The following is a 68,172-nucleotide window of genomic DNA, read 5'->3' as shown; positions in this document are numbered from 1 at the left end:
CCCCTGGATGGAAGTGGAAAAAAAAAAACACTTTACGTGCTTCAAAACTGTACACAAGCACCCTCACAGTGCCAGCACTGGGCCTGCAATGTCCCTGGCCCATTTGCAACCTCCAGGCAGCTGTTTTCGACATTAGGCTCCAAGGGGGCAAAGTCACTCCTTCTACCCAGGGCTACGGAGCTCCAAGTAGGGTAAGATTCCAGGTTTTCCCCCTGGATGGAAGTGGGAAAAAAAGAACACTTTACGTGCTTCAAAGAGGTACACAAGCACCCTCACAGTGTCAGCACTGGGCCTGCAGTGTCCCTGGGCCCATTTGTAACCTTCCAGGCAGCTATTTTACACATTATGAGTGTTTCAGCTCCAAGGGGGCAAAGTCACTCCTTCTACCCAGGGCTACGGAGCTCCAAGTAGGGTAAGATTCCAGGTTTAACCCCGGGATGGAAGTGAAAAATAAAAGAACACTTTACATGATTCAAAACGGTACACAAGCACCCTCGCAGTGTCAGCACTGGGCCTGCAATGTCCCTGGCCCATTTGCAACCTTCCAGGCTGCTATTTTACACATTATGAGTGTTTCAGCTCCAAGGGGGCAAAGTCACTCCTTCTACCCAGGGCTACGGAGCTCCAAGTAGGGTAAGATTCCAGGTTTTCCCCCTGGATGGAAGTGGAAAAAAAAGAACACTTTACGTGCTTCAAAACGGTACACAAGCACCCTCACAGTGTCAGCACTGGGCCTGCAATGTCCCTGGCCCATTTGCAACCTCCAGGCAGCTGTTTTCGACATTAGGCTCCAAGGGGGCAAAGTCACTCCTTCTACCCAGGGCTACGGAGCTCCAAGTAGGGTAAGATTCCAGGTTTCCCCCCTGGATGGAAGTGGGAAAAAAAAGAACACTTTACGTGCTTTAAAACCGCACACAAGCACCCTCACAGTGCCAGCACTGAGCCTGCAATGTCCCTGGCCCATTTGCGACCTTCCAGGCTGCTATTTTACACATTATGGGTGTTTCAGCTCCAAGGGGGCAAAGTCACTCCTTCTACCCAGGGCTACGGAGCTCCAAGTAGGGTAAGATTCCAGGTTTTCCCCCTGGATGGAAGTGGAAGAAAAAAAAAGAACACTTTACGTGCTTCAAAGAGGTACACAAGCACCCTCACAGTGGCAGCACTGGGCCTGCAATGTCCCTGGCCCATTTGCAACCTCCAGGCAGCTGTTTTCGACATTAGGCTCCAAGGGGGCAAAGTCACTCCTTCTACCCAGGGCTACGGAGCTCCAAGTAGGGTAAGATTCCAGGTTTTCCCCCTGGATGGAAGTGGAGAAAAAAGAACACTTTACGTGCTTTTAAACTGTACACAAGCACCCTCACAGTGCCAGCAGTGAGCCTGCAATGTCCCTGGCCCATTTGCAACCTTCCAGGCTGCTATTTTACACATTATGAGTGTTTCAGCTCCAAGGGGGCAAAGTCACTCCTTCTACCCAGGGCTACGGAGCTCCAAGTAGGGTAAGATTCCAGGTTTTCCCCCTGGATGGAAGTGGACAAAAAAGAACACTTTACGTGCTTTTAAACTGTACACAAGCACCCTCACAGTGCCAGCAGTGAGCCTGCAATGTCCCTGGCCCATTTGCAACCTTCCAGGCTGCTATTTTACACATTATGAGTGTTTCAGCTCCAAGGGGGCAAAGTCACTCCTTCTACCCAGGGCTACGGAGCTCCAAGTAGGGTAAGATTCCAGGTTTTCCCCCTGGATGGAAGTGGAAAAAAAAGAACACTTTACGTGCTTCAAAACGGTACACAAGCACCCTCACAGCGTCAGCACTGGGCCTGCAATGTCCCTGGCCCATTTGCAACCTCCAGGCAGCTGTTTTCGACATTAGGCTCCAAGGGGGCAAAGTCACTCCTTCTACCCAGGGCTGCGGAGCTCCAAGTAGGGTAAGATTCCAGGTTTCCCCCCTGGATGGAAGTGGGGGAAAAAGAACACTTTACGTGCTTTAAAACCGCACACAAGCACCCTCACAGTGTCAGCACTGGGCCTGCAATGTCCCTGGCCCATTTGCAACCTTCCAGGCAGCTATTTTACACATTATGGGTGTTTCAGCTCCAAGGGGGCAAAGTCACTCCTTCTACCCAGGGCTGCGGAGCTCCAAGTAGGGTAAGATTCCAGGTTTTACCCCTGGATGGAAGTGGAAAAAAAAGAACACTTTACGTGCTTTAAAACCGCACACAAGCACCCTCACAGTGTCAGCACTGGGCCTGCAATGTCCCTGGCCCATTTGCAACCTTCCAGGCAGCTATTTTACACATTATGGGTGTTTCAGCTCCAAGGGGGCAAAGTCACTCCTTCTACCCAGGGCTACGGAGCTCCAAGTCGGGTAAGATTCCAGGTTTTCCCCCTGGATGGAAGTGGAAAAAAAAGAACACTTTACGTGCTTCAAAGAGGTACACAAACACCCTCACAGTGTCAGCACTGGGCCTGCAGTGTCCCTGGGCCCATTTGTAACCTTCCAGGCAGCTATTTTACACATTATGAGTGTTTCAGCTCCAAGGGGGCAAAGTCACTCCTTCTACCCAGGGCTGCGGAGCTCCAAGTAGGGTAAGATTCCAGGTTTTCCCCCTGGATTGAAGTGGGGAAAAAAAAGAACACTTTACGTGCTTTAAAACCGCACACAAGCACCCTCACAGTGCCAGCACTGGGCCTGCAATGTACCTGGCCCATTTGCAACCTCCAGGCAGCTGTTTTCGACATTAGGCTCCAAGGGGGCAAAGTCACTCCTTCTACCCAGGGCTACGGAGCTCCAAGTAGGGTAAGATTCCAGGTTTTCCCCCTGGATGGAAGTGGAAAAAAAAGAACACTTTACGTGCTTCAAAACCGCACACAAGCACCCTCACAGTGTCAGCACTGGGCCTGCAATGTCCCTGGCCCATTTGCAACCTTCCAGGCAGCTATTTTACACATTATGAGTGTTTCAGCTCCAAAGGGGCAAAGTCACTCCTTCTACCCAGGGCTGCGGAGCTCCAAGTAGGGTAAGATTCCAGGTTTTCCCCCTGGATGGAAGTGGGAAAAAAAAGAACACTTTACGTGCTTTAAAACCGCACACAAGCACCCTCACAGTGTCAGCACTGGGCCTGCAATGTCCCTGGCCCATTTGCAACCTTCCAGGCAGCTATTTTACACATTATGGGTGTTTCGGCTCCACGGGGGTAAAGTCACTCCTTCTACCCAGGGCTACGGAGCTCCAAGTCGGGTAAGATTCCAGGTTTTCCCCCTGGATGGAAGTGGGAAAAAAAGAACACTTTACGTGCTTCAAAGAGGTACACAAGCACCCTCACAGTGTCAGCACTGGGCCTGCAGTGTCCCTGGGCCCATTTGTAACCTTCCAGGCAGCTATTTTACACATTATGAGTGTTTCAGCTCCAAGGGGGCAAAGTCACTCCTTCTACCCAGGGCTACGGAGCTCCAAGTAGGGTAAGATTCCAGGTTTAACCCCGGGATGGAAGTGAAAAATAAAAGAACACTTTACATGATTCAAAACGGTACACAAGCACCCTCACAGTGTCAGCACTGGGCCTGCAATGTCCCTGGCCCATTTGCAACCTCCAGGCAGCTGTTTTCGACATTAGGCTCCAAGGGGGCAAAGTCACTCCTTCTACCCAGGGCTACGGAGCTCCAAGTAGGGTAAGATTCCAGGTTTTCCCCCTGGATGGAAGTGGAGAAAAAAGAACACTTTACGTGCTTCAAAACTGTACACAAGCACCCACACAGTGTCAGCACTGGGCCTGCAATGTCCCTGGGCCATTTGCTACCTTCCAGGCAGCTATTTTACACATTATGGGTGTTTCAGCTTCAAGGGGGCAAAGTCACTCCTTCTACCCAGGGCTACGGAGCTCCAAGTAGGGTAAGATTCCAGGTTTTCCCCCTGGATGGAAGTGGGGAAAAAAAGAACACTTTACGTGCTTTAAAACCGCACACAAGCACCCTCACAGTGTCAGCACTGGGCCTGCAATGTCCCTGGCCCATTTGCAACCTTCCAGGCAGCTATTTTACACATTATGGGTGTTTCAGCTCCACGGGGGTAAAGTCACTCCTTCTACCCAGGGCTACGGAGCTCCAAGTCGGGTAAGATTCCAGGTTTTCCCCCTGGATGGAAGTGGGAAAAAAAGAACACTTTACGTGCTTCAAAGAGGTACACAAGCACCCTCACAGTGTCAGCACTGGGCCTGCAGTGTCCCTGGGCCCATTTGTAACCTTCCAGGCAGCTATTTTACACATTATGAGTGTTTCAGCTCCAAGGGGGCAAAGTCACTCCTTCTACCCAGGGCTACGGAGCTCCAAGTAGGGTAAGATTCCAGGTTTAACCCCGGGATGGAAGTGAAAAATAAAAGAACACTTTACATGATTCAAAACGGTACACAAGCACCCTCACAGTGTCAGCACTGGGCCTGCAATGTCCCTGGCCCATTTGCAACCTTCCAGGCTGCTATTTTACACATTATGAGTGTTTCAGCTCCAAGGGGGCAAAGTCACTCCTTCTACCCAGGGCTACGGAGCTCCAAGTAGGGTAAGATTCCAGGTTTCCCCCCTGGATGGAAGTGGGGAAAAAAAAAGAACACTTTACGTGCTTTAAAACCGCTCACAAGCACCCTCACAGTGCAAGCACTGGGCCTGCAATGTCCCTGGCCCATTTGCAACCTCCAGGCAGCTGTTTTCGACATTAGGCTCCAAGGGGGCAAAGTCACTCCTTCTACCCAGGGCTACGGAGCTCCAAGTAGGGTAAGATTCCAGGTTTCCCCCCTTGATGGAAGTGGAAAAAAAGATCATTTTTCGTGGTTCAAAACGGTACACAAGCACCCTCACAGTGTCAGCACTGGGCCTGCAATGTCCCTGGGCCATTTGCAACCTTCCAGGCAGCTATTTTACACATTATGGGTGTTTCAGCTCCAAGGGGGCAAAGTCACTCCTTCTACCCAGGGCTACGGAGCTCCAAGTAGGGTAAGATTCCAGGTTTCCCCCCTTGATGGAAGTGGAAAAAAAGATCATTTTTCGTGGTTCAAAACGGTACACAAGCACCCTCACAGTGTCAGCACTGGGCCTGCAATGTCCCTGGGCCATTTGCAACCTTCCAGGCAGCTATTTTACACATTATGGGTGTTTCAGCTCCAAGGGGGCAAAGTCACTCCTTCTACCCAGGGCTACGGAGCTCCAAGTAGGGTAAGATTCCAGGTTTTCCCCCTGGATGGAAGTGGAAAAAAAAGAACACTTTACGTGCTTCAAAACGGTACACAAGCACCCTCACAGTGTCAGCACTGGGCCTGCAATGTCCCTGGCCCATTTGCAACCTCCAGGCAGCTGTTTTCGACATTAGGCTCCAAGGGGGCAAAGTCACTCCTTCTACCCAGGGCTACGGAGCTCCAAGTAGGGTAAGATTCCAGGTTTTCCCCCTTGATGGAAGTGGAAAAAAAGATCATTTTTCGTGGTTCAAAACGGTACACAAGCACCCTCACAGTGTCAGCACTGGGCCTGCAATGTCCCTGGGCCATTTGCAACCTTCCAGGCAGCTATTTTACACATTATGGGTGTTTCAGCTCCAAGGGGGCAAAGTCACTCCTTCTACCCAGGGCTACGGAGCTCCAAGTAGGGTAAGATTCCCGGTTTTCCCCCTGGATGGAAGTGGAAAAAAAAGAACACTTTACGTGCTTTAAAACCGCAGACAAGCACCCTCACAGTGCCAGCACTGGGCCTGCAATGTCCCTGGCCCATTTGCAACCTCCAGGCAGCTGTTTTCGACATTAGGCTCCAAGGGGGCAAAGTCACTCCTTCTACCCAGGGCTACGGAGCTCCAAGTAGGGTAAGATTCCAGGTTTTCCCCCTGGATGGAAGTGGAAAAAAAAGAACACTTTACGTGCTTCAAAACGGTACACAAGCACCCTCACAGTGTCAGCACTGGGCCTGCAATGTCCCTGGGCCATTTGCAACCTTCCAGGCAGCTATTTTACACATTAGGAGTGTTTCAGCTCCAAGGGGGCAAAGTCACTCCTTCTACCCAGGGCTGCGGAGCTCCAAGTAGGGTAAGATTCCAGGTTTCCCCCCTGGATGGAAGTGGGGGAAAAAGAACACTTTACGTGCTTTAAAACCGCACACAAGCACCCTCACAGTGTCAGCACTGGGCCTGCAATGTCCCTGGCCCATTTGCAACCTTCCAGGCAGCTATTTTACACATTATGGGTGTTTCAGCTCCAAGGGGGCAAAGTCACTCCTTCTACCCAGGGCTGCGGAGCTCCAAGTAGGGTAAGATTCCAGGTTTTACCCCTGGATGGAAGTGGAAAAAAAAGAACACTTTACGTGCTTTAAAACCGCACACAAGCACCCTCACAGTGTCAGCACTGGGCCTGCAATGTCCCTGGCCCATTTGCAACCTTCCAGGCAGCTATTTTACACATTATGGGTGTTTCAGCTCCAAGGGGGCAAAGTCACTCCTTCTACCCAGGGCTACGGAGCTCCAAGTCGGGTAAGATTCCAGGTTTTCCCCCTGGATGGAAGTGGGAAAAAAAGAACACTTTACGTGCTTCAAAGAGGTACACAAGCACCCTCACAGTGTCAGCAATGGGCCTGCAGTGTCCCTGGGCCCATTTGTAACCTTCCAGGCAGCTATTTTACACATTATGAGTGTTTCAGCTCCAAGGGGGCAAAGTCACTCCTTCTACCCAGGGCTACGGAGCTCCAAGTAGGGTAAGATTCCAGGTTTAACCCCGGGATGGAAGTGAAAAATAAAAGAACACTTTACATGATTCAAAACGGTACACAAGCACCCTCACAGTGTCAGCACTGGGCCTGCAATGTCCCTGGCCCATTTGCAACCTCCAGGCAGCTGTTTTCGACATTAGGCTCCAAGGGGGCAAAGTCACTCCTTCTACCCAGGGCTACGGAGCTCCAAGTAGGGTAAGATTCCAGGTTTTCCCCCTGGATGGAAGTGGAGAAAAAAGAACACTTTACGTGCTTCAAAACTGTACACAAGCACCCTCACAGTGTCAGCACTGGGCCTGCAATGTCCCTGGGCCATTTGCTACCTTCCAGGCAGCTATTTTACACATTATGGGTGTTTCAGCTTCAAGGGGGCAAAGTCACTCCTTCTACCCAGGGCTACGGAGCTCCAAGTATGGTAAGATTCCAGGTTTTCCCCCTGGATGGAAGTGGGGAAAAAAAGAACACTTTACGTGCTTTAAAACCGCACACAAGCACCCTCACAGTGCCAGCAGTGAGCCTGCAATGTCCCTGGCCCATTTGCAACCTTCCAGGCTGCTATTTTACACATTATGAGTGTTTCAGCTTCAAGGGGGCAAAGTCACTCCTTCTACCCAGGGCTACGGAGCTCCAAGTAGGGTAAGATTCCAGGTTTTCCCCCTGGATGGAAGTGGAAAAAAAAGAACACTTTACGTGCTTCAAAACGGTACACAAGCACCCTCACAGTGTCTGCACTGGGCCTGCAATGTCACTGGGCCCATTTGCAACCTTCCAGGCAGCTATTTTACACATTATGGGTGTTTCAGCTCCAAGGGGGCAAAGTCACTCCTTCTACCCAGGGCTGCGGAGCTCCAAGTAGGGTAAGATTCCAGGTTTTCCCCCTGGATGGAAGTGGAAAAAAAAAAACACTTTACGTGCTTCAAAACTGTACACAAGCACCCTCACAGTGCCAGCACTGGGCCTGCAATGTCCCTGGCCCATTTGCAACCTCCAGGCAGCTGTTTTCGACATTAGGCTCCAAGGGGGCAAAGTCACTCCTTCTACCCAGGGCTACGGAGCTCCAAGTAGGGTAAGATTCCAGGTTTTCCCCCTGGATGGAAGTGGGAAAAAAAGAACACTTTACGTGCTTCAAAGAGGTACACAAGCACCCTCACAGTGTCAGCACTGGGCCTGCAGTGTCCCTGGGCCCATTTGTAACCTTCCAGGCAGCTATTTTACACATTATGAGTGTTTCAGCTCCAAGGGGGCAAAGTCACTCCTTCTACCCAGGGCTACGGAGCTCCAAGTAGGGTAAGATTCCAGGTTTAACCCCGGGATGGAAGTGAAAAATAAAAGAACACTTTACATGATTCAAAACGGTACACAAGCACCCTCACAGTGTCAGCACTGGGCCTGCAATGTCCCTGGCCCATTTGCAACCTTCCAGGCTGCTATTTTACACATTATGAGTGTTTCAGCTCCAAGGGGGCAAAGTCACTCCTTCTACCCAGGGCTACGGAGCTCCAAGTAGGGTAAGATTCCAGGTTTCCCCCCTGGATGGAAGTGGGGAAAAAAAAAGAACACTTTACGTGCTTTAAAACCGCTCACAAGCACCCTCACAGTGCAAGCACTGGGCCTGCAATGTCCCTGGCCCATTTGCAACCTCCAGGCAGCTGTTTTCGACATTAGGCTCCAAGGGGGCAAAGTCACTCCTTCTACCCAGGGCTACGGAGCTCCAAGTAGGGTAAGATTCCAGGTTTCCCCCCTTGATGGAAGTGGAAAAAAAGATCATTTTTCGTGGTTCAAAACGGTACACAAGCACCCTCACAGTGTCAGCACTGGGCCTGCAATGTCCCTGGGCCATTTGCAACCTTCCAGGCAGCTATTTTACACATTATGGGTGTTTCAGCTCCAAGGGGGCAAAGTCACTCCTTCTACCCAGGGCTACGGAGCTCCAAGTAGGGTAAGATTCCAGGTTTCCCCCCTTGATGGAAGTGGAAAAAAAGATCATTTTTCGTGGTTCAAAACGGTACACAAGCACCCTCACAGTGTCAGCACTGGGCCTGCAATGTCCCTGGGCCATTTGCAACCTTCCAGGCAGCTATTTTACACATTATGGGTGTTTCAGCTCCAAGGGGGCAAAGTCACTCCTTCTACCCAGGGCTACGGAGCTCCAAGTAGGGTAAGATTCCAGGTTTTCCCCCTGGATGGAAGTGGAAAAAAAAGAACACTTTACGTGCTTCAAAACGGTACACAAGCACCCTCACAGTGTCAGCACTGGGCCTGCAATGTCCCTGGCCCATTTGCAACCTCCAGGCAGCTGTTTTCGACATTAGGCTCCAAGGGGGCAAAGTCACTCCTTCTACCCAGGGCTACGGAGCTCCAAGTAGGGTAAGATTCCAGGTTTTCCCCCTTGATGGAAGTGGAAAAAAAGATCATTTTTCGTGGTTCAAAACGGTACACAAGCACCCTCACAGTGTCAGCACTGGGCCTGCAATGTCCCTGGGCCATTTGCAACCTTCCAGGCAGCTATTTTACACATTATGGGTGTTTCAGCTCCAAGGGGGCAAAGTCACTCCTTCTACCCAGGGCTACGGAGCTCCAAGTAGGGTAAGATTCCCGGTTTTCCCCCTGGATGGAAGTGGAAAAAAAAGAACACTTTACGTGCTTTAAAACCGCAGACAAGCACACTCACAGTGTCAGCACTGGGCCTGCAATGTCCCTGGCCCATTTGCAACCTCCAGGCAGCTGTTTTCGACATTAGGCTCCAAGGGGGCAAAGTCACTCCTTCTACCCAGGGCTGCGGAGCTCCAAGTAGGGTAAGATTCCAGGTTTTCCCCCTGGATTGAAGTGGGGAAAAAAAAGAACACTTTACGTGCTTTAAAACCGCACACAAGCACCCTCACAGTGCCAGCACTGGGCCTGCAATGTACCTGGCCCATTTGCAACCTCCAGGCAGCTGTTTTCGACATTAGGCTCCAAGGGGGCAAAGTCACTCCTTCTACCCAGGGCTACGGAGCTCCAAGTAGGGTAAGATTCCAGGTTTTCCCCCTGGATGGAAGTGGAAAAAAAAGAACACTTTACGTGCTTCAAAACCGCACACAAGCACCCTCACAGTGTCAGCACTGGGCCTGCAATGTCCCTGGCCCATTTGCAACCTTCCAGGCAGCTATTTTACACATTATGAGTGTTTCAGCTCCAAAGGGGCAAAGTCACTCCTTCTACCCAGGGCTGCGGAGCTCCAAGTAGGGTAAGATTCCAGGTTTTCCCCCTGGATGGAAGTGGGAAAAAAAAGAACACTTTACGTGCTTTAAAACCGCACACAAGCACCCTCACAGTGTCAGCACTGGGCCTGCAATGTCCCTGGCCCATTTGCAACCTTCCAGGCAGCTATTTTACACATTATGGGTGTTTCGGCTCCACGGGGGTAAAGTCACTCCTTCTACCCAGGGCTACGGAGCTCCAAGTCGGGTAAGATTCCAGGTTTTCCCCCTGGATGGAAGTGGGAAAAAAAGAACACTTTACGTGCTTCAAAGAGGTACACAAGCACCCTCACAGTGTCAGCACTGGGCCTGCAGTGTCCCTGGGCCCATTTGTAACCTTCCAGGCAGCTATTTTACACATTATGAGTGTTTCAGCTCCAAGGGGGCAAAGTCACTCCTTCTACCCAGGGCTACGGAGCTCCAAGTAGGGTAAGATTCCAGGTTTAACCCCGGGATGGAAGTGAAAAATAAAAGAACACTTTACATGATTCAAAACGGTACACAAGCACCCTCACAGTGTCAGCACTGGGCCTGCAATGTCCCTGGCCCATTTGCAACCTCCAGGCAGCTGTTTTCGACATTAGGCTCCAAGGGGGCAAAGTCACTCCTTCTACCCAGGGCTACGGAGCTCCAAGTAGGGTAAGATTCCAGGTTTTCCCCCTGGATGGAAGTGGAGAAAAAAGAACACTTTACGTGCTTCAAAACTGTACACAAGCACCCACACAGTGTCAGCACTGGGCCTGCAATGTCCCTGGGCCATTTGCTACCTTCCAGGCAGCTATTTTACACATTATGGGTGTTTCAGCTTCAAGGGGGCAAAGTCACTCCTTCTACCCAGGGCTACGGAGCTCCAAGTAGGGTAAGATTCCAGGTTTTCCCCCTGGATGGAAGTGGGGAAAAAAAGAACACTTTACGTGCTTTAAAACCGCACACAAGCACCCTCACAGTGTCAGCACTGGGCCTGCAATGTCCCTGGCCCATTTGCAACCTTCCAGGCAGCTATTTTACACATTATGGGTGTTTCAGCTCCACGGGGGTAAAGTCACTCCTTCTACCCAGGGCTACGGAGCTCCAAGTCGGGTAAGATTCCAGGTTTTCCCCCTGGATGGAAGTGGGAAAAAAAGAACACTTTACGTGCTTCAAAGAGGTACACAAGCACCCTCACAGTGTCAGCACTGGGCCTGCAGTGTCCCTGGGCCCATTTGTAACCTTCCAGGCAGCTATTTTACACATTATGAGTGTTTCAGCTCCAAGGGGGCAAAGTCACTCCTTCTACCCAGGGCTACGGAGCTCCAAGTAGGGTAAGATTCCAGGTTTAACCCCGGGATGGAAGTGAAAAATAAAAGAACACTTTACATGATTCAAAACGGTACACAAGCACCCTCACAGTGTCAGCACTGGGCCTGCAATGTCCCTGGCCCATTTGCAACCTTCCAGGCTGCTATTTTACACATTATGAGTGTTTCAGCTCCAAGGGGGCAAAGTCACTCCTTCTACCCAGGGCTACGGAGCTCCAAGTAGGGTAAGATTCCAGGTTTCCCCCCTGGATGGAAGTGGGGAAAAAAAAAGAACACTTTACGTGCTTTAAAACCGCTCACAAGCACCCTCACAGTGCAAGCACTGGGCCTGCAATGTCCCTGGCCCATTTGCAACCTCCAGGCAGCTGTTTTCGACATTAGGCTCCAAGGGGGCAAAGTCACTCCTTCTACCCAGGGCTACGGAGCTCCAAGTAGGGTAAGATTCCAGGTTTCCCCCCTTGATGGAAGTGGAAAAAAAGATCATTTTTCGTGGTTCAAAACGGTACACAAGCACCCTCACAGTGTCAGCACTGGGCCTGCAATGTCCCTGGGCCATTTGCAACCTTCCAGGCAGCTATTTTACACATTATGGGTGTTTCAGCTCCAAGGGGGCAAAGTCACTCCTTCTACCCAGGGCTACGGAGCTCCAAGTAGGGTAAGATTCCAGGTTTCCCCCCTTGATGGAAGTGGAAAAAAAGATCATTTTTCGTGGTTCAAAACGGTACACAAGCACCCTCACAGTGTCAGCACTGGGCCTGCAATGTCCCTGGGCCATTTGCAACCTTCCAGGCAGCTATTTTACACATTATGGGTGTTTCAGCTCCAAGGGGGCAAAGTCACTCCTTCTACCCAGGGCTACGGAGCTCCAAGTAGGGTAAGATTCCAGGTTTTCCCCCTGGATGGAAGTGGAAAAAAAAGAACACTTTACGTGCTTCAAAACGGTACACAAGCACCCTCACAGTGTCAGCACTGGGCCTGCAATGTCCCTGGCCCATTTGCAACCTCCAGGCAGCTGTTTTCGACATTAGGCTCCAAGGGGGCAAAGTCACTCCTTCTACCCAGGGCTACGGAGCTCCAAGTAGGGTAAGATTCCAGGTTTTCCCCCTTGATGGAAGTGGAAAAAAAGATCATTTTTCGTGGTTCAAAACGGTACACAAGCACCCTCACAGTGTCAGCACTGGGCCTGCAATGTCCCTGGGCCATTTGCAACCTTCCAGGCAGCTATTTTACACATTATGGGTGTTTCAGCTCCAAGGGGGCAAAGTCACTCCTTCTACCCAGGGCTACGGAGCTCCAAGTAGGGTAAGATTCCCGGTTTTCCCCCTGGATGGAAGTGGAAAAAAAAGAACACTTTACGTGCTTTAAAACCGCAGACAAGCACCCTCACAGTGCCAGCACTGGGCCTGCAATGTCCCTGGCCCATTTGCAACCTCCAGGCAGCTGTTTTCGACATTAGGCTCCAAGGGGGCAAAGTCACTCCTTCTACCCAGGGCTACGGAGCTCCAAGTAGGGTAAGATTCCAGGTTTTCCCCCTGGATGGAAGTGGAAAAAAAAGAACACTTTACGTGCTTCAAAACGGTACACAAGCACCCTCACAGTGTCAGCACTGGGCCTGCAATGTCCCTGGGCCATTTGCAACCTTCCAGGCAGCTATTTTACACATTAGGAGTGTTTCAGCTCCAAGGGGGCAAAGTCACTCCTTCTACCCAGGGCTGCGGAGCTCCAAGTAGGGTAAGATTCCAGGTTTCCCCCCTGGATGGAAGTGGGGGAAAAAGAACACTTTACGTGCTTTAAAACCGCACACAAGCACCCTCACAGTGTCAGCACTGGGCCTGCAATGTCCCTGGCCCATTTGCAACCTTCCAGGCAGCTATTTTACACATTATGGGTGTTTCAGCTCCAAGGGGGCAAAGTCACTCCTTCTACCCAGGGCTGCGGAGCTCCAAGTAGGGTAAGATTCCAGGTTTTACCCCTGGATGGAAGTGGAAAAAAAAGAACACTTTACGTGCTTTAAAACCGCACACAAGCACCCTCACAGTGTCAGCACTGGGCCTGCAATGTCCCTGGCCCATTTGCAACCTTCCAGGCAGCTATTTTACACATTATGGGTGTTTCAGCTCCAAGGGGGCAAAGTCACTCCTTCTACCCAGGGCTACGGAGCTCCAAGTCGGGTAAGATTCCAGGTTTTCCCCCTGGATGGAAGTGGGAAAAAAAGAACACTTTACGTGCTTCAAAGAGGTACACAAGCACCCTCACAGTGTCAGCAATGGGCCTGCAGTGTCCCTGGGCCCATTTGTAACCTTCCAGGCAGCTATTTTACACATTATGAGTGTTTCAGCTCCAAGGGGGCAAAGTCACTCCTTCTACCCAGGGCTACGGAGCTCCAAGTAGGGTAAGATTCCAGGTTTAACCCCGGGATGGAAGTGAAAAATAAAAGAACACTTTACATGATTCAAAACGGTACACAAGCACCCTCACAGTGTCAGCACTGGGCCTGCAATGTCCCTGGCCCATTTGCAACCTCCAGGCAGCTGTTTTCGACATTAGGCTCCAAGGGGGCAAAGTCACTCCTTCTACCCAGGGCTACGGAGCTCCAAGTAGGGTAAGATTCCAGGTTTTCCCCCTGGATGGAAGTGGAGAAAAAAGAACACTTTACGTGCTTCAAAACTGTACACAAGCACCCTCACAGTGTCAGCACTGGGCCTGCAATGTCCCTGGGCCATTTGCTACCTTCCAGGCAGCTATTTTACACATTATGGGTGTTTCAGCTTCAAGGGGGCAAAGTCACTCCTTCTACCCAGGGCTACGGAGCTCCAAGTATGGTAATATTCCAGGTTTTCCCCCTGGATGGAAGTGGGGAAAAAAAGAACACTTTACGTGCTTTAAAACCGCACACAAGCACCCTCACAGTGCCAGCAGTGAGCCTGCAATGTCCCTGGCCCATTTGCAACCTTCCAGGCTGCTATTTTACACATTATGAGTGTTTCAGCTTCAAGGGGGCAAAGTCACTCCTTCTACCCAGGGCTACGGAGCTCCAAGTAGGGTAAGATTCCAGGTTTTCCCCCTGGATGGAAGTGGAAAAAAAAGAACACTTTACGTGCTTCAAAACGGTACACAAGCACCCTCACAGTGTCTGCACTGGGCCTGCAATGTCACTGGGCCCATTTGCAACCTTCCAGGCAGCTATTTTACACATTATGGGTGTTTCAGCTCCAAGGGGGCAAAGTCACTCCTTCTACCCAGGGCTGCGGAGCTCCAAGTAGGGTAAGATTCCAGGTTTTCCCCCTGGATGGAAGTGGAAAAAAAAAAACACTTTACGTGCTTCAAAACTGTACACAAGCACCCTCACAGTGCCAGCACTGGGCCTGCAATGTCCCTGGCCCATTTGCAACCTCCAGGCAGCTGTTTTCGACATTAGGCTCCAAGGGGGCAAAGTCACTCCTTCTACCCAGGGCTACGGAGCTCCAAGTAGGGTAAGATTCCAGGTTTTCCCCCTGGATGGAAGTGGGAAAAAAAGAACACTTTACGTGCTTCAAAGAGGTACACAAGCACCCTCACAGTGTCAGCACTGGGCCTGCAGTGTCCCTGGGCCCATTTGTAACCTTCCAGGCAGCTATTTTACACATTATGAGTGTTTCAGCTCCAAGGGGGCAAAGTCACTCCTTCTACCCAGGGCTACGGAGCTCCAAGTAGGGTAAGATTCCAGGTTTAACCCCGGGATGGAAGTGAAAAATAAAAGAACACTTTACATGATTCAAAACGGTACACAAGCACCCTCACAGTGTCAGCACTGGGCCTGCAATGTCCCTGGCCCATTTGCAACCTTCCAGGCTGCTATTTTACACATTATGAGTGTTTCAGCTCCAAGGGGGCAAAGTCACTCCTTCTACCCAGGGCTACGGAGCTCCAAGTAGGGTAAGATTCCAGGTTTCCCCCCTGGATGGAAGTGGGGAAAAAAAAAAGAACACTTTACGTGCTTTAAAACCGCTCACAAGCACCCTCACAGTGCAAGCACTGGGCCTGCAATGTCCCTGGCCCATTTGCAACCTCCAGGCAGCTGTTTTCGACATTAGGCTCCAAGGGGGCAAAGTCACTCCTTCTACCCAGGGCTACGGAGCTCCAAGTAGGGTAAGATTCCAGGTTTCCCCCCTTGATGGAAGTGGAAAAAAAGATCATTTTTCGTGGTTCAAAACGGTACACAAGCACCCTCACAGTGTCAGCACTGGGCCTGCAATGTCCCTGGGCCATTTGCAACCTTCCAGGCAGCTATTTTACACATTATGGGTGTTTCAGCTCCAAGGGGGCAAAGTCACTCCTTCTACCCAGGGCTGCGGAGCTCCAAGTAGGGTAAGATTCCAGGTTTTCCCCCTGGATGGAAGTGGAAAAAAAAAAAACACTTTACGTGCTTCAAAACTGTACACAAGCACCCTCACAGTGTCAGCACTGGGCCTGCAATGTCCCTGGGCCATTTGCTACCTTCCAGGCAGCTATTTTACACATTATGGGTGTTTCAGCTTCAAGGGGGCAAAGTCACTCCTTCTACCCAGGGCTACGGAGCTCCAAGTATGGTAAGATTCCAGGTTTTCCCCCTGGATGGAAGTGGGGAAAAAAAGAACACTTTACGTGCTTTAAAACCGCACACAAGCACCCTCACAGTGCCAGCAGTGAGCCTGCAATGTCCCTGGCCCATTTGCAACCTTCCAGGCTGCTATTTTACACATTATGAGTGTTTCAGCTTCAAGGGGGCAAAGTCACTCCTTCTACCCAGGGCTACGGAGCTCCAAGTAGGGTAAGATTCCAGGTTTTCCCCCTGGATGGAAGTGGAAAAAAAAGAACACTTTACGTGCTTCAAAACGGTACACAAGCACCCTCACAGTGTCTGCACTGGGCCTGCAATGTCACTGGGCCCATTTGCAACCTTCCAGGCAGCTATTTTACACATTATGGGTGTTTCAGCTCCAAGGGGGCAAAGTCACTCCTTATACCCAGGGCTGCGGAGCTCCAAGTAGGGTAAGATTCCAGGTTTTCCCCCTGGATGGAAGTGGAAAAAAAAAAACACTTTACGTGCTTCAAAACTGTACACAAGCACCCTCACAGTGTCAGCACTGGGCCTGCAATGTCCCTGGGCCATTTGCTACCTTCCAGGCAGCTATTTTACACATTATGGGTGTTTCAGCTTCAAGGGGGCAAAGTCACTCCTTCTACCCAGGGCTACGGAGCTCCAAGTATGGTAAGATTCCAGGTTTTCCCCCTGGATGGAAGTGGGGAAAAAAAGAACACTTTACGTGCTTTAAAACCGCACACAAGCACCCTCACAGTGCCAGCAGTGAGCCTGCAATGTCCCTGGCCCATTTGCAACCTTCCAGGCTGCTATTTTACACATTATGAGTGTTTCAGCTTCAAGGGGGCAAAGTCACTCCTTCTACCCAGGGCTACGGAGCTCCAAGTAGGGTAAGATTCCAGGTTTTCCCCCTGGATGGAAGTGGAAAAAAAAGAACACTTTACGTGCTTCAAAACGGTACACAAGCACCCTCACAGTGTCTGCACTGGGCCTGCAATGTCACTGGGCCCATTTGCAACCTTCCAGGCAGCTATTTTACACATTATGGGTGTTTCAGCTCCAAGGGGGCAAAGTCACTCCTTCTACCCAGGGCTGCGGAGCTCCAAGTAGGGTAAGATTCCAGGTTTTCCCCCTGGATGGAAGTGGAAAAAAAAAAACACTTTACGTGCTTCAAAACTGTACACAAGCACCCTCACAGTGCCAGCACTGGGCCTGCAATGTCCCTGGCCCATTTGCAACCTCCAGGCAGCTGTTTTCGACATTAGGCTCCAAGGGGGCAAAGTCACTCCTTCTACCCAGGGCTACGGAGCTCCAAGTAGGGTAAGATTCCAGGTTTTCCCCCTGGATGGAAGTGGGAAAAAAAGAACACTTTACGTGCTTCAAAGAGGTACACAAGCACCCTCACAGTGTCAGCACTGGGCCTGCAGTGTCCCTGGGCCCATTTGTAACCTTCCAGGCAGCTATTTTACACATTATGAGTGTTTCAGCTCCAAGGGGGCAAAGTCACTCCTTCTACCCAGGGCTACGGAGCTCCAAGTAGGGTAAGATTCCAGGTTTAACCCCGGGATGGAAGTGAAAAATAAAAGAACACTTTACATGATTCAAAACGGTACACAAGCACCCTCGCAGTGTCAGCACTGGGCCTGCAATGTCCCTGGCCCATTTGCAACCTTCCAGGCTGCTATTTTACACATTATGAGTGTTTCAGCTCCAAGGGGGCAAAGTCACTCCTTCTACCCAGGGCTACGGAGCTCCAAGTAGGGTAAGATTCCAGGTTTTCCCCCTGGATGGAAGTGGAAAAAAAAGAACACTTTACGTGCTTCAAAACGGTACACAAGCACCCTCACAGTGTCAGCACTGGGCCTGCAATGTCCCTGGCCCATTTGCAACCTCCAGGCAGCTGTTTTCGACATTAGGCTCCAAGGGGGCAAAGTCACTCCTTCTACCCAGGGCTACGGAGCTCCAAGTAGGGTAAGATTCCAGGTTTCCCCCCTGGATGGAAGTGGGAAAAAAAAGAACACTTTACGTGCTTTAAAACCGCACACAAGCACCCTCACAGTGCCAGCACTGAGCCTGCAATGTCCCTGGCCCATTTGCGACCTTCCAGGCTGCTATTTTACACATTATGGGTGTTTCAGCTCCAAGGGGGCAAAGTCACTCCTTCTACCCAGGGCTACGGAGCTCCAAGTAGGGTAAGATTCCAGGTTTTCCCCCTGGATGGAAGTGGAAGAAAAAAAAAGAACACTTTACGTGCTTCAAAGAGGTACACAAGCACCCTCACAGTGGCAGCACTGGGCCTGCAATGTCCCTGGCCCATTTGCAACCTCCAGGCAGCTGTTTTCGACATTAGGCTCCAAGGGGGCAAAGTCACTCCTTCTACCCAGGGCTACGGAGCTCCAAGTAGGGTAAGATTCCAGGTTTTCCCCCTGGATGGAAGTGGAGAAAAAAGAACACTTTACGTGCTTTTAAACTGTACACAAGCACCCTCACAGTGCCAGCAGTGAGCCTGCAATGTCCCTGGCCCATTTGCAACCTTCCAGGCTGCTATTTTACACATTATGAGTGTTTCAGCTCCAAGGGGGCAAAGTCACTCCTTCTACCCAGGGCTACGGAGCTCCAAGTAGGGTAAGATTCCAGGTTTTCCCCCTGGATGGAAGTGGACAAAAAAGAACACTTTACGTGCTTTTAAACTGTACACAAGCACCCTCACAGTGCCAGCAGTGAGCCTGCAATGTCCCTGGCCCATTTGCAACCTTCCAGGCTGCTATTTTACACATTATGAGTGTTTCAGCTCCAAGGGGGCAAAGTCACTCCTTCTACCCAGGGCTACGGAGCTCCAAGTAGGGTAAGATTCCAGGTTTTCCCCCTGGATGGAAGTGGAAAAAAAAGAACACTTTACGTGCTTCAAAACGGTACACAAGCACCCTCACAGCGTCAGCACTGGGCCTGCAATGTCCCTGGCCCATTTGCAACCTCCAGGCAGCTGTTTTCGACATTAGGCTCCAAGGGGGCAAAGTCACTCCTTCTACCCAGGGCTGCGGAGCTCCAAGTAGGGTAAGATTCCAGGTTTCCCCCCTGGATGGAAGTGGGGGAAAAAGAACACTTTACGTGCTTTAAAACCGCACACAAGCACCCTCACAGTGTCAGCACTGGGCCTGCAATGTCCCTGGCCCATTTGCAACCTTCCAGGCAGCTATTTTACACATTATGGGTGTTTCAGCTCCAAGGGGGCAAAGTCACTCCTTCTACCCAGGGCTGCGGAGCTCCAAGTAGGGTAAGATTCCAGGTTTTACCCCTGGATGGAAGTGGAAAAAAAAGAACACTTTACGTGCTTTAAAACCGCACACAAGCACCCTCACAGTGTCAGCACTGGGCCTGCAATGTCCCTGGCCCATTTGCAACCTTCCAGGCAGCTATTTTACACATTATGGGTGTTTCAGCTCCAAGGGGGCAAAGTCACTCCTTCTACCCAGGGCTACGGAGCTCCAAGTCGGGTAAGATTCCAGGTTTTCCCCCTGGATGGAAGTGGAAAAAAAAGAACACTTTACGTGCTTCAAAGAGGTACACAAACACCCTCACAGTGTCAGCACTGGGCCTGCAGTGTCCCTGGGCCCATTTGTAACCTTCCAGGCAGCTATTTTACACATTATGAGTGTTTCAGCTCCAAGGGGGCAAAGTCACTCCTTCTACCCAGGGCTGCGGAGCTCCAAGTAGGGTAAGATTCCAGGTTTTCCCCCTGGATTGAAGTGGGGAAAAAAAAGAACACTTTACGTGCTTTAAAACCGCACACAAGCACCCTCACAGTGCCAGCACTGGGCCTGCAATGTACCTGGCCCATTTGCAACCTCCAGGCAGCTGTTTTCGACATTAGGCTCCAAGGGGGCAAAGTCACTCCTTCTACCCAGGGCTACGGAGCTCCAAGTAGGGTAAGATTCCAGGTTTTCCCCCTGGATGGAAGTGGAAAAAAAAGAACACTTTACGTGCTTCAAAACCGCACACAAGCACCCTCACAGTGTCAGCACTGGGCCTGCAATGTCCCTGGCCCATTTGCAACCTTCCAGGCAGCTATTTTACACATTATGAGTGTTTCAGCTCCAAAGGGGCAAAGTCACTCCTTCTACCCAGGGCTGCGGAGCTCCAAGTAGGGTAAGATTCCAGGTTTTCCCCCTGGATGGAAGTGGGAAAAAAAAGAACACTTTACGTGCTTTAAAACCGCACACAAGCACCCTCACAGTGTCAGCACTGGGCCTGCAATGTCCCTGGCCCATTTGCAACCTTCCAGGCAGCTATTTTACACATTATGGGTGTTTCGGCTCCACGGGGGTAAAGTCACTCCTTCTACCCAGGGCTACGGAGCTCCAAGTCGGGTAAGATTCCAGGTTTTCCCCCTGGATGGAAGTGGGAAAAAAAGAACACTTTACGTGCTTCAAAGAGGTACACAAGCACCCTCACAGTGTCAGCACTGGGCCTGCAGTGTCCCTGGGCCCATTTGTAACCTTCCAGGCAGCTATTTTACACATTATGAGTGTTTCAGCTCCAAGGGGGCAAAGTCACTCCTTCTACCCAGGGCTACGGAGCTCCAAGTAGGGTAAGATTCCAGGTTTAACCCCGGGATGGAAGTGAAAAATAAAAGAACACTTTACATGATTCAAAACGGTACACAAGCACCCTCACAGTGTCAGCACTGGGCCTGCAATGTCCCTGGCCCATTTGCAACCTCCAGGCAGCTGTTTTCGACATTAGGCTCCAAGGGGGCAAAGTCACTCCTTCTACCCAGGGCTACGGAGCTCCAAGTAGGGTAAGATTCCAGGTTTTCCCCCTGGATGGAAGTGGAGAAAAAAGAACACTTTACGTGCTTCAAAACTGTACACAAGCACCCACACAGTGTCAGCACTGGGCCTGCAATGTCCCTGGGCCATTTGCTACCTTCCAGGCAGCTATTTTACACATTATGGGTGTTTCAGCTTCAAGGGGGCAAAGTCACTCCTTCTACCCAGGGCTACGGAGCTCCAAGTAGGGTAAGATTCCAGGTTTTCCCCCTGGATGGAAGTGGGGAAAAAAAGAACACTTTACGTGCTTTAAAACCGCACACAAGCACCCTCACAGTGTCAGCACTGGGCCTGCAATGTCCCTGGCCCATTTGCAACCTTCCAGGCAGCTATTTTACACATTATGGGTGTTTCAGCTCCACGGGGGTAAAGTCACTCCTTCTACCCAGGGCTACGGAGCTCCAAGTCGGGTAAGATTCCAGGTTTTCCCCCTGGATGGAAGTGGGAAAAAAAGAACACTTTACGTGCTTCAAAGAGGTACACAAGCACCCTCACAGTGTCAGCACTGGGCCTGCAGTGTCCCTGGGCCCATTTGTAACCTTCCAGGCAGCTATTTTACACATTATGAGTGTTTCAGCTCCAAGGGGGCAAAGTCACTCCTTCTACACAGGGCTACGGAGCTCCAAGTAGGGTAAGATTCCAGGTTTAACCCCGGGATGGAAGTGAAAAATAAAAGAACACTTTACATGATTCAAAACGGTACACAAGCACCCTCACAGTGTCAGCACTGGGCCTGCAATGTCCCTGGCCCATTTGCAACCTTCCAGGCTGCTATTTTACACATTATGAGTGTTTCAGCTCCAAGGGGGCAAAGTCACTCCTTCTACCCAGGGCTACGGAGCTCCAAGTAGGGTAAGATTCCAGGTTTCCCCCCTGGATGGAAGTGGGGAAAAAAAAAGAACACTTTACGTGCTTTAAAACCGCTCACAAGCACCCTCACAGTGCAAGCACTGGGCCTGCAATGTCCCTGGCCCATTTGCAACCTCCAGGCAGCTGTTTTCGACATTAGGCTCCAAGGGGGCAAAGTCACTCCTTCTACCCAGGGCTACGGAGCTCCAAGTAGGGTAAGATTCCAGGTTTCCCCCCTTGATGGAAGTGGAAAAAAAGATCATTTTTCGTGGTTCAAAACGGTACACAAGCACCCTCACAGTGTCAGCACTGGGCCTGCAATGTCCCTGGGCCATTTGCAACCTTCCAGGCAGCTATTTTACACATTATGGGTGTTTCAGCTCCAAGGGGGCAAAGTCACTCCTTCTACCCAGGGCTACGGAGCTCCAAGTAGGGTAAGATTCCAGGTTTCCCCCCTTGATGGAAGTGGAAAAAAAGATCATTTTTCGTGGTTCAAAACGGTACACAAGCACCCTCACAGTGTCAGCACTGGGCCTGCAATGTCCCTGGGCCATTTGCAACCTTCCAGGCAGCTATTTTACACATTATGGGTGTTTCAGCTCCAAGGGGGCAAAGTCACTCCTTCTACCCAGGGCTACGGAGCTCCAAGTAGGGTAAGATTCCAGGTTTTCCCCCTGGATGGAAGTGGAAAAAAAAGAACACTTTACGTGCTTCAAAACGGTACACAAGCACCCTCACAGTGTCAGCACTGGGCCTGCAATGTCCCTGGCCCATTTGCAACCTCCAGGCAGCTGTTTTCGACATTAGGCTCCAAGGGGGCAAAGTCACTCCTTCTACCCAGGGCTACGGAGCTCCAAGTAGGGTAAGATTCCAGGTTTTCCCCCTTGATGGAAGTGGAAAAAAAGATCATTTTTCGTGGTTCAAAACGGTACACAAGCACCCTCACAGTGTCAGCACTGGGCCTGCAATGTCCCTGGGCCATTTGCAACCTTCCAGGCAGCTATTTTACACATTATGGGTGTTTCAGCTCCAAGGGGGCAAAGTCACTCCTTCTACCCAGGGCTACGGAGCTCCAAGTAGGGTAAGATTCCCGGTTTTCCCCCTGGATGGAAGTGGAAAAAAAAGAACACTTTACGTGCTTTAAAACCGCAGACAAGCACCCTCACAGTGCCAGCACTGGGCCTGCAATGTCCCTGGCCCATTTGCAACCTCCAGGCAGCTGTTTTCGACATTAGGCTCCAAGGGGGCAAAGTCACTCCTTCTACCCAGGGCTACGGAGCTCCAAGTAGGGTAAGATTCCAGGTTTTCCCCCTGGATGGAAGTGGAAAAAAAAGAACACTTTACGTGCTTCAAAACGGTACACAAGCACCCTCACAGTGTCAGCACTGGGCCTGCAATGTCCCTGGGCCATTTGCAACCTTCCAGGCAGCTATTTTACACATTAGGAGTGTTTCAGCTCCAAGGGGGCAAAGTCACTCCTTCTACCCAGGGCTGCGGAGCTCCAAGTAGGGTAAGATTCCAGGTTTCCCCCCTGGATGGAAGTGGGGGAAAAAGAACACTTTACGTGCTTTAAAACCGCACACAAGCACCCTCACAGTGTCAGCACTGGGCCTGCAATGTCCCTGGCCCATTTGCAACCTTCCAGGCAGCTATTTTACACATTATGGGTGTTTCAGCTCCAAGGGGGCAAAGTCACTCCTTCTACCCAGGGCTGCGGAGCTCCAAGTAGGGTAAGATTCCAGGTTTTACCCCTGGATGGAAGTGGAAAAAAAAGAACACTTTACGTGCTTTAAAACCGCACACAAGCACCCTCACAGTGTCAGCACTGGGCCTGCAATGTCCCTGGCCCATTTGCAACCTTCCAGGCAGCTATTTTACACATTATGGGTGTTTCAGCTCCAAGGGGGCAAAGTCACTCCTTCTACCCAGGGCTACGGAGCTCCAAGTCGGGTAAGATTCCAGGTTTTCCCCCTGGATGGAAGTGGGAAAAAAAGAACACTTTACGTGCTTCAAAGAGGTACACAAGCACCCTCACAGTGTCAGCAATGGGCCTGCAGTGTCCCTGGGCCCATTTGTAACCTTCCAGGCAGCTATTTTACACATTATGAGTGTTTCAGCTCCAAGGGGGCAAAGTCACTCCTTCTACCCAGGGCTACGGAGCTCCAAGTAGGGTAAGATTCCAGGTTTAACCCCGGGATGGAAGTGAAAAATAAAAGAACACTTTACATGATTCAAAACGGTACACAAGCACCCTCACAGTGTCAGCACTGGGCCTGCAATGTCCCTGGCCCATTTGCAACCTCCAGGCAGCTGTTTTCGACATTAGGCTCCAAGGGGGCAAAGTCACTCCTTCTACCCAGGGCTACGGAGCTCCAAGTAGGGTAAGATTCCAGGTTTTCCCCCTGGATGGAAGTGGAGAAAAAAAGAACACTTTACGTGCTTCAAAACTGTACACAAGCACCCTCACAGTGTCAGCACTGGGCCTGCAATGTCCCTGGGCCATTTGCTACCTTCCAGGCAGCTATTTTACACATTATGGGTGTTTCAGCTTCAAGGGGGCAAAGTCACTCCTTCTACCCAGGGCTACGGAGCTCCAAGTATGGTAAGATTCCAGGTTTTCCCCCTGGATGGAAGTGGGGAAAAAAAGAACACTTTACGTGCTTTAAAACCGCACACAAGCACCCTCACAGTGCCAGCAGTGAGCCTGCAATGTCCCTGGCCCATTTGCAACCTTCCAGGCTGCTATTTTACACATTATGAGTGTTTCAGCTTCAAGGGGGCAAAGTCACTCCTTCTACCCAGGGCTACGGAGCTCCAAGTAGGGTAAGATTCCAGGTTTTCCCCCTGGATGGAAGTGGAAAAAAAAGAACACTTTACGTGCTTCAAAACGGTACACAAGCACCCTCACAGTGTCTGCACTGGGCCTGCAATGTCACTGGGCCCATTTGCAACCTTCCAGGCAGCTATTTTACACATTATGGGTGTTTCAGCTCCAAGGGGGCAAAGTCACTCCTTCTACCCAGGGCTGCGGAGCTCCAAGTAGGGTAAGATTCCAGGTTTTCCCCCTGGATGGAAGTGGAAAAAAAAAAAACACTTTACGTGCTTCAAAACTGTACACAAGCACCCTCACAGTGTCAGCACTGGGCCTGCAATGTCCCTGGGCCATTTGCTACCTTCCAGGCAGCTATTTTACACATTATGGGTGTTTCAGATTCAAGGGGGCAAAGTCACTCCTTCTACCCAGGGCTACGGAGCTCCAAGTATGGTAAGATTCCAGGTTTTCCCCCTGGATGGAAGTGGGGAAAAAAAGAACACTTTACGTGCTTTAAAACCGCACACAAGCACCCTCACAGTGCCAGCAGTGAGCCTGCAATGTCCCTGGCCCATTTGCAACCTTCCAGGCTGCTATTTTACACATTATGAGTGTTTCAGCTTCAAGGGGGCAAAGTCACTCCTTCTACCCAGGGCTACGGAGCTCCAAGTAGGGTAAGATTCCAGGTTTTCCCCCTGGATGGAAGTGGAAAAAAAAGAACACTTTACGTGCTTCAAAACGGTACACAAGCACCCTCACAGTGTCTGCACTGGGCCTGCAATGTCACTGGGCCCATTTGCAACCTTCCAGGCAGCTATTTTACACATTATGGGTGTTTCAGCTCCAAGGGGGCAAAGTCACTCCTTCTACCCAGGGCTGCGGAGCTCCAAGTAGGGTAAGATTCCAGGTTTTCCCCCTGGATGGAAGTGGAAAAAAAAAAACACTTTACGTGCTTCAAAACTGTACACAAGCACCCTCACAGTGTCAGCACTGGGCCTGCAATGTCCCTGGGCCATTTGCTACCTTCCAGGCAGCTATTTTACACATTATGGGTGTTTCAGCTTCAAGGGGGCAAAGTCACTCCTTCTACCCAGGGCTACGGAGCTCCAAGTATGGTCAGATTCCAGGTTTTCCCCCTGGATGGAAGTGGGGAAAAAAAGAACACTTTACGTGCTTTAAAACCGCACACAAGCACCCTCACAGTGCCAGCAGTGAGCCTGCAATGTCCCTGGCCCATTTGCAACCTTCCAGGCTGCTATTTTACACATTATGAGTGTTTCAGCTTCAAGGGGGCAAAGTCACTCCTTCTACCCAGGGCTACGGAGCTCCAAGTAGGGTAAGATTCCAGGTTTTCCCCCTGGATGGAAGTGGAAAAAAAAGAACACTTTACGTGCTTCAAAACGGTACACAAGCACCCTCACAGTGTCTGCACTGGGCCTGCAATGTCACTGGGCCCATTTGCAACCTTCCAGGCAGCTATTTTACACATTATGGGTGTTTCAGCTCCAAGGGGGCAAAGTCACTCCTTCTACCCAGGGCTGCGGAGCTCCAAGTAGGGTAAGATTCCAGGTTTTCCCCCTGGATGGAAGTGGAAAAAAAAAAAACACTTTACGTGCTTCAAAACTGTACACAAGCACCCTCACAGTGCCAGCACTGGGCCTGCAATGTCCCTGGCCCATTTGCAACCTCCAGGCAGCTGTTTTCGACATTAGGCTCCAAGGGGGCAAAGTCACTCCTTCTACCCAGGGCTACGGAGCTCCAAGTAGGGTAAGATTCCAGGTTTTCCCCCTGGATGGAAGTGGGAAAAAAAGAACACTTTACGTGCTTCAAAGAGGTACACAAGCACCCTCACAGTGTCAGCACTGGGCCTGCAGTGTCCCTGGGCCCATTTGTAACCTTCCAGGCAGCTATTTTACACATTATGAGTGTTTCAGCTCCAAGGGGGCAAAGTCACTCCTTCTACCCAGGGCTACGGAGCTCCAAGTAGGGTAAGATTCCAGGTTTAACCCCGGGATGGAAGTGAAAAATAAAAGAACACTTTACATGATTCAAAACGGTACACAAGCACCCTCACAGTGTCAGCACTGGGCCTGCAATGTCCCTGGCCCATTTGCAACCTTCCAGGCTGCTATTTTACACATTATGAGTGTTTCAGCTCCAAGGGGGCAAAGTCACTCCTTCTACCCAGGGCTACGGAGCTCCAAGTAGGGTAAGATTCCAGGTTTCCCCCCTGGATGGAAGTGGGGAAAAAAAAAGAACACTTTACGTGCTTTAAAACCGCTCACAAGCACCCTCACAGTGCAAGCACTGGGCCTGCAATGTCCCTGGCCCATTTGCAACCTCCAGGCAGCTGTTTTCGACATTAGGCTCCAAGGGGCAAAGTCACTCCTTCTACCCAGGGCTACGGAGCTCCAAGTAGGGTAAGATTCCAGGTTTCCCCCCTTGATGGAAGTGGAAAAAAAGATCATTTTTCGTGCTTCAAAACGGTACACAAGCACCCTCACAGTGTCAGCACTGGGCCTGCAATGTCCCTGGGCCATTTGCAACCTTCCAGGCAGCTATTTTACACATTATGGGTGTTTCAGCTCCAAGGGGGCAAAGTCACTCCTTCTACCCAGGGCTACGGAGCTCCAAGTAGGGTAAGATTCCAGGTTTCCCCCCCCTTGATGGAAGTGGAAAAAAAGATCATTTTTCGTGGTTCAAAACGGTACACAAGCACCCTCACAGTGTCAGCACTGGGCCTGCAATGTCCCTGGGCCATTTGCAACCTTCCAGGCAGCTATTTTACACATTATGGGTGTTTCAGCTCCAAGGGGGCAAAGTCACTCCTTCTACCCAGGGCTGCGGAGCTCCAAGTAGGGTAAGATTCCAGGTTTTCCCCCTGGATGGAAGTGGAAAAAAAAAACACTTTACGTGCTTCAAAACTGTACACAAGCACCCTCACAGTGTCAGCACTGGGCCTGCAATGTCCCTGGGCCATTTGCTACCTTCCAGGCAGCTATTTTACACATTATGGGTGTTTCAGCTTCAAGGGGGCAAAGTCACTCCTTCTACCCAGGGCTACGGAGCTCCAAGTATGGTCAGATTCCAGGTTTTCCCCCTGGATGGAAGTGGGGAAAAAAAGAACACTTTACGTGCTTTAAAACCGCACACAAGCACCCTCACAGTGCCAGCAGTGAGCCTGCAATGTCCCTGGCCCATTTGCAACCTTCCAGGCTGCTATTTTACACATTATGAGTGTTTCAGCTTCAAGGGGCAAAGTCACTCCTTCTACCCAGGGCTACGGAGCTCCAAGTAGGGTAAGATTCCAGGTTTTCCCCCTGGATGGAAGTGGAAAAAAAAGAACACTTTACGTGCTTCAAAACGGTACACAAGCACCCTCACAGTGTCTGCACTGGGCCTGCAATGTCACTGGGCCCATTTGCAACCTTCCAGGCAGCTATTTTACACATTATGGGTGTTTCAGCTCCAAGGGGGCAAAGTCACTCCTTCTACCCAGGGCTGCGGAGCTCCAAGTAGGGTAAGATTCCAGGTTTTCCCCCTGGATGGAAGTGGAAAAAAAAAAACACTTTACGTGCTTCAAAACTGTACACAAGCACCCTCACAGTGCCAGCACTGGGCCTGCAATGTCCCTGGCCCATTTGCAACCTCCAGGCAGCTGTTTTCGACATTAGGCTCCAAGGGGGCAAAGTCACTCCTTCTACCCAGGGCTACGGAGCTCCAAGTAGGGTAAGATTCCAGGTTTTCCCCCTGGATGGAAGTGGGAAAAAAAGAACACTTTACGTGCTTCAAAGAGGTACACAAGCACCCTCACAGTGTCAGCACTGGGCCTGCAGTGTCCCTGGGCCCATTTGTAACCTTCCAGGCAGCTATTTTACACATTATGAGTGTTTCAGCTCCAAGGGGGCAAAGTCACTCCTTCTACCCAGGGCTACGGAGCTCCAAGTAGGGTAAGATTCCAGGTTTAACCCCGGGATGGAAGTGAAAAATAAAAGAACACTTTACATGATTCAAAACGGTACACAAGCACCCTCACAGTGTCAGCACTGGGCCTGCAATGTCCCTGGCCCATTTGCAACCTTCCAGGCTGCTATTTTACACATTATGAGTGTTTCAGCTCCAAGGGGGCAAAGTCACTCCTTCTACCCAGGGCTACGGAGCTCCAAGTAGGGTAAGATTCCAGGTTTCCCCCCTGGATGGAAGTGGGGAAAAAAAAAGAACACTTTACGTGCTTTAAAACCGCTCACAAGCACCCTCACAGTGCAAGCACTGGGCCTGCAATGTCCCTGGCCCATTTGCAACCTCCAGGCAGCTGTTTTCGACATTAGGCTCCAAGGGGGCAAAGTCACTCCTTCTACCCAGGGCTACGGAGCTCCAAGTAGGGTAAGATTCCAGGTTTCCCCCCTTGATGGAAGTGGAAAAAAAGATCATTTTTCGTGCTTCAAAACGGTACACAAGCACCCTCACAGTGTCAGCACTGGGCCTGCAATGTCCCTGGGCCATTTGCAACCTTCCAGGCAGCTATTTTACACATTATGGGTGTTTCAGCTCCAAGGGGGCAAAGTCACTCCTTCTACCCAGGGCTACGGAGCTCCAAGTAGGGTAAGATTCCAGGTTTCCCCCCTTGATGGAAGTGGAAAAAAAGATCATTTTTCGTGGTTCAAAACGGTACACAAGCACCCTCACAGTGTCAGCACTGGGCCTGCAATGTCCCTGGGCCATTTGCAACCTTCCAGGCAGCTATTTTACACATTATGGGTGTTTCAGCTCCAAGGGGGCAAAGTCACTCCTTCTACCCAGGGCTACGGAGCTCCAAGTAGGGTAAGATTCCCGGTTTTCCCCCTGGATGGAAGTGGAAAAAAAAGAACACTTTACGTGCTTTAAAACCGCAGACAAGCACACTCACAGTGTCAGCACTGGGCCTGCAATGTCCCTGGCCCATTTGCAACCTCCAGGCAGCTGTTTTCGACATTAGGCTCCAAGGGGGCAAAGTCACTCCTTCTACCCAGGGCTACGGAGCTCCAAGTAGGGTAAGATTCCAGGTTTTACCCCTGGATGGAAGTGGAAAAAAAAGAACACTTTACGTGCTTCAAAGAGGTACACAAACACCCTCACAGTGTCAGCACTGGGCCTGCAGTGTCCCTGGGCCCATTTGTAACCTTCCAGGCAGCTATTTTACACATTATGAGTGTTTCAGCTCCAAGGGGGCAAAGTCACTCCTTCTACCCAGGGCTGCGGAGCTCCAAGTAGGGTAAGATTCCAGGTTTTCCCCCTGGATTGAAGTGGGGAAAAAAAAGAACACTTTACGTGCTTTAAAACCGCACACAAGCACCCTCACAGTGTCAGCACTGGGCCTGCAATGTCCCTGGCCCATTTGCAACCTTCCAGGCAGCTATTTTACACATTATGGGTGTTTCGGCTCCACGGGGGTAAAGTCACTCCTTCTACCCAGGGCTACGGAGCTCCAAGTCGGGTAAGATTCCAGGTTTTCCCCCTGGATGGAAGTGGGAAAAAAAGAACACTTTACGTGCTTCAAAACTGTACACAAGCACCCTCACAGTGTCAGCACTGGGCCTGCAATGTCCCTGGCCCATTTGCAACCTCCAGGCAGCTGTTTTCGACATTAGGCTCCAAGGGGGCAAAGTCACTCCTTCTACCCAGGGCTACGGAGCTCCAAGTAGGGTAAGATTCCAGGTTTTCCCCCTGGATGGAAGTGGAAAAAAAATAACACTTTACGTGCTTTTAAACTGTACACAAGCACCCTCACAGTGTCAGCACTGGGCCTGCAATGTCCCTGGCCCATTTGCAACCTTCCAGGCTGCTATTTTACACCTTATGAGTGTTTCAGCTCCAAGGGGGCAAAGTCACTCCTTCTACCCAGGGCTACGGAGCTCCAAGTAGGGTAAGATTCCAGGTTTTCCCCCTGGATGGAAGTGGGAAAAAAAAGAACACTTTACGTGCTTTAAACCCGCACACAAGCACCCTCACAGTGCCAGCACTGAGCCTGCAATGTCCCTGGCCCATTTGCAACCTTCCAGGCTGCTATTTTACACATTATGAGTGTTTCAGCTCCAAAGGGGGCAAAGTCACTCCTTCTACCCAGGGCTACGGAGCTCCAAGTAGGGTAAGATTCCAGGTTTCCCCCCTGGATGGAAGTGGGGAAAAAAAAAGAACACTTTACGTGCTTTAAAACCGCACACAAGCACCCTCACAGTGCAAGCACTGGGCCTGCAATGTCCCTGGCCCATTTGCAACCTCCAGGCAGCTGTTTTCGACATTAGGCTCCAAGGGGGCAAAGTCACTCCTTCTACCCAGGGCTACGGAGCTCCAAGTAGGGTAAGATTCCAGGTTTTCCCCCTTGATGGAAGTGGAAAAAAAGATCATTTTTCGTGGTTCAAAACGGTACACAAGCACCCTCACAGTGTCAGCACTGGGCCTGCAATGTCCCTGGGCCATTTGCAACCTTCCAGGCAGCTATTTTACACATTATGAGTGTTTCAGCTCCAAGGGGGCAAAGTCACTCCTTCTACCCAGGGCTGCGGAGCTCCAAGTAGGGTAAGATTCCAGGTTTTACCCCTGGATGGAAGTGGGAAAAAAAGAACACTTTACGTGCTTCAAAACCGCACACAAGCACCCTCACAGTGCCAGCACTGGGCCTGCAATGTCCCTGGCCCATTTGCAACCTCCAGGCAGCTGTTTTCGACATTAGGCTCCAAGGGGGCAAAGTCACTCCTTCTACCCAGGGCTACGGAGCTCCAAGTAGGGTAAGATTCCAGGTTTTCCCCCTGGATGGAAGTGGAGAAAAAAGAACACTTTAGGTGCTTCAAAGAGGTACACAAGCACCCTCACAGTGTCAGCACTGGGCCTGCAATGTCCCTCGGCCATTTGCAACCTTCCAGGCAGCTATTTTACACATTATGAGTGTTTCAGCTCCAAGGGGGCAAAGTCACTCCTTCTACCCAGGGCTACGGAGCTCCAAGTAGGGTAAGATTCCAGGTTTTCCCCCTGGATGGAAGTGGAAAAAAAAAAAGAACAATTTACGTGGTTCAAAACTGTACACAAGCACCATCACAGTGTCAGCACTGGGCCTGCAATGTCCCTGGCCCATTTGCAACCTTCCAGGCAGCTGTTTTCGACATTAGGCTCCAAGGGGGCAAAGTCACTCCTTCTACCCAGGGCTGCGGAGCTCCAAGTAGGGTAAGATTCCAGGTTTTCCCCCTGGGTGGAAGTGGGAAAAAAAAGAACACTTTACGTGCTTTAAAACCGCACACAAGCACCCTCACAGTGCCAGCAGTGAGCCTGCAATGTCCCTGGCCCATTTGCAACCTTCCAGGCTGCTATTTTACACATTATGAGTGTTTCAGCTCCAAGGGGGCAAAGTCACTCCTTCTACCCAGGGCTACGGAGCTCCAAGTAGGGTAAGATTCCAGGTTTTCCCCCTGGATGGAAGTGGGAAAAAAAAGAACACTTTACGTGCTTCAAAGAGGTACACAAGCACCCTCACAGTGTCAGCACTGGGCCTGCAATGTCCCTGGGCCATATTCAACCTTCCAGGCAGCTATTTTACACATTATGAGTGTTTCAGCTCCAAGGGGGCAAAGTCACTCCTTCTACCCAGGGCTGCGGAGCTCCAAGTAGGGTAAGATTCCAGGTTTTCCCCCTGGATGGAAGTGGGAAAAAAAAGAACACTTTACGTGCTTCAAAGAGGTACACAAGCACCCTCACAGTGTCAGCACTGGGCCTGCAATGTCCCTGGCCCATTTGCAACCTTCCAGGCAGCTATTTTACACATTATGAGTGTTTCAGCTCCAAGGGGGCAAAGTCACTCCTTCTACCCAGGGCTGCGGAGCTCCAAGTAGGGTAAGATTCCAGGTTTTCCCCCTGGATGGAAGTGGAAAAAAAAAGAACACTTTACGTGCTTCAAAACGGTACACAAGCACCCTCTCAGTGTCAGCACTGGGCCTGCAATGTCCCTGGCCCATTTGCAACCTCCAGGCAGCTGTTTTCGACATTAGGCTCCAAGGGGGCAAAGTCACTCCTTCTACACAGGGCTACGGAGCTCCAAGTAGGGTAAGATTCCAGGTTTCCCCCCTGGATGGAAGTGGGAAAAAAAAGAACACTTTACGTGCTTTAAAACCGCACAGAAGCACCCTCACAGTGCCAGCACTGAGCCTGCAATGTCCCTGGCCCATTTGCGACCTTCCAGGCTGCTATTTTACACATTATGAGTGTTTCAGCTCCAAGGGGGCAAAGTCACTCCTTCTACCCAGGGCTACGGAGCTCCAAGTAGGGTAAGATTCCAGGTTTTCCCCCTGGATGGAAGTGGGGAAAAAAAGAACACTTTACGTGCTTTAAAACCGCACACAAGCACCCTCACAGTGCCAGCACTGGGCCTGCAATGTCCCTGGGCCATTTGCAACCTTCCAGGCTGCTATTTTACACATTATGAGTGTTTCAGCTCCAAGGGGGCAAAGTCACTCCTTCTACCCAGGGCTACGGAGCTCCAAGTAGGGTAAGATTCCAGGTTTAACCCCGGGATGGAAGTGAAAAATAAAAGAACACTTTACATGATTCAAAACGGTACACAAGCACCCTCACAGTGTCAGCACTGGGCCTGCAATGTCCCTGGCCCATTTGCAACCTCCAGGCAGCTGTTTTCGACATTAGGCTCCAAGGGGGCAAAGTCACTCCTTCTACCCAGGGCTACGGAGCTCCAAGTAGGGTAAGATTCCAGGTTCCCCCCCTGGATGGAAGTGGAGAAAAAAGAACACTTTACGTGCTTCAAAACTGTACACAAGCACCCTCACAGTGTCAGCACTGGGCCTGCAATGTCCCTGGCCCATTTGCTACCTTCCAGGCAGCTATTTTACACATTATGGGTGTTTCAGCTTCAAGGGGGCAAAGTCACTCCTTCTACCCAGGGCTACGGAGCTCCAAGTAGGGTAAGATTCCAGGTTTTCCCCCTGGATGGAAGTGGGGAAAAAAAGAACACTTTACGTGCTTTAAAACCGCACACAAGCACCCTCACAGTGCCAGCACTGGGCCTGCAATGTCCCTGGGCCATTTGCAACCTTCCAGGCTGCTATTTTACACATTATGAGTGTTTCAGCCCCAAGGGGGCAAAGTCACTCCTTCTACCCAGGGCTACGGAGCTCCAAGTAGGGTAAGATTCCAGGTTTTCCCCCTGGATGGAAGTGGAAAAAAAAGAACACTTTACGTGCTTCAAAACGGTACACAAGCACCCTCGCAGCGTCAGCACTGGGCCTGCAATGTCCCTGGCCCATTTGCAACCTCCATGCAGCTGTTTTCGACATTAGGCTCCAAGGGGGCAAAGTCACTCCTTCTACCCAGGGCTACGGAGCTCCAAGTTGGGTAAGATTCCAGGTTTTCCCCCTGGATGGAAGTGGGAAAAAAAAAGAACACTTTACGTGCTTTAAAACCGCACACAAGCACCTTCACAGTGCCAGCACTGAGCCTGCAATGTCCCTGTCCCATTTGCGACCTTCCAGGCTGCTATTTTACACATTATGAGTGTTTCAGCTCCAAGGGGGCAAAGTCACTCCTTCTACCCAGGGCTACGGAGCTCCAAGTAGGGTAAGATTCCAGGTTTTCCCCCTGGATCGAAGTGGAGAAAAAAGAACACTTTACGTGCTTCAAAACTGTACACAAGCACCCTCACAGTGTCAGCACTGGGCCTGCAATGTCCCTGGGCCATTTGCTACCTTCCAGGCAGCTATTTTACACATTATGGGTGTTTCAGCTCCAAGGGGGCAAAGTCACTCCTTCTACCCAGGGCTACGGAGCTCCAAGTAGGGTAAGATTCCAGGTTTTCCCCCTGGATGGAAGTGGGGAAAAAAAAGAACACTTTACGTGCTTTAAAACCGCACACAAGCACCCTCACAGTGTCGGCACTGAGCCTGCAATGTCCCTGGCCCATTTGCGACCTTCCAGGCTGCTATTTTACACATTATGAGTGTTTCAGCTCCAAGGGGGCAAAGTCACTCCTTCTACCCAGGGCTACGGAGCTCCAAGTAGGGTAAGATTCCAGGTTTTCCCCCTGGATGGAAGTGGAAAAAAAAGAACACTTTACGTGCTTCAAAACGGTACACAAGCACCCTCACAGTGACAGCACTGGGCCTGCAATGTCCCTGGGCCATTTGCAACCTTCCAGGCAGCTATTTTACTCATTATGAGTGTTTCAGCTCCAAGGGGGCAAAGTCACTCCTTCTACCCAGGGCTGCGGAGCTCCAAGTAGGGTAAGATTCCAGGTTTTCCCCCTGGATGGAAGTGGGAAAAAAAAGAACACTTTACGTGCTTCAAAGAGGTACACAAGCACCCTCACAGTGTCAGCACTGGGCCTGCAATGTCCCTGGGCCATTTGCAACCTTCCAGGCAGCTATTTTACACATTATGAGTGTTTCAGCTCCAAGGGGGCAAAGTCACTCCTTCTACCCAGGGCTGCGGAGCTCCAAGTAGGGTAAGATTCCAGGTTTTCCCCCTGGATGGAAGTGGAAAAAAAAAGAACACTTTACGTGCTTCAAAACGGTACACAAGCACCCTCTCAGTGTCAGCACTGGGCCTGCAATGTCCCTGGCCCATTTGCAACCTCCAGGCAGCTGTTTTCGACATTAGGCTCCAAGGGGGCAAAGTCACTCCTTCTACACAGGGCTACGGAGCTCCAAGTAGGGTAAGATTCCAGGTTTCCCCCCTGGATGGAAGTGGGAAAAAAAGAACACTTTACGTGCTTCAAAACGGTACACAAGCACCCTCACAGCGTCAGCACTGGGCCTGCAATGTCCCTGGCCCATTTGCAACCTCCAGGCAGCTGTTTTCGACATTAGGCTCCAAGGGGGCAAAGTCACTCCTTCTACCCAGGGCTACGGAGCTCCAAGTAGGGTAAGATTCCAGGTTTTCCCCCTGGATGGAAGTGGAAAAAAAAAGAACACTTTACGTGCTTTTAAACTGTACACAAGCACCCTCACAGTGTCATCACTGGGCCTGCAATGTCCCTGGGCCATTTGCAACCTTCCAGGCAGCTATTTTACACATTATGAGTGTTTCAGCTCCAAGGGGGCAAAGTCACTCCTTCTACCCAGGGCTGCGGAGCTCCAAGTAGGGTAAGATTCCAGGTTTTACCCCTGGATGGAAGTGGAAAAAAAAGAACACTTTACGTGCTTCAAAACCGTACACAAGCACCCTCACAGTGTCAGCACTGGGCCTGCAATGTCCCTGGGCCATTTGCAACCTTCCAGGCAGCTATTTTACACATTATGGGTGTTTCAGCTCCAAGGGGGCAAAGTCACTCCTTCTACCCAGGGCTACGGAGCTCCAAGTAGGGTAAGATTCCAGGTTTTCCCCCTGGATGGAAGTGGAAAAAAAAAGAACATGTTACGTGCTTCAAAACTGTACACTAGCACCCTCACAGTGCCAGCACTGAGCCTGCAATGTCCCTTGCCCATTTGCAACCTTCCAGGCTGCTATTTTACACATTATGAGTGTTTCAGCTCCAAGGGGGCAAAGTCACTCCTTCTACCCAGGGCTACGGAGCTCCAAGTAGGGTAAGATTCCAGGTTTTCCCCCTGGATGGAAGTGGAGAAAAAAGAACACTTTACGTGCTTCAAAACGGTACACAAGCACCCTCACAGCGTCAGCACTGGGCCTGCAATGTCCCTGGCCCATTTGCAACCTCCAGACAGCTGTTTTCGACATTAGGCTCCAAGGGGGCAAAGTCACTCCTTCTACCCAGGGCTACGGAGCTCCAAGTAGGGTAAGATTCCAGGTTTTCCCCCTGGATGGAAGTGGAAAAAAAAGAACACTTTACGTGCTTCAAAATGGTACACAAGCACCCTCACAGTGTCAGCACTGGGCCTGCAATGTCCCTGTCCCATTTGCAACCTTCCAGGCAGCTATTTTACACATTATGAGTGTTTCAGCTCCAAGGGGGCAAAGTCACTCCTTCTACCCAGGGCTACTGAGCTCCAAGTCGGGTAAGATTCCAGGTTTTCTCCCTTGTATGCAGGTGAACAAAATAATAGTTTACATGGTTAAATAAGGTAGGCAGGCACCTTCACAGTATCAGCGGTGTGCATTCAGTGAGTTTGGCCCGTTTCTATCCTCCTGGCTCCTGTTTCCCCTCTCGCTGGGCACACGAAGGCTTGTGTTATTTCTGCAGTTTATAAAACGTTGTTTCACGGGTGCCAAGAACCCCATTGTGGTGCCCCACGAGTCATTCGGTACAGAAGCACGCTCCGATTGATATGCTATCTTTTCTGACCACAAACGTTAAGACTGTGTAGGTGAAAATGGGCTCGGGGACAAAGTTTTCTGACACAAAGGCATCAGCCATCGGAGGAGTGTGGAGTCTACCAGCTGACTAAAAGCCGGTGGCAGCGCGTTGAAACGAGAGGAGTGCACGCACAGGAAAGGGATGAAGTTGGGCTTCTTTTGATGTATAAATGAAAGCCCAGTTCTAACTTTTACTGTTTTAAAACATAGATAATCTGATGAGAGGAAACACAAAAGCCAGCTCGGAGCAGAGAGCCGAGTGTGCCGCGAACAGCCTCCCCTCCTGGGGACCAATCAGGAGGTGGCTCCTCCCTATATATGCACGGAGCTCCGGCGGGAGGGACATTTCTCATCTGTGCTAGCGCCTCGACTCTCTGTACCATGGCTGAAACCGCTCCAGCTGCCGCGGCCCCTCCCGCGGAAGTAGCCCCCAAGAAGAAGGCGAAGAAGGCGGCGGGGCCTTCTAAGGCCAAGAAGCCCGCGGGACCCAGCGTCGCCGAGCTCATCCTGAAGGCGGTCACCGCCTCTGCCGAGAGGAAGGGGGTCTCCCTGGCGGCGCTGAAGAAGGTGCTGAGCGCCGACGGCTACGATGTGGACAAGAACAAGAGCCGCGTCAAGGCCGCCCTCAAGGGCCTGGTCAGCAAGGGCGCCCTGGCCCAGCTGAAGGGCACCGGCGCCTCCGGCTCCTTCAAGGTGAACAAGAAGCAGCTGGAGGGCAAGAAGGCGGCCAAGAAACCAGCGGCCAAGAAACCAGCGGCCAAGAAAGCCGCCCCGGCCGCCAAGAAGCCCAAGAAGGCCCCCGCGGGGGTGAAGAAGAGCCCGAAGAAGGCCAAGAAGCCGGCGGCGGCCAAGAGCCCCAAGAAGGCCAAAGCTGCCCCGGCCAAGAAGGCTGCCAAGAGTCCCGCGAAAGCAAAGGCGGCCAAGCCCAAGGCAGCCAAGAAAAGCCCCGCCAAGGTGGTGAAACCCAAGGCGGCCAAACCCAAAGCAGCCAAGCCCAAAAAGGCAGCGCCCAAGAAGAAGTAAGGGCTCCTGCCAGACACTGCGAACACAAGGGCTCTTTTAAGAGCCACCCACCCGGTCTAGAAGAGAGCCTGTTCACCCCCCCAGCCCCGCGCACGCCGTGCCCCGCTCCCCAGCCATAAACGGCACCGTGAAATCCCGGCGCGCCTCTACAGCGCTCGAGCGCCGCGTGTGATCTTGGGCGGATGCTCGCACGGAGGTTATTATAACTCCTTGATAGTTTTAAGGCTAACTATACGTGTGGGAGGTATCAGACCTCGGTGGATGACACATTCGGGTGATTACGTGTGTGTTTCGCCGCAAACACTATGTCCGAGGCGGACTGGGAATAGTGTCTGCTTGAAGCAGACGAGTGTGCGCCTTAAATCCGTAGGAGGTAACGGCGTGTGCCAGGGTAACCAAAGGGGCTATAACACCGTGGGCTTGTCCCCCGCAGGTGACCGAGACGGGGAGGGGGTGACTGGTGGGGCGGCAGCTAGCCGGGGGGGCAAGGGGGAGAAGACCTGCCCAAAACGCGGGCTTTTTCGGCTCGGGGTACATCAACCAATCGGGGGGCTGCTTTCCATTTTGACCACATTTCATTGGCTATAGCCAGCCACGAGCCGCCTCTTCAGTGAGTAACCAATCCTTGCTATTTCCAAACTTGGGCCCGTAGTTTCAACCAATCAGAGCAGCCCTCCGTCTCCCAGGGCATAAATAGGCCTCTGTGCGAGGCAGGCCCCATTCCTTCTCGCACGCCGCGCAGAGAAAGCTCCGTCTTCGCCATGGCCCGCACCAAGCAGACCGCCCGCAAGTCCACCGGAGGGAAGGCGCCTCGCAAGCAGCTGGCCACCAAGGCTGCCCGCAAGAGCGCGCCTGCCACCGGAGGAGTCAAGAAGCCTCACCGCTACAGGCCCGGGACCGTGGCTCTCCGCGAGATCCGCCGCTACCAGAAGTCCACCGAGCTGCTCATCCGCAAGCTGCCCTTCCAGCGCCTGGTGCGGGAGATCGCGCAGGACTTCAAGACCGACCTGCGCTTCCAGAGCTCGGCCGTCATGGCCCTGCAGGAGGCCAGCGAGGCCTACCTGGTCGGGCTCTTTGAGGACACCAACTTGTGCGCCATCCACGCCAAGAGGGTCACCATCATGCCCAAGGACATTCAGCTGGCCCGTCGTATCCGCGGCGAGAGGGCCTAAGGACCGACCCTAACCGACACCACATATACCACAAGGGCTCTTCTAAGAGCCACCACCTTGTCACGTAGGAGCTGTTCATATCCGTGTGTTGTACACGGGGGGAGGCGGGGGCGAAAGGAAGGTGTTGGTAGGCACCGGTACTCATTAACTCATACCGGCACTCGGAAAGCAGAGCGCCTCCTTTTCATATAATAAAGTGCTTTGTTTGGCAGACGGGTTGTGCAGCGACCGGCACCTCGCAAGCCAGGGCTGTGTGGTGTCTGTGCTACTTTTAAACCCCCGGTAATCTTGTCCGGCTTCAGCAGAGGGAGCGCCCGCTCGGGGGCGACTTGTAGCCGCTCTCGTCTCCCTTGGTTTTAAAGTACGAACGGAACGTGCCCCGTGCAAACTGTACACACTTCTCCCCTAACGTGGAAAGCAATAGCGGGACCGTCCGTGCGGGTCAAACGCTATTACATTACAGCGCTTAGTGACACTTTATCGCCAACAAAGCCTGTTCACATAGACGTTTTATTAGGAAGGGCGCTCTGCTCTACCGTCCCTCGCTCTGCTGCAGGCCCCGTCAGAGCGGGACCTAATGCGCACCACACTACGCTTCATTCATAAGACACGCTAAGGGTACCTCTTCACCGATAATATCCGCACAGCAGCTCTTAGAGGAAAAAGTGTTGGCCCTTAAAAGAGCCCTTGTGTTAATTGGAGATGTGCCTCGAAGCCTTACTTGGCGCTAGTGTACTTGGTGACGGCCTTGGTGCCCTCGGACACGGCGTGCTTGGCCAGCTCTCCGGGGAGCAGCAGGCGCACGGCGGTCTGGATCTCCCGGGAGGTGATGGTGCGCCGCTGGTTGTAGTGAGCCAGGCGGGAAGCCTCCCCGGCGATGCGCTCAAAGATGTCGTTGACGAAGGAGTTCATGATGCCCATGGCCTTGGAGGAGATGCCGGTGTCGGGGTGCACCTGCTTCATCACTTTGTAAATGTAGATAGCGTAGCTCTCCTTCCTGGTCCTCTTGCGCTTCTTGCCGTCCTTCTTGGGCGGCTTGGACAGCGCTTTCTTGGAGCCCTTCTTGGGAGCCGGCGCGGACTTGGCTGGTTCAGGCATGATCGACACTGGGCAGGCGCTCGCTGTGGAATCAGGAGAAATGCCGAAGCGGCGCCCGGGCTGCTGTACTTATAGGCTGGGCGTGTAAAGCAGCTGCTTGTTCTATTCTCCGTTCCCATTGGTAGGCACAACCGGCACCCCCTCCGTCCTCATCTTAATACGCGCCTTTCACTTCTGTAATTCTGATTGGTGGAGTAGGTTATTCCTTCCTCCAATGTGGGCCTCAGAGCTTAGCGGGCAACCAATCAGAGACGACCCGGAGTCTTTATATGACCGGGGTCCGGAGCACGCAGGGATAGTCTCTCTGTCTTCTTAGCCCGAGAACCTACAGCAGCTGCTCGCCATGTCTGGACGCGGAAAGCAAGGAGGCAAGGCCCGCGCTAAGGCCAAGACACGCTCTTCCAGAGCCGGACTGCAGTTCCCTGTGGGCCGTGTGCACAGGCTGCTCCGAAAGGGAAGCTACGCCGAGCGGGTCGGCGCCGGTGCCCCCGTCTATCTGGCTGCAGTCCTGGAGTACCTGACGGCCGAGATCCTCGAGCTGGCCGGCAACGCGGCCCGGGACAACAAGAAGACCCGCATCATCCCCAGGCACCTCCAGCTCGCCATCCGCAACGACGAGGAGCTCAACAAGCTGCTGGGCAGAGTCACCATCGCCCAGGGAGGCGTCCTGCCAAACATCCAGGCCGTGCTGCTGCCCAAGAAAACCGAGAGCCACAAGGCTGGGGGCAAAGCAAGCAAGTGAAGCGCCGCAGCCTCCCTCACGAACCACCGTATAAATACATTATAAACACAAGGGCTCTTTTCAGGGCCGCACACAGATTCCATCAAAGAGCTTATCCCTTCTAAGTCTCACTTTTGCCGGCTTCTTTAAATTCAGCGCTCGCACCTTCGCCTCACCGGGCGGCGTGTCCGACCCTCCGGCGATGCACGTTAATAATGTTAACACAGCCGCTAAGGCTACCTTGCGGTCCCTACTTTTTATTTATGTTTATACATATATATTTTTCAGTTTGCGGGCACGCCGCTACCGGGCGCGGGGTGTGAACGTGTGCATGTTGTGGCTGCACGCACGCAGCGCGGTGGCGCCGGGGAGGGCTTCGGTGCGCTGGCCCCATTGAGACATTTGAGAGCGGTCGGAGGGGGACCCAGGGTTAGGGTTGCTTCAGGCCGGAACAACCAGCGAGGGGCTGGGGTGCTTTGCACCGTTCCGTTTGCGTGGCCTGAACGCCGGTGGCGTGTGAAGAGGGAAGAGCAGAAGCTGCGGAGCCCGCCCGCCCGCAGGCGAGCCCAGGACAAAGGGGCGCTGGGAGCCCGCGCTTTTTCAAACGGCAGCGGCCGCTCGGGGCCCGCTCTCTGCAGAGGGCGGGCCGGGCAGCGGCTCTCCCGCCTCTCGGTCTCACACGTCAGAGGCTCCCTCGCCGGTCCGCAGCGGCTCCATATAAGCAGCCGTTCTCGGGCTGCTGCTCGTATTTCTGCTTCGACCGAGAAGAGAGCATGTCTGGACGCGGCAAAGGAGGAAAGGGGCTCGGCAAAGGCGGTGCCAAGAGGCACAGGAAGGTGCTCCGCGACAACATCCAGGGCATCACCAAGCCCGCCATTCGCCGCCTGGCTCGCCGCGGCGGTGTCAAGCGCATCTCCGGCCTCATCTACGAGGAGACCCGCGGTGTGCTGAAGGTTTTCCTGGAGAACGTCATCCGGGACGCCGTCACCTATACCGAGCACGCCAAGAGAAAGACCGTCACCGCCATGGATGTGGTGTACGCCCTGAAGCGCCAGGGACGTACTCTCTACGGATTTGGCGGTTAAACACCACTCGCCGAGAACGCACAAAAAAACAACCTAAAGGCCCTTCTGAGGGCCGCCCACTGGATCATAACAGAGCTGTGTGTATACGACACCATTTTATTACATATTCCCTGCCGGGTTGGGCTGCTCTCCAGGCCCATACCCAATTTCTTTACACCTTCCCGTATTTTCGACTATTAAGCCCCCACAGGGTGGGGGCTTACAGGCCACTGGGGAACAAAGGGTCGAGTTAGCCCGGCTGGCTGGCTGTCCGGCCATCTGGTCGGACATCACGCTGAGCCATCTGGTTGCACACGTGGCCGACCAGATGGCCGGACTGCCAGCCGGCCGGGATAACTCGACTTTTTGTTCCCTACCCAGGTCTCTAAGCCCCCACCATGTGGGGGCTTAATAGTCGAGAATTTGTGTACATGTTTCCTTTTTCAGCTCCAAGGGGGCAAAGTCACTCCTTCTACCCAGGGCTGCGGAGCTCCAAGTAGGGTAAGATTCCAGGTTTTCCCCCTGGATGGAAGTGGAAAAAAAAAAACACTTTACGTGCTTCAAAACTGTACACAAGCACCCTCACAGTGTCAGCACTGGGCCTGCAATGTCCCTGGGCCATTTGCTACCTTCCAGGCAGCTATTTTACACATTATGGGTGTTTCAGCTTCAAGGGGGCAAAGTCACTCCTTCTACCCAGGGCTACGGAGCTCCAAGTATGGTAAGATTCCAGGTTTTCCCCCTGGATGGAAGTGGGGAAAAAAAGAACACTTTACGTGCTTTAAAACCGCACACAAGCACCCTCACAGTGCCAGCAGTGAGCCTGCAATGTCCCTGGCCCATTTGCAACCTTCCAGGCTGCTATTTTACACATTATGAGTGTTTCAGCTTCAAGGGGGCAAAGTCACTCCTTCTACCCAGGGCTACGGAGCTCCAAGTAGGGTAAGATTCCAGGTTTTCCCCCTGGATGGAAGTGGAAAAAAAAGAACACTTTACGTGCTTCAAAACGGTACACAAGCACCCTCACAGTGTCTGCACTGGGCCTGCAATGTCACTGGGCCCATTTGCAACCTTCCAGGCAGCTATTTTACACATTATGGGTGTTTCAGCTCCAAGGGGGCAAAGTCACTCCTTCTACCCAGGGCTGCGGAGCTCCAAGTAGGGTAAGATTCCAGGTTTTCCCCCTGGATGGAAGTGGAAAAAAAAAAACACTTTACGTGCTTCAAAACTGTACACAAGCACCCTCACAGTGTCAGCACTGGGCCTGCAATGTCCCTGGGCCATTTGCTACCTTCCAGGCAGCTATTTTACACATTATGGGTGTTTCAGCTTCAAGGGGGCAAAGTCACTCCTTCTACCCAGGGCTACGGAGCTCCAAGTATGGTAAGATTCCAGGTTTTCCCCCTGGATGGAAGTGGGGAAAAAAAGAACACTTTACGTGCTTTAAAACCGCACACAAGCACCCTCACAGTGCCAGCAGTGAGCCTGCAATGTCCCTGGCCCATTTGCAACCTTCCAGGCTGCTATTTTACACATTATGAGTGTTTCAGCTTCAAGGGGGCAAAGTCACTCCTTCTACCCAGGGCTACGGAGCTCCAAGTAGGGTAAGATTCCAGGTTTTCCCCCTGGATGGAAGTGGAAAAAAAAGAACACTTTACGTGCTTCAAAACGGTACACAAGCACCCTCACAGTGTCTGCACTGGGCCTGCAATGTCACTGGGCCCATTTGCAACCTTCCAGGCAGCTATTTTACACATTATGGGTGTTTCAGCTCCAAGGGGGCAAAGTCACTCCTTCTACCCAGGGCTGCGGAGCTCCAAGTAGGGTAAGATTCCAGGTTTTCCCCCTGGATGGAAGTGGAAAAAAAAAAACACTTTACGTGCTTCAAAACTGTACACAAGCACCCTCACAGTGCCAGCACTGGGCCTGCAATGTCCCTGGCCCATTTGCAACCTCCAGGCAGCTGTTTTCGACATTAGGCTCCAAGGGGGCAAAGTCACTCCTTCTACCCAGGGCTACGGAGCTCCAAGTAGGGTAAGATTCCAGGTTTTCCCCCTGGATGGAAGTGGGAAAAAAAGAACACTTTACGTGCTTCAAAGAGGTACACAAGCACCCTCACAGTGTCAGCACTGGGCCTGCAGTGTCCCTGGGCCCATTTGTAACCTTCCAGGCAGCTATTTTACACATTATGAGTGTTTCAGCTCCAAGGGGGCAAAGTCACTCCTTCTACCCAGGGCTACGGAGCTCCAAGTAGGGTAAGATTCCAGGTTTAACCCCGGGATGGAAGTGAAAAATAAAAGAACACTTTACATGATTCAAAACGGTACACAAGCACCCTCGCAGTGTCAGCACTGGGCCTGCAATGTCCCTGGCCCATTTGCAACCTTCCAGGCTGCTATTTTACACATTATGAGTGTTTCAGCTCCAAGGGGGCAAAGTCACTCCTTCTACCCAGGGCTACGGAGCTCCAAGTAGGGTAAGATTCCAGGTTTTCCCCCTGGATGGAAGTGGAAAAAAAAGAACACTTTACGTGCTTCAAAACGGTACACAAGCACCCTCACAGTGTCAGCACTGGGCCTGCAATGTCCCTGGCCCATTTGCAACCTCCAGGCAGCTGTTTTCGACATTAGGCTCCAAGGGGGCAAAGTCACTCCTTCTACCCAGGGCTACGGAGCTCCAAGTAGGGTAAGATTCCAGGTTTCCCCCCTGGATGGAAGTGGGAAAAAAAAGAACACTTTACGTGCTTTAAAACCGCACACAAGCACCCTCACAGTGCCAGCACTGAGCCTGCAATGTCCCTGGCCCATTTGCGACCTTCCAGGCTGCTATTTTACACATTATGGGTGTTTCAGCTCCAAGGGGGCAAAGTCACTCCTTCTACCCAGGGCTACGGAGCTCCAAGTAGGGTAAGATTCCAGGTTTTCCCCCTGGATGGAAGTGGAAGAAAAAAAAAGAACACTTTACGTGCTTCAAAGAGGTACACAAGCACCCTCACAGTGGCAGCACTGGGCCTGCAATGTCCCTGGCCCATTTGCAACCTCCAGGCAGCTGTTTTCGACATTAGGCTCCAAGGGGGCAAAGTCACTCCTTCTACCCAGGGCTACGGAGCTCCAAGTAGGGTAAGATTCCAGGTTTTCCCCCTGGATGGAAGTGGAGAAAAAAGAACACTTTACGTGCTTTTAAACTGTACACAAGCACCCTCACAGTGCCAGCAGTGAGCCTGCAATGTCCCTGGCCCATTTGCAACCTTCCAGGCTGCTATTTTACACATTATGAGTGTTTCAGCTCCAAGGGGGCAAAGTCACTCCTTCTACCCAGGGCTACGGAGCTCCAAGTAGGGTAAGATTCCAGGTTTTCCCCCTGGATGGAAGTGGACAAAAAAGAACACTTTACGTGCTTTTAAACTGTACACAAGCACCCTCACAGTGCCAGCAGTGAGCCTGCAATGTCCCTGGCCCATTTGCAACCTTCCAGGCTGCTATTTTACACATTATGAGTGTTTCAGCTCCAAGGGGGCAAAGTCACTCCTTCTACCCAGGGCTACGGAGCTCCAAGTAGGGTAAGATTCCAGGTTTTCCCCCTGGATGGAAGTGGAAAAAAAAGAACACTTTACGTGCTTCAAAACGGTACACAAGCACCCTCACAGCGTCAGCACTGGGCCTGCAATGTCCCTGGCCCATTTGCAACCTCCAGGCAGCTGTTTTCGACATTAGGCTCCAAGGGGGCAAAGTCACTCCTTCTACCCAGGGCTGCGGAGCTCCAAGTAGGGTAAGATTCCAGGTTTCCCCCCTGGATGGAAGTGGGGGAAAAAGAACACTTTACGTGCTTTAAAACCGCACACAAGCACCCTCACAGTGTCAGCACTGGGCCTGCAATGTCCCTGGCCCATTTGCAACCTTCCAGGCAGCTATTTTACACATTATGGGTGTTTCAGCTCCAAGGGGGCAAAGTCACTCCTTCTACCCAGGGCTGCGGAGCTCCAAGTAGGGTAAGATTCCAGGTTTTACCCCTGGATGGAAGTGGAAAAAAAAGAACACTTTACGTGCTTTAAAACCGCACACAAGCACCCTCACAGTGTCAGCACTGGGCCTGCAATGTCCCTGGCCCATTTGCAACCTTCCAGGCAGCTATTTTACACATTATGGGTGTTTCAGCTCCAAGGGGGCAAAGTCACTCCTTCTACCCAGGGCTACGGAGCTCCAAGTCGGGTAAGATTCCAGGTTTTCCCCCTGGATGGAAGTGGGAAAAAAAGAACACTTTACGTGCTTCAAAGAGGTACACAAGCACCCTCACAGTGTCAGCACTGGGCCTGCAGTGTCCCTGGGCCCATTTGTAACCTTCCAGGCAGCTATTTTACACATTATGAGTGTTTCAGCTCCAAGGGGGCAAAGTCACTCCTTCTACACAGGGCTACGGAGCTCCAAGTAGGGTAAGATTCCAGGTTTAACCCCGGGATGGAAGTGAAAAATAAAAGAACACTTTACATGATTCAAAACGGTACACAAGCACCCTCACAGTGTCAGCACTGGGCCTGCAATGTCCCTGGCCCATTTGCAACCTTCCAGGCTGCTATTTTACACATTATGAGTGTTTCAGCTCCAAGGGGGCAAAGTCACTCCTTCTACCCAGGGCTACGGAGCTCCAAGTAGGGTAAGATTCCAGGTTTCCCCCCTGGATGGAAGTGGGGAAAAAAAAAGAACACTTTACGTGCTTTAAAACCGCTCACAAGCACCCTCACAGTGCAAGCACTGGGCCTGCAATGTCCCTGGCCCATTTGCAACCTCCAGGCAGCTGTTTTCGACATTAGGCTCCAAGGGGGCAAAGTCACTCCTTCTACCCAGGGCTACGGAGCTCCAAGTAGGGTAAGATTCCAGGTTTCCCCCCTTGATGGAAGTGGAAAAAAAGATCATTTTTCGTGGTTCAAAACGGTACACAAGCACCCTCACAGTGTCAGCACTGGGCCTGCAATGTCCCTGGGCCATTTGCAACCTTCCAGGCAGCTATTTTACACATTATGGGTGTTTCAGCTCCAAGGGGGCAAAGTCACTCCTTCTACCCAGGGCTACGGAGCTCCAAGTAGGGTAAGATTCCAGGTTTCCCCCCTTGATGGAAGTGGAAAAAAAGATCATTTTTCGTGGTTCAAAACGGTACACAAGCACCCTCACAGTGTCAGCACTGGGCCTGCAATGTCCCTGGGCCATTTGCAACCTTCCAGGCAGCTATTTTACACATTATGGGTGTTTCAGCTCCAAGGGGGCAAAGTCACTCCTTCTACCCAGGGCTACGGAGCTCCAAGTAGGGTAAGATTCCAGGTTTTCCCCCTGGATGGAAGTGGAAAAAAAAGAACACTTTACGTGCTTCAAAACGGTACACAAGCACCCTCACAGTGTCAGCACTGGGCCTGCAATGTCCCTGGCCCATTTGCAACCTCCAGGCAGCTGTTTTCGACATTAGGCTCCAAGGGGGCAAAGTCACTCCTTCTACCCAGGGCTACGGAGCTCCAAGTAGGGTAAGATTCCAGGTTTTCCCCCTTGATGGAAGTGGAAAAAAAGATCATTTTTCGTGGTTCAAAACGGTACACAAGCACCCTCACAGTGTCAGCACTGGGCCTGCAATGTCCCTGGGCCATTTGCAACCTTCCAGGCAGCTATTTTACACATTATGGGTGTTTCAGCTCCAAGGGGGCAAAGTCACTCCTTCTACCCAGGGCTACGGAGCTCCAAGTAGGGTAAGATTCCCGGTTTTCCCCCTGGATGGAAGTGGAAAAAAAAGAACACTTTACGTGCTTTAAAACCGCAGACAAGCACCCTCACAGTGCCAGCACTGGGCCTGCAATGTCCCTGGCCCATTTGCAACCTCCAGGCAGCTGTTTTCGACATTAGGCTCCAAGGGGGCAAAGTCACTCCTTCTACCCAGGGCTACGGAGCTCCAAGTAGGGTAAGATTCCAGGTTTTCCCCCTGGATGGAAGTGGAAAAAAAAGAACACTTTACGTGCTTCAAAACGGTACACAAGCACCCTCACAGTGTCAGCACTGGGCCTGCAATGTCCCTGGGCCATTTGCAACCTTCCAGGCAGCTATTTTACACATTAGGAGTGTTTCAGCTCCAAGGGGGCAAAGTCACTCCTTCTACCCAGGGCTGCGGAGCTCCAAGTAGGGTAAGATTCCAGGTTTCCCCCCTGGATGGAAGTGGGGGAAAAAGAACACTTTACGTGCTTTAAAACCGCACACAAGCACCCTCACAGTGTCAGCACTGGGCCTGCAATGTCCCTGGCCCATTTGCAACCTTCCAGGCAGCTATTTTACACATTATGGGTGTTTCAGCTCCAAGGGGGCAAAGTCACTCCTTCTACCCAGGGCTGCGGAGCTCCAAGTAGGGTAAGATTCCAGGTTTTACCCCTGGATGGAAGTGGAAAAAAAAGAACACTTTACGTGCTTTAAAACCGCACACAAGCACCCTCACAGTGTCAGCACTGGGCCTGCAATGTCCCTGGCCCATTTGCAACCTTCCAGGCAGCTATTTTACACATTATGGGTGTTTCAGCTCCAAGGGGGCAAAGTCACTCCTTCTACCCAGGGCTACGGAGCTCCAAGTCGGGTAAGATTCCAGGTTTTCCCCCTGGATGGAAGTGGGAAAAAAAGAACACTTTACGTGCTTCAAAGAGGTACACAAGCACCCTCACAGTGTCAGCAATGGGCCTGCAGTGTCCCTGGGCCCATTTGTAACCTTCCAGGCAGCTATTTTACACATTATGAGTGTTTCAGCTCCAAGGGGGCAAAGTCACTCCTTCTACCCAGGGCTACGGAGCTCCAAGTAGGGTAAGATTCCAGGTTTAACCCCGGGATGGAAGTGAAAAATAAAAGAACACTTTACATGATTCAAAACGGTACACAAGCACCCTCACAGTGTCAGCACTGGGCCTGCAATGTCCCTGGCCCATTTGCAACCTCCAGGCAGCTGTTTTCGACATTAGGCTCCAAGGGGGCAAAGTCACTCCTTCTACCCAGGGCTACGGAGCTCCAAGTAGGGTAAGATTCCAGGTTTTCCCCCTGGATGGAAGTGGAGAAAAAAGAACACTTTACGTGCTTCAAAACTGTACACAAGCACCCTCACAGTGTCAGCACTGGGCCTGCAATGTCCCTGGGCCATTTGCTACCTTCCAGGCAGCTATTTTACACATTATGGGTGTTTCAGCTTCAAGGGGGCAAAGTCACTCCTTCTACCCAGGGCTACGGAGCTCCAAGTATGGTAAGATTCCAGGTTTTCCCCCTGGATGGAAGTGGGGAAAAAAAGAACACTTTACGTGCTTTAAAACCGCACACAAGCACCCTCACAGTGCCAGCAGTGAGCCTGCAATGTCCCTGGCCCATTTGCAACCTTCCAGGCTGCTATTTTACACATTATGAGTGTTTCAGCTTCAAGGGGGCAAAGTCACTCCTTCTACCCAGGGCTACGGAGCTCCAAGTAGGGTAAGATTCCAGGTTTTCCCCCTGGATGGAAGTGGAAAAAAAAGAACACTTTACGTGCTTCAAAACGGTACACAAGCACCCTCACAGTGTCTGCACTGGGCCTGCAATGTCACTGGGCCCATTTGCAACCTTCCAGGCAGCTATTTTACACATTATGGGTGTTTCAGCTCCAAGGGGGCAAAGTCACTCCTTCTACCCAGGGCTGCGGAGCTCCAAGTAGGGTAAGATTCCAGGTTTTCCCCCTGGATGGAAGTGGAAAAAAAAAAACACTTTACGTGCTTCAAAACTGTACACAAGCACCCTCACAGTGTCAGCACTGGGCCTGCAATGTCCCTGGGCCATTTGCTACCTTCCAGGCAGCTATTTTACACATTATGGGTGTTTCAGCTTCAAGGGGGCAAAGTCACTCCTTCTACCCAGGGCTACGGAGCTCCAAGTATGGTAAGATTCCAGGTTTTCCCCCTGGATGGAAGTGGGGAAAAAAAGAACACTTTACGTGCTTTAAAACCGCACACAAGCACCCTCACAGTGCCAGCAGTGAGCCTGCAATGTCCCTGGCCCATTTGCAACCTTCCAGGCTGCTATTTTACACATTATGAGTGTTTCAGCTTCAAGGGGGCAAAGTCACTCCTTCTACCCAGGGCTACGGAGCTCCAAGTAGGGTAAGATTCCAGGTTTTCCCCCTGGATGGAAGTGGAAAAAAAAGAACACTTTACGTGCTTCAAAACGGTACACAAGCACCCTCACAGTGTCTGCACTGGGCCTGCAATGTCACTGGGCCCATTTGCAACCTTCCAGGCAGCTATTTTACACATTATGGGTGTTTCAGCTCCAAGGGGGCAAAGTCACTCCTTCTACCCAGGGCTGCGGAGCTCCAAGTAGGGTAAGATTCCAGGTTTTCCCCCTGGATGGAAGTGGAAAAAAAAAAACACTTTACGTGCTTCAAAACTGTACACAAGCACCCTCACAGTGTCAGCACTGGGCCTGCAATGTCCCTGGGCCATTTGCTACCTTCCAGGCAGCTATTTTACACATTATGGGTGTTTCAGCTTCAAGGGGGCAAAGTCACTCCTTCTACCCAGGGCTACGGAGCTCCAAGTATGGTAAGATTCCAGGTTTTCCCCCTGGATGGAAGTGGGGAAAAAAAGAACACTTTACGTGCTTTAAAACCGCACACAAGCACCCTCACAGTGCCAGCAGTGAGCCTGCAATGTCCCTGGCCCATTTGCAACCTTCCAGGCTGCTATTTTACACATTATGAGTGTTTCAGCTTCAAGGGGGCAAAGTCACTCCTTCTACCCAGGGCTACGGAGCTCCAAGTAGGGTAAGATTCCAGGTTTTCCCCCTGGATGGAAGTGGAAAAAAAAGAACACTTTACGTGCTTCAAAACGGTACACAAGCACCCTCACAGTGTCTGCACTGGGCCTGCAATGTCACTGGGCCCATTTGCAACCTTCCAGGCAGCTATTTTACACATTATGGGTGTTTCAGCTCCAAGGGGGCAAAGTCACTCCTTCTACCCAGGGCTGCGGAGCTCCAAGTAGGGTAAGATTCCAGGTTTTCCCCCTGGATGGAAGTGGAAAAAAAAAAACACTTTACGTGCTTCAAAACTGTACACAAGCACCCTCACAGTGCCAGCACTGGGCCTGCAATGTCCCTGGCCCATTTGCAACCTCCAGGCAGCTGTTTTCGACATTAGGCTCCAAGGGGGCAAAGTCACTCCTTCTACCCAGGGCTACGGAGCTCCAAGTAGGGTAAGATTCCAGGTTTTCCCCCTGGATGGAAGTGGGAAAAAAAGAACACTTTACGTGCTTCAAAGAGGTACACAAGCACCCTCACAGTGTCAGCACTGGGCCTGCAGTGTCCCTGGGCCCATTTGTAACCTTCCAGGCAGCTATTTTACACATTATGAGTGTTTCAGCTCCAAGGGGGCAAAGTCACTCCTTCTACCCAGGGCTACGGAGCTCCAAGTAGGGTAAGATTCCAGGTTTAACCCCGGGATGGAAGTGAAAAATAAAAGAACACTTTACATGATTCAAAACGGTACACAAGCACCCTCACAGTGTCAGCACTGGGCCTGCAATGTCCCTGGCCCATTTGCAACCTTCCAGGCTGCTATTTTACACATTATGAGTGTTTCAGCTCCAAGGGGGCAAAGTCACTCCTTCTACCCAGGGCTACGGAGCTCCAAGTAGGGTAAGATTCCAGGTTTCCCCCCTGGATGGAAGTGGGGAAAAAAAAAGAACACTTTACGTGCTTTAAAACCGCTCACAAGCACCCTCACAGTGCAAGCACTGGGCCTGCAATGTCCCTGGCCCATTTGCAACCTCCAGGCAGCTGTTTTCGACATTAGGCTCCAAGGGGGCAAAGTCACTCCTTCTACCCAGGGCTACGGAGCTCCAAGTAGGGTAAGATTCCAGGTTTCCCCCCTTGATGGAAGTGGAAAAAAAGATCATTTTTCGTGCTTCAAAACGGTACACAAGCACCCTCACAGTGTCAGCACTGGGCCTGCAATGTCCCTGGGCCATTTGCAACCTTCCAGGCAGCTATTTTACACATTATGGGTGTTTCAGCTCCAAGGGGGCAAAGTCACTCCTTCTACCCAGGGCTACGGAGCTCCAAGTAGGGTAAGATTCCAGGTTTCCCCCCTTGATGGAAGTGGAAAAAAAGATCATTTTTCGTGGTTCAAAACGGTACACAAGCACCCTCACAGTGTCAGCACTGGGCCTGCAATGTCCCTGGGCCATTTGCAACCTTCCAGGCAGCTATTTTACACATTATGGGTGTTTCAGCTCCAAGGGGGCAAAGTCACTCCTTCTACCCAGGGCTACGGAGCTCCAAGTAGGGTAAGATTCCCGGTTTTCCCCCTGGATGGAAGTGGAAAAAAAAGAACACTTTACGTGCTTTAAAACCGCAGACAAGCACACTCACAGTGTCAGCACTGGGCCTGCAATGTCCCTGGCCCATTTGCAACCTCCAGGCAGCTGTTTTCGACATTAGGCTCCAAGGGGGCAAAGTCACTCCTTCTACCCAGGGCTACGGAGCTCCAAGTAGGGTAAGATTCCAGGTTTTACCCCTGGATGGAAGTGGAAAAAAAAGAACACTTTACGTGCTTCAAAGAGGTACACAAACACCCTCACAGTGTCAGCACTGGGCCTGCAGTGTCCCTGGGCCCATTTGTAACCTTCCAGGCAGCTATTTTACACATTATGAGTGTTTCAGCTCCAAGGGGGCAAAGTCACTCCTTCTACCCAGGGCTGCGGAGCTCCAAGTAGGGTAAGATTCCAGGTTTTCCCCCTGGATTGAAGTGGGGAAAAAAAAGAACACTTTACGTGCTTTAAAACCGCACACAAGCACCCTCACAGTGTCAGCACTGGGCCTGCAATGTCCCTGGCCCATTTGCAACCTTCCAGGCAGCTATTTTACACATTATGGGTGTTTCGGCTCCACGGGGGTAAAGTCACTCCTTCTACCCAGGGCTACGGAGCTCCAAGTCGGGTAAGATTCCAGGTTTTCCCCCTGGATGGAAGTGGGAAAAAAAGAACACTTTACGTGCTTCAAAACTGTACACAAGCACCCTCACAGTGTCAGCACTGGGCCTGCAATGTCCCTGGCCCATTTGCAACCTCCAGGCAGCTGTTTTCGACATTAGGCTCCAAGGGGGCAAAGTCACTCCTTCTACCCAGGGCTACGGAGCTCCAAGTAGGGTAAGATTCCAGGTTTTCCCCCTGGATGGAAGTGGAAAAAAAATAACACTTTACGTGCTTTTAAACTGTACACAAGCACCCTCACAGTGTCAGCACTGGGCCTGCAATGTCCCTGGCCCATTTGCAACCTTCCAGGCTGCTATTTTACACCTTATGAGTGTTTCAGCTCCAAGGGGGCAAAGTCACTCCTTCTACCCAGGGCTACGGAGCTCCAAGTAGGGTAAGATTCCAGGTTTTCCCCCTGGATGGAAGTGGGAAAAAAAAGAACACTTTACGTGCTTTAAACCCGCACACAAGCACCCTCACAGTGCCAGCACTGAGCCTGCAATGTCCCTGGCCCATTTGCAACCTTCCAGGCTGCTATTTTACACATTATGAGTGTTTCAGCTCCAAAGGGGGCAAAGTCACTCCTTCTACCCAGGGCTACGGAGCTCCAAGTAGGGTAAGATTCCAGGTTTCCCCCCTGGATGGAAGTGGGGAAAAAAAAAGAACACTTTACGTGCTTTAAAACCGCACACAAGCACCCTCACAGTGCAAGCACTGGGCCTGCAATGTCCCTGGCCCATTTGCAACCTCCAGGCAGCTGTTTTCGACATTAGGCTCCAAGGGGGCAAAGTCACTCCTTCTACCCAGGGCTACGGAGCTCCAAGTAGGGTAAGATTCCAGGTTTTCCCCCTTGATGGAAGTGGAAAAAAAGATCATTTTTCGTGGTTCAAAACGGTACACAAGCACCCTCACAGTGTCAGCACTGGGCCTGCAATGTCCCTGGGCCATTTGCAACCTTCCAGGCAGCTATTTTACACATTATGAGTGTTTCAGCTCCAAGGGGGCAAAGTCACTCCTTCTACCCAGGGCTGCGGAGCTCCAAGTAGGGTAAGATTCCAGGTTTTACCCCTGGATGGAAGTGGGAAAAAAAGAACACTTTACGTGCTTCAAAACCGCACACAAGCACCCTCACAGTGCCAGCACTGGGCCTGCAATGTCCCTGGCCCATTTGCAACCTCCAGGCAGCTGTTTTCGACATTAGGCTCCAAGGGGGCAAAGTCACTCCTTCTACCCAGGGCTACGGAGCTCCAAGTAGGGTAAGATTCCAGGTTTTCCCCCTGGATGGAAGTGGAGAAAAAAGAACACTTTAGGTGCTTCAAAGAGGTACACAAGCACCCTCACAGTGTCAGCACTGGGCCTGCAATGTCCCTCGGCCATTTGCAACCTTCCAGGCAGCTATTTTACACATTATGAGTGTTTCAGCTCCAAGGGGGCAAAGTCACTCCTTCTACCCAGGGCTACGGAGCTCCAAGTAGGGTAAGATTCCAGGTTTTCCCCCTGGATGGAAGTGGAAAAAAAAAAAGAACAATTTACGTGGTTCAAAACTGTACACAAGCACCATCACAGTGTCAGCACTGGGCCTGCAATGTCCCTGGCCCATTTGCAACCTTCCAGGCAGCTGTTTTCGACATTAGGCTCCAAGGGGGCAAAGTCACTCCTTCTACCCAGGGCTGCGGAGCTCCAAGTAGGGTAAGATTCCAGGTTTTCCCCCTGGGTGGAAGTGGGAAAAAAAAGAACACTTTACGTGCTTTAAAACCGCACACAAGCACCCTCACAGTGCCAGCAGTGAGCCTGCAATGTCCCTGGCCCATTTGCAACCTTCCAGGCTGCTATTTTACACATTATGAGTGTTTCAGCTCCAAGGGGGCAAAGTCACTCCTTCTACCCAGGGCTACGGAGCTCCAAGTAGGGTAAGATTCCAGGTTTTCCCCCTGGATGGAAGTGGGAAAAAAAAGAACACTTTACGTGCTTCAAAGAGGTACACAAGCACCCTCACAGTGTCAGCACTGGGCCTGCAATGTCCCTGGGCCATATTCAACCTTCCAGGCAGCTATTTTACACATTATGAGTGTTTCAGCTCCAAGGGGGCAAAGTCACTCCTTCTACCCAGGGCTGCGGAGCTCCAAGTAGGGTAAGATTCCAGGTTTTCCCCCTGGATGGAAGTGGGAAAAAAAAGAACACTTTACGTGCTTCAAAGAGGTACACAAGCACCCTCACAGTGTCAGCACTGGGCCTGCAATGTCCCTGGCCCATTTGCAACCTTCCAGGCAGCTATTTTACACATTATGAGTGTTTCAGCTCCAAGGGGGCAAAGTCACTCCTTCTACCCAGGGCTGCGGAGCTCCAAGTAGGGTAAGATTCCAGGTTTTCCCCCTGGATGGAAGTGGAAAAAAAAAGAACACTTTACGTGCTTCAAAACGGTACACAAGCACCCTCTCAGTGTCAGCACTGGGCCTGCAATGTCCCTGGCCCATTTGCAACCTCCAGGCAGCTGTTTTCGACATTAGGCTCCAAGGGGGCAAAGTCACTCCTTCTACACAGGGCTACGGAGCTCCAAGTAGGGTAAGATTCCAGGTTTCCCCCCTGGATGGAAGTGGGAAAAAAAAGAACACTTTACGTGCTTTAAAACCGCACAGAAGCACCCTCACAGTGCCAGCACTGAGCCTGCAATGTCCCTGGCCCATTTGCGACCTTCCAGGCTGCTATTTTACACATTATGAGTGTTTCAGCTCCAAGGGGGCAAAGTCACTCCTTCTACCCAGGGCTACGGAGCTCCAAGTAGGGTAAGATTCCAGGTTTTCCCCCTGGATGGAAGTGGGGAAAAAAAGAACACTTTACGTGCTTTAAAACCGCACACAAGCACCCTCACAGTGCCAGCACTGGGCCTGCAATGTCCCTGGGCCATTTGCAACCTTCCAGGCTGCTATTTTACACATTATGAGTGTTTCAGCTCCAAGGGGGCAAAGTCACTCCTTCTACCCAGGGCTACGGAGCTCCAAGTAGGGTAAGATTCCAGGTTTAACCCCGGGATGGAAGTGAAAAATAAAAGAACACTTTACATGATTCAAAACGGTACACAAGCACCCTCACAGTGTCAGCACTGGGCCTGCAATGTCCCTGGCCCATTTGCAACCTCCAGGCAGCTGTTTTCGACATTAGGCTCCAAGGGGGCAAAGTCACTCCTTCTACCCAGGGCTACGGAGCTCCAAGTAGGGTAAGATTCCAGGTTCCCCCCCTGGATGGAAGTGGAGAAAAAAGAACACTTTACGTGCTTCAAAACTGTACACAAGCACCCTCACAGTGTCAGCACTGGGCCTGCAATGTCCCTGGCCCATTTGCTACCTTCCAGGCAGCTATTTTACACATTATGGGTGTTTCAGCTTCAAGGGGGCAAAGTCACTCCTTCTACCCAGGGCTACGGAGCTCCAAGTAGGGTAAGATTCCAGGTTTTCCCCCTGGATGGAAGTGGGGAAAAAAAGAACACTTTACGTGCTTTAAAACCGCACACAAGCACCCTCACAGTGCCAGCACTGGGCCTGCAATGTCCCTGGGCCATTTGCAACCTTCCAGGCTGCTATTTTACACATTATGAGTGTTTCAGCCCCAAGGGGGCAAAGTCACTCCTTCTACCCAGGGCTACGGAGCTCCAAGTAGGGTAAGATTCCAGGTTTTCCCCCTGGATGGAAGTGGAAAAAAAAGAACACTTTACGTGCTTCAAAACGGTACACAAGCACCCTCGCAGCGTCAGCACTGGGCCTGCAATGTCCCTGGCCCATTTGCAACCTCCATGCAGCTGTTTTCGACATTAGGCTCCAAGGGGGCAAAGTCACTCCTTCTACCCAGGGCTACGGAGCTCCAAGTTGGGTAAGATTCCAGGTTTTCCCCCTGGATGGAAGTGGGAAAAAAAAAGAACACTTTACGTGCTTTAAAACCGCACACAAGCACCTTCACAGTGCCAGCACTGAGCCTGCAATGTCCCTGTCCCATTTGCGACCTTCCAGGCTGCTATTTTACACATTATGAGTGTTTCAGCTCCAAGGGGGCAAAGTCACTCCTTCTACCCAGGGCTACGGAGCTCCAAGTAGGGTAAGATTCCAGGTTTTCCCCCTGGATCGAAGTGGAGAAAAAAGAACACTTTACGTGCTTCAAAACTGTACACAAGCACCCTCACAGTGTCAGCACTGGGCCTGCAATGTCCCTGGGCCATTTGCTACCTTCCAGGCAGCTATTTTACACATTATGGGTGTTTCAGCTCCAAGGGGGCAAAGTCACTCCTTCTACCCAGGGCTACGGAGCTCCAAGTAGGGTAAGATTCCAGGTTTTCCCCCTGGATGGAAGTGGGGAAAAAAAAGAACACTTTACGTGCTTTAAAACCGCACACAAGCACCCTCACAGTGTCGGCACTGAGCCTGCAATGTCCCTGGCCCATTTGCGACCTTCCAGGCTGCTATTTTACACATTATGAGTGTTTCAGCTCCAAGGGGGCAAAGTCACTCCTTCTACCCAGGGCTACGGAGCTCCAAGTAGGGTAAGATTCCAGGTTTTCCCCCTGGATGGAAGTGGAAAAAAAAGAACACTTTACGTGCTTCAAAACGGTACACAAGCACCCTCACAGTGACAGCACTGGGCCTGCAATGTCCCTGGGCCATTTGCAACCTTCCAGGCAGCTATTTTACTCATTATGAGTGTTTCAGCTCCAAGGGGGCAAAGTCACTCCTTCTACCCAGGGCTGCGGAGCTCCAAGTAGGGTAAGATTCCAGGTTTTCCCCCTGGATGGAAGTGGGAAAAAAAAGAACACTTTACGTGCTTCAAAGAGGTACACAAGCACCCTCACAGTGTCAGCACTGGGCCTGCAATGTCCCTGGGCCATTTGCAACCTTCCAGGCAGCTATTTTACACATTATGAGTGTTTCAGCTCCAAGGGGGCAAAGTCACTCCTTCTACCCAGGGCTGCGGAGCTCCAAGTAGGGTAAGATTCCAGGTTTTCCCCCTGGATGGAAGTGGAAAAAAAAAGAACACTTTACGTGCTTCAAAACGGTACACAAGCACCCTCTCAGTGTCAGCACTGGGCCTGCAATGTCCCTGGCCCATTTGCAACCTCCAGGCAGCTGTTTTCGACATTAGGCTCCAAGGGGGCAAAGTCACTCCTTCTACACAGGGCTACGGAGCTCCAAGTAGGGTAAGATTCCAGGTTTCCCCCCTGGATGGAAGTGGGAAAAAAAGAACACTTTACGTGCTTCAAAACGGTACACAAGCACCCTCACAGCGTCAGCACTGGGCCTGCAATGTCCCTGGCCCATTTGCAACCTCCAGGCAGCTGTTTTCGACATTAGGCTCCAAGGGGGCAAAGTCACTCCTTCTACCCAGGGCTACGGAGCTCCAAGTAGGGTAAGATTCCAGGTTTTCCCCCTGGATGGAAGTGGAAAAAAAAAGAACACTTTACGTGCTTTTAAACTGTACACAAGCACCCTCACAGTGTCATCACTGGGCCTGCAATGTCCCTGGGCCATTTGCAACCTTCCAGGCAGCTATTTTACACATTATGAGTGTTTCAGCTCCAAGGGGGCAAAGTCACTCCTTCTACCCAGGGCTGCGGAGCTCCAAGTAGGGTAAGATTCCAGGTTTTACCCCTGGATGGAAGTGGAAAAAAAAGAACACTTTACGTGCTTCAAAACCGTACACAAGCACCCTCACAGTGTCAGCACTGGGCCTGCAATGTCCCTGGGCCATTTGCAACCTTCCAGGCAGCTATTTTACACATTATGGGTGTTTCAGCTCCAAGGGGGCAAAGTCACTCCTTCTACCCAGGGCTACGGAGCTCCAAGTAGGGTAAGATTCCAGGTTTTCCCCCTGGATGGAAGTGGAAAAAAAAAGAACATGTTACGTGCTTCAAAACTGTACACTAGCACCCTCACAGTGCCAGCACTGAGCCTGCAATGTCCCTTGCCCATTTGCAACCTTCCAGGCTGCTATTTTACACATTATGAGTGTTTCAGCTCCAAGGGGGCAAAGTCACTCCTTCTACCCAGGGCTACGGAGCTCCAAGTAGGGTAAGATTCCAGGTTTTCCCCCTGGATGGAAGTGGAGAAAAAAGAACACTTTACGTGCTTCAAAACGGTACACAAGCACCCTCACAGCGTCAGCACTGGGCCTGCAATGTCCCTGGCCCATTTGCAACCTCCAGACAGCTGTTTTCGACATTAGGCTCCAAGGGGGCAAAGTCACTCCTTCTACCCAGGGCTACGGAGCTCCAAGTAGGGTAAGATTCCAGGTTTTCCCCCTGGATGGAAGTGGAAAAAAAAGAACACTTTACGTGCTTCAAAATGGTACACAAGCACCCTCACAGTGTCAGCACTGGGCCTGCAATGTCCCTGTCCCATTTGCAACCTTCCAGGCAGCTATTTTACACATTATGAGTGTTTCAGCTCCAAGGGGGCAAAGTCACTCCTTCTACCCAGGGCTACTGAGCTCCAAGTCGGGTAAGATTCCAGGTTTTCTCCCTTGTATGCAGGTGAACAAAATAATAGTTTACATGGTTAAATAAGGTAGGCAGGCACCTTCACAGTATCAGCGGTGTGCATTCAGTGAGTTTGGCCCGTTTCTATCCTCCTGGCTCCTGTTTCCCCTCTCGCTGGGCACACGAAGGCTTGTGTTATTTCTGCAGTTTATAAAACGTTGTTTCACGGGTGCCAAGAACCCCATTGTGGTGCCCCACGAGTCATTCGGTACAGAAGCACGCTCCGATTGATATGCTATCTTTTCTGACCACAAACGTTAAGACTGTGTAGGTGAAAATGGGCTCGGGGACAAAGTTTTCTGACACAAAGGCATCAGCCATCGGAGGAGTGTGGAGTCTACCAGCTGACTAAAAGCCGGTGGCAGCGCGTTGAAACGAGAGGAGTGCACGCACAGGAAAGGGATGAAGTTGGGCTTCTTTTGATGTATAAATGAAAGCCCAGTTCTAACTTTTACTGTTTTAAAACATAGATAATCTGATGAGAGGAAACACAAAAGCCAGCTCGGAGCAGAGAGCCGAGTGTGCCGCGAACAGCCTCCCCTCCTGGGGACCAATCAGGAGGTGGCTCCTCCCTATATATGCACGGAGCTCCGGCGGGAGGGACATTTCTCATCTGTGCTAGCGCCTCGACTCTCTGTACCATGGCTGAAACCGCTCCAGCTGCCGCGGCCCCTCCCGCGGAAGTAGCCCCCAAGAAGAAGGCGAAGAAGGCGGCGGGGCCTTCTAAGGCCAAGAAGCCCGCGGGACCCAGCGTCGCCGAGCTCATCCTGAAGGCGGTCACCGCCTCTGCCGAGAGGAAGGGGGTCTCCCTGGCGGCGCTGAAGAAGGTGCTGAGCGCCGACGGCTACGATGTGGACAAGAACAAGAGCCGCGTCAAGGCCGCCCTCAAGGGCCTGGTCAGCAAGGGCGCCCTGGCCCAGCTGAAGGGCACCGGCGCCTCCGGCTCCTTCAAGGTGAACAAGAAGCAGCTGGAGGGCAAGAAGGCGGCCAAGAAACCAGCGGCCAAGAAACCAGCGGCCAAGAAAGCCGCCCCGGCCGCCAAGAAGCCCAAGAAGGCCCCCGCGGGGGTGAAGAAGAGCCCGAAGAAGGCCAAGAAGCCGGCGGCGGCCAAGAGCCCCAAGAAGGCCAAAGCTGCCCCGGCCAAGAAGGCTGCCAAGAGTCCCGCGAAAGCAAAGGCGGCCAAGCCCAAGGCAGCCAAGAAAAGCCCCGCCAAGGTGGTGAAACCCAAGGCGGCCAAACCCAAAGCAGCCAAGCCCAAAAAGGCAGCGCCCAAGAAGAAGTAAGGGCTCCTGCCAGACACTGCGAACACAAGGGCTCTTTTAAGAGCCACCCACCCGGTCTAGAAGAGAGCCTGTTCACCCCCCCAGCCCCGCGCACGCCGTGCCCCGCTCCCCAGCCATAAACGGCACCGTGAAATCCCGGCGCGCCTCTACAGCGCTCGAGCGCCGCGTGTGATCTTGGGCGGATGCTCGCACGGAGGTTATTATAACTCCTTGATAGTTTTAAGGCTAACTATACGTGTGGGAGGTATCAGACCTCGGTGGATGACACATTCGGGTGATTACGTGTGTGTTTCGCCGCAAACACTATGTCCGAGGCGGACTGGGAATAGTGTCTGCTTGAAGCAGACGAGTGTGCGCCTTAAATCCGTAGGAGGTAACGGCGTGTGCCAGGGTAACCAAAGGGGCTATAACACCGTGGGCTTGTCCCCCGCAGGTGACCGAGACGGGGAGGGGGTGACTGGTGGGGCGGCAGCTAGCCGGGGGGGCAAGGGGGAGAAGACCTGCCCAAAACGCGGGCTTTTTCGGCTCGGGGTACATCAACCAATCGGGGGGCTGCTTTCCATTTTGACCACATTTCATTGGCTATAGCCAGCCACGAGCCGCCTCTTCAGTGAGTAACCAATCCTTGCTATTTCCAAACTTGGGCCCGTAGTTTCAACCAATCAGAGCAGCCCTCCGTCTCCCAGGGCATAAATAGGCCTCTGTGCGAGGCAGGCCCCATTCCTTCTCGCACGCCGCGCAGAGAAAGCTCCGTCTTCGCCATGGCCCGCACCAAGCAGACCGCCCGCAAGTCCACCGGAGGGAAGGCGCCTCGCAAGCAGCTGGCCACCAAGGCTGCCCGCAAGAGCGCGCCTGCCACCGGAGGAGTCAAGAAGCCTCACCGCTACAGGCCCGGGACCGTGGCTCTCCGCGAGATCCGCCGCTACCAGAAGTCCACCGAGCTGCTCATCCGCAAGCTGCCCTTCCAGCGCCTGGTGCGGGAGATCGCGCAGGACTTCAAGACCGACCTGCGCTTCCAGAGCTCGGCCGTCATGGCCCTGCAGGAGGCCAGCGAGGCCTACCTGGTCGGGCTCTTTGAGGACACCAACTTGTGCGCCATCCACGCCAAGAGGGTCACCATCATGCCCAAGGACATTCAGCTGGCCCGTCGTATCCGCGGCGAGAGGGCCTAAGGACCGACCCTAACCGACACCACATATACCACAAGGGCTCTTCTAAGAGCCACCACCTTGTCACGTAGGAGCTGTTCATATCCGTGTGTTGTACACGGGGGGAGGCGGGGGCGAAAGGAAGGTGTTGGTAGGCACCGGTACTCATTAACTCATACCGGCACTCGGAAAGCAGAGCGCCTCCTTTTCATATAATAAAGTGCTTTGTTTGGCAGACGGGTTGTGCAGCGACCGGCACCTCGCAAGCCAGGGCTGTGTGGTGTCTGTGCTACTTTTAAACCCCCGGTAATCTTGTCCGGCTTCAGCAGAGGGAGCGCCCGCTCGGGGGCGACTTGTAGCCGCTCTCGTCTCCCTTGGTTTTAAAGTACGAACGGAACGTGCCCCGTGCAAACTGTACACACTTCTCCCCTAACGTGGAAAGCAATAGCGGGACCGTCCGTGCGGGTCAAACGCTATTACATTACAGCGCTTAGTGACACTTTATCGCCAACAAAGCCTGTTCACATAGACGTTTTATTAGGAAGGGCGCTCTGCTCTACCGTCCCTCGCTCTGCTGCAGGCCCCGTCAGAGCGGGACCTAATGCGCACCACACTACGCTTCATTCATAAGACACGCTAAGGGTACCTCTTCACCGATAATATCCGCACAGCAGCTCTTAGAGGAAAAAGTGTTGGCCCTTAAAAGAGCCCTTGTGTTAATTGGAGATGTGCCTCGAAGCCTTACTTGGCGCTAGTGTACTTGGTGACGGCCTTGGTGCCCTCGGACACGGCGTGCTTGGCCAGCTCTCCGGGGAGCAGCAGGCGCACGGCGGTCTGGATCTCCCGGGAGGTGATGGTGCGCCGCTGGTTGTAGTGAGCCAGGCGGGAAGCCTCCCCGGCGATGCGCTCAAAGATGTCGTTGACGAAGGAGTTCATGATGCCCATGGCCTTGGAGGAGATGCCGGTGTCGGGGTGCACCTGCTTCATCACTTTGTAAATGTAGATAGCGTAGCTCTCCTTCCTGGTCCTCTTGCGCTTCTTGCCGTCCTTCTTGGGCGGCTTGGACAGCGCTTTCTTGGAGCCCTTCTTGGGAGCCGGCGCGGACTTGGCTGGTTCAGGCATGATCGACACTGGGCAGGCGCTCGCTGTGGAATCAGGAGAAATGCCGAAGCGGCGCCCGGGCTGCTGTACTTATAGGCTGGGCGTGTAAAGCAGCTGCTTGTTCTATTCTCCGTTCCCATTGGTAGGCACAACCGGCACCCCCTCCGTCCTCATCTTAATACGCGCCTTTCACTTCTGTAATTCTGATTGGTGGAGTAGGTTATTCCTTCCTCCAATGTGGGCCTCAGAGCTTAGCGGGCAACCAATCAGAGACGACCCGGAGTCTTTATATGACCGGGGTCCGGAGCACGCAGGGATAGTCTCTCTGTCTTCTTAGCCCGAGAACCTACAGCAGCTGCTCGCCATGTCTGGACGCGGAAAGCAAGGAGGCAAGGCCCGCGCTAAGGCCAAGACACGCTCTTCCAGAGCCGGACTGCAGTTCCCTGTGGGCCGTGTGCACAGGCTGCTCCGAAAGGGAAGCTACGCCGAGCGGGTCGGCGCCGGTGCCCCCGTCTATCTGGCTGCAGTCCTGGAGTACCTGACGGCCGAGATCCTCGAGCTGGCCGGCAACGCGGCCCGGGACAACAAGAAGACCCGCATCATCCCCAGGCACCTCCAGCTCGCCATCCGCAACGACGAGGAGCTCAACAAGCTGCTGGGCAGAGTCACCATCGCCCAGGGAGGCGTCCTGCCAAACATCCAGGCCGTGCTGCTGCCCAAGAAAACCGAGAGCCACAAGGCTGGGGGCAAAGCAAGCAAGTGAAGCGCCGCAGCCTCCCTCACGAACCACCGTATAAATACATTATAAACACAAGGGCTCTTTTCAGGGCCGCACACAGATTCCATCAAAGAGCTTATCCCTTCTAAGTCTCACTTTTGCCGGCTTCTTTAAATTCAGCGCTCGCACCTTCGCCTCACCGGGCGGCGTGTCCGACCCTCCGGCGATGCACGTTAATAATGTTAACACAGCCGCTAAGGCTACCTTGCGGTCCCTACTTTTTATTTATGTTTATACATATATATTTTTCAGTTTGCGGGCACGCCGCTACCGGGCGCGGGGTGTGAACGTGTGCATGTTGTGGCTGCACGCACGCAGCGCGGTGGCGCCGGGGAGGGCTTCGGTGCGCTGGCCCCATTGAGACATTTGAGAGCGGTCGGAGGGGGACCCAGGGTTAGGGTTGCTTCAGGCCGGAACAACCAGCGAGGGGCTGGGGTGCTTTGCACCGTTCCGTTTGCGTGGCCTGAACGCCGGTGGCGTGTGAAGAGGGAAGAGCAGAAGCTGCGGAGCCCGCCCGCCCGCAGGCGAGCCCAGGACAAAGGGGCGCTGGGAGCCCGCGCTTTTTCAAACGGCAGCGGCCGCTCGGGGCCCGCTCTCTGCAGAGGGCGGGCCGGGCAGCGGCTCTCCCGCCTCTCGGTCTCACACGTCAGAGGCTCCCTCGCCGGTCCGCAGCGGCTCCATATAAGCAGCCGTTCTCGGGCTGCTGCTCGTATTTCTGCTTCGACCGAGAAGAGAGCATGTCTGGACGCGGCAAAGGAGGAAAGGGGCTCGGCAAAGGCGGTGCCAAGAGGCACAGGAAGGTGCTCCGCGACAACATCCAGGGCATCACCAAGCCCGCCATTCGCCGCCTGGCTCGCCGCGGCGGTGTCAAGCGCATCTCCGGCCTCATCTACGAGGAGACCCGCGGTGTGCTGAAGGTTTTCCTGGAGAACGTCATCCGGGACGCCGTCACCTATACCGAGCACGCCAAGAGAAAGACCGTCACCGCCATGGATGTGGTGTACGCCCTGAAGCGCCAGGGACGTACTCTCTACGGATTTGGCGGTTAAACACCACTCGCCGAGAACGCACAAAAAAACAACCTAAAGGCCCTTCTGAGGGCCGCCCACTGGATCATAACAGAGCTGTGTGTATACGACACCATTTTATTACATATTCCCTGCCGGGTTGGGCTGCTCTCCAGGCCCATACCCAATTTCTTTACACCTTCCCGTATTTTCGACTATTAAGCCCCCACAGGGTGGGGGCTTACAGGCCACTGGGGAACAAAGGGTCGAGTTAGCCCGGCTGGCTGGCTGTCCGGCCATCTGGTCGGACATCACGCTGAGCCATCTGGTTGCACACGTGGCCGACCAGATGGCCGGACTGCCAGCCGGCCGGGATAACTCGACTTTTTGTTCCCTACCCAGGTCTCTAAGCCCCCACCATGTGGGGGCTTAATAGTCGAGAATTTGTGTACATGTTTCCTTTTTCAGCTCCAAGGGGGCAAAGTCACTCCTTCTACCCAGGGCTGCGGAGCTCCAAGTAGGGTAAGATTCCAGGTTTTCCCCCTGGATGGAAGTGGAAAAAAAAAAACACTTTACGTGCTTCAAAACTGTACACAAGCACCCTCACAGTGTCAGCACTGGGCCTGCAATGTCCCTGGGCCATTTGCTACCTTCCAGGCAGCTATTTTACACATTATGGGTGTTTCAGCTTCAAGGGGGCAAAGTCACTCCTTCTACCCAGGGCTACGGAGCTCCAAGTATGGTAAGATTCCAGGTTTTCCCCCTGGATGGAAGTGGGGAAAAAAAGAACACTTTACGTGCTTTAAAACCGCACACAAGCACCCTCACAGTGCCAGCAGTGAGCCTGCAATGTCCCTGGCCCATTTGCAACCTTCCAGGCTGCTATTTTACACATTATGAGTGTTTCAGCTTCAAGGGGGCAAAGTCACTCCTTCTACCCAGGGCTACGGAGCTCCAAGTAGGGTAAGATTCCAGGTTTTCCCCCTGGATGGAAGTGGAAAAAAAAGAACACTTTACGTGCTTCAAAACGGTACACAAGCACCCTCACAGTGTCAGCACTGGGCCTGCAATGTCCCTGGCCCATTTGCAACCTTCCAGGCTGCTATTTTACACATTATGAGTGTTTCAGCTCCAAGGGGGCAAAGTCACTCCTTCTACCCAGGGCTACGGAGCTCCAAGTAGGGTAAGATTCCAGGTTTCCCCCCTGGATGGAAGTGGGGAAAAAAAAAGAACACTTTACGTGCTTTAAAACCGCTCACAAGCACCCTCACAGTGCAAGCACTGGGCCTGCAATGTCCCTGGCCCATTTGCAACCTCCAGGCAGCTGTTTTCGACATTAGGCTCCAAGGGGGCAAAGTCACTCCTTCTACCCAGGGCTACGGAGCTCCAAGTAGGGTAAGATTCCAGGTTTCCCCCCTTGATGGAAGTGGAAAAAAAGATCATTTTTCGTGGTTCAAAACGGTACACAAGCACCCTCACAGTGTCAGCACTGGGCCTGCAATGTCCCTGGGCCATTTGCAACCTTCCAGGCAGCTATTTTACACATTATGGGTGTTTCAGCTCCAAGGGGGCAAAGTCACTCCTTCTACCCAGGGCTACGGAGCTCCAAGTAGGGTAAGATTCCCGGTTTTCCCCCTGGATGGAAGTGGAAAAAAAAGAACACTTTACGTGCTTTAAAACCGCAGACAAGCACCCTCACAGTGCCAGCACTGGGCCTGCAATGTCCCTGGCCCATTTGCAACCTCCAGGCAGCTGTTTTCGACATTAGGCTCCAAGGGGGCAAAGTCACTCCTTCTACCCAGGGCTACGGAGCTCCAAGTAGGGTAAGATTCCAGGTTTTCCCCCTGGATGGAAGTGGAAAAAAAAGAACACTTTACGTGCTTCAAAACGGTACACAAGCACCCTCACAGTGTCAGCACTGGGCCTGCAATGTCCCTGGGCCATTTGCAACCTTCCAGGCAGCTATTTTACACATTAGGAGTGTTTCAGCTCCAAGGGGGCAAAGTCACTCCTTCTACCCAGGGCTGCGGAGCTCCAAGTAGGGTAAGATTCCAGGTTTCCCCCCTGGATGGAAGTGGGGGAAAAAGAACACTTTACGTGCTTTAAAACCGCACACAAGCACCCTCACAGTGTCAGCACTGGGCCTGCAATGTCCCTGGCCCATTTGCAACCTTCCAGGCAGCTATTTTACACATTATGGGTGTTTCAGCTCCAAGGGGGCAAAGTCACTCCTTCTACCCAGGGCTGCGGAGCTCCAAGTAGGGTAAGATTCCAGGTTTTACCCCTGGATGGAAGTGGAAAAAAAAGAACACTTTACGTGCTTTAAAACCGCACACAAGCACCCTCACAGTGTCAGCACTGGGCCTGCAATGTCCCTGGCCCATTTGCAACCTTCCAGGCAGCTATTTTACACATTATGGGTGTTTCAGCTCCAAGGGGGCAAAGTCACTCCTTCTACCCAGGGCTACGGAGCTCCAAGTCGGGTAAGATTCCAGGTTTTCCCCCTGGATGGAAGTGGGAAAAAAAGAACACTTTACGTGCTTCAAAGAGGTACACAAGCACCCTCACAGTGTCAGCAATGGGCCTGCAGTGTCCCTGGGCCCATTTGTAACCTTCCAGGCAGCTATTTTACACATTATGAGTGTTTCAGCTCCAAGGGGGCAAAGTCACTCCTTCTACCCAGGGCTACGGAGCTCCAAGTAGGGTAAGATTCCAGGTTTAACCCCGGGATGGAAGTGAAAAATAAAAGAACACTTTACATGATTCAAAACGGTACACAAGCACCCTCACAGTGTCAGCACTGGGCCTGCAATGTCCCTGGCCCATTTGCAACCTCCAGGCAGCTGTTTTCGACATTAGGCTCCAAGGGGGCAAAGTCACTCCTTCTACCCAGGGCTACGGAGCTCCAAGTAGGGTAAGATTCCAGGTTTTCCCCCTGGATGGAAGTGGAGAAAAAAGAACACTTTACGTGCTTCAAAACTGTACACAAGCACCCTCACAGTGTCAGCACTGGGCCTGCAATGTCCCTGGGCCATTTGCTACCTTCCAGGCAGCTATTTTACACATTATGGGTGTTTCAGCTTCAAGGGGGCAAAGTCACTCCTTCTACCCAGGGCTACGGAGCTCCAAGTATGGTAAGATTCCAGGTTTTCCCCCTGGATGGAAGTGGGGAAAAAAAGAACACTTTACGTGCTTTAAAACCGCACACAAGCACCCTCACAGTGCCAGCAGTGAGCCTGCAATGTCCCTGGCCCATTTGCAACCTTCCAGGCTGCTATTTTACACATTATGAGTGTTTCAGCTTCAAGGGGGCAAAGTCACTCCTTCTACCCAGGGCTACGGAGCTCCAAGTAGGGTAAGATTCCAGGTTTTCCCCCTGGATGGAAGTGGAAAAAAAAGAACACTTTACGTGCTTCAAAACGGTACACAAGCACCCTCACAGTGTCTGCACTGGGCCTGCAATGTCACTGGGCCCATTTGCAACCTTCCAGGCAGCTATTTTACACATTATGGGTGTTTCAGCTCCAAGGGGGCAAAGTCACTCCTTCTACCCAGGGCTGCGGAGCTCCAAGTAGGGTAAGATTCCAGGTTTTCCCCCTGGATGGAAGTGGAAAAAAAAGAACACTTTACGTGCTTTTAAACTGTACACA

At 52.2% G+C, this 68,172-nt stretch overlaps 10 protein-coding genes across 10 annotated transcripts; 8 read left to right on the top strand and 2 right to left on the bottom strand.

Moving 5' to 3' along the window:
* Window positions 1-36,445: 36,445 nt before the first annotated feature.
* LOC138274066 (histone H1-like) lies at window positions 36,446-38,102 on the top strand. Its single transcript, XM_069218958.1, has one exon. The coding sequence runs from the start codon at window positions 36,927-36,929 to the stop codon at window positions 37,629-37,631; it is 705 nt and encodes a 234-aa protein (XP_069075059.1). The 5' UTR covers window positions 36,446-36,926; the 3' UTR covers window positions 37,632-38,102.
* A 166-nt stretch (window positions 38,103-38,268) lies between these two features.
* On the top strand, window positions 38,269-41,763 carry LOC138274067 (histone H3). The gene has a single exon (XM_069218959.1). It carries the CDS (start codon window positions 38,393-38,395, stop codon window positions 38,801-38,803), a length of 411 nt encoding a protein of 136 aa, XP_069075060.1. The 5' UTR covers window positions 38,269-38,392; the 3' UTR covers window positions 38,804-41,763.
* LOC138274043 (histone H2B 1.2-like) lies at window positions 39,521-39,901 on the bottom strand. Its single transcript, XM_069218935.1, has one exon. The coding sequence runs from the start codon at window positions 39,899-39,901 to the stop codon at window positions 39,521-39,523; it is 381 nt and encodes a 126-aa protein (XP_069075036.1).
* Window positions 40,245-40,643, top strand: LOC138274042 (histone H2A type 2-C). Its single transcript, XM_069218934.1, has one exon. It carries the CDS (start codon window positions 40,245-40,247, stop codon window positions 40,641-40,643), a length of 399 nt encoding a protein of 132 aa, XP_069075035.1.
* Window positions 41,396-41,707, top strand: LOC138274068 (histone H4). The gene has a single exon (XM_069218960.1). The coding sequence runs from the start codon at window positions 41,396-41,398 to the stop codon at window positions 41,705-41,707; it is 312 nt and encodes a 103-aa protein (XP_069075061.1).
* Window positions 41,764-59,302: 17,539 nt separating the features above from the next.
* Window positions 59,303-60,959, top strand: LOC138274059 (histone H1-like). Its single transcript, XM_069218949.1, has one exon. The coding sequence runs from the start codon at window positions 59,784-59,786 to the stop codon at window positions 60,486-60,488; it is 705 nt and encodes a 234-aa protein (XP_069075050.1). The 5' UTR covers window positions 59,303-59,783; the 3' UTR covers window positions 60,489-60,959.
* Window positions 60,960-61,125: 166 nt separating this feature from the next.
* Window positions 61,126-61,715, top strand: LOC138274060 (histone H3). Its single transcript, XM_069218950.1, has one exon. It carries the CDS (start codon window positions 61,250-61,252, stop codon window positions 61,658-61,660), a length of 411 nt encoding a protein of 136 aa, XP_069075051.1. The 5' UTR covers window positions 61,126-61,249; the 3' UTR covers window positions 61,661-61,715.
* A 611-nt stretch (window positions 61,716-62,326) lies between these two features.
* LOC138274062 (histone H2B 1.2-like) lies at window positions 62,327-62,805 on the bottom strand. Its single transcript, XM_069218952.1, has one exon. The coding sequence runs from the start codon at window positions 62,756-62,758 to the stop codon at window positions 62,378-62,380; it is 381 nt and encodes a 126-aa protein (XP_069075053.1). The 5' UTR covers window positions 62,759-62,805; the 3' UTR covers window positions 62,327-62,377.
* Window positions 62,798-63,983, top strand: LOC138274061 (histone H2A type 2-C). Its single transcript, XM_069218951.1, has one exon. The coding sequence runs from the start codon at window positions 63,102-63,104 to the stop codon at window positions 63,498-63,500; it is 399 nt and encodes a 132-aa protein (XP_069075052.1). The 5' UTR covers window positions 62,798-63,101; the 3' UTR covers window positions 63,501-63,983.
* Window positions 63,984-64,194: 211 nt separating this feature from the next.
* On the top strand, window positions 64,195-64,620 carry LOC138274063 (histone H4). The gene has a single exon (XM_069218955.1). The coding sequence runs from the start codon at window positions 64,253-64,255 to the stop codon at window positions 64,562-64,564; it is 312 nt and encodes a 103-aa protein (XP_069075056.1). The 5' UTR covers window positions 64,195-64,252; the 3' UTR covers window positions 64,565-64,620.
* The last annotated feature ends 3,552 nt before the right edge of the window (window positions 64,621-68,172 follow it).

Source organism: Pleurodeles waltl, unplaced genomic scaffold (genome assembly GCF_031143425.1).
Source record: "Pleurodeles waltl isolate 20211129_DDA unplaced genomic scaffold, aPleWal1.hap1.20221129 scaffold_153, whole genome shotgun sequence".
NCBI lineage: Eukaryota > Metazoa > Chordata > Amphibia > Caudata > Salamandridae > Pleurodeles > Pleurodeles waltl.
This window is presented reverse-complemented; position numbering and strand designations above follow the sequence as displayed.

Bases quoted from the DNA above. Each gene is read 5' to 3' on its own strand.
- LOC138274063 (XM_069218955.1), top strand. From the start codon at position 64,253: ATGTCTGGACGCGGCAAAGGAGGAAAGGGGCTCGGCAAAGGCGGTGCC.
- LOC138274043 (XM_069218935.1), bottom strand. From the start codon at position 39,901: ATGCCTGAACCAGCCAAGTCCGCGCCGGCTCCCAAGAAGGGCTCCAAG.
- LOC138274062 (XM_069218952.1), bottom strand. From the start codon at position 62,758: ATGCCTGAACCAGCCAAGTCCGCGCCGGCTCCCAAGAAGGGCTCCAAG.
- LOC138274060 (XM_069218950.1), top strand. From the start codon at position 61,250: ATGGCCCGCACCAAGCAGACCGCCCGCAAGTCCACCGGAGGGAAGGCG.
- LOC138274068 (XM_069218960.1), top strand. From the start codon at position 41,396: ATGTCTGGACGCGGCAAAGGAGGAAAGGGGCTCGGCAAAGGCGGTGCC.
- LOC138274061 (XM_069218951.1), top strand. From the start codon at position 63,102: ATGTCTGGACGCGGAAAGCAAGGAGGCAAGGCCCGCGCTAAGGCCAAG.
- LOC138274066 (XM_069218958.1), top strand. From the start codon at position 36,927: ATGCACGGAGCTCCGGCGGGAGGGACATTTCTCATCTGTGCTAGCGCC.
- LOC138274059 (XM_069218949.1), top strand. From the start codon at position 59,784: ATGCACGGAGCTCCGGCGGGAGGGACATTTCTCATCTGTGCTAGCGCC.
- LOC138274042 (XM_069218934.1), top strand. From the start codon at position 40,245: ATGTCTGGACGCGGAAAGCAAGGAGGCAAGGCCCGCGCTAAGGCCAAG.
- LOC138274067 (XM_069218959.1), top strand. From the start codon at position 38,393: ATGGCCCGCACCAAGCAGACCGCCCGCAAGTCCACCGGAGGGAAGGCG.